Source organism: Helianthus annuus, chromosome 9 (assembly GCF_002127325.2).
Source record: "Helianthus annuus cultivar XRQ/B chromosome 9, HanXRQr2.0-SUNRISE, whole genome shotgun sequence".
Taxonomy (NCBI): domain Eukaryota; kingdom Viridiplantae; phylum Streptophyta; class Magnoliopsida; order Asterales; family Asteraceae; genus Helianthus; species Helianthus annuus.
In genome coordinates, this window is record NC_035441.2 from 138,235,118 (window position 1) to 138,307,206 (window position 72,089).

General features: G+C 37.7%; 5 protein-coding genes and 1 long non-coding RNA gene across 13 annotated transcripts in view; 2 read left to right on the plus strand and 4 right to left on the minus strand.

The window, feature by feature from the left end:
* Window positions 1–8,110: 8,110 nt before the first annotated feature.
* On the plus strand, window positions 8,111–11,673 carry LOC110878882. 7 transcript variants are annotated; one of them, XR_002558261.2, is made up of 7 exons: window positions 8,111–8,520; window positions 8,774–8,879; window positions 8,980–9,172; window positions 9,263–9,419; window positions 9,515–9,580; window positions 10,103–10,240; window positions 10,782–11,673. It is a non-coding gene; the product is annotated as an uncharacterized LOC110878882 (long non-coding RNA). The 7 variants fall into 7 exon arrangements; XR_002558260.2 differs by having other exon boundaries at window positions 11,298–11,673; XR_002558263.2 differs by having other exon boundaries at window positions 11,305–11,673.
* A 4,886-nt stretch (window positions 11,674–16,559) lies between these two features.
* On the plus strand, window positions 16,560–24,205 carry LOC110878880 (vacuolar sorting protein 39). 2 transcript variants are annotated; one of them, XM_022127268.2, is made up of 12 exons: window positions 16,560–17,107; window positions 17,612–17,826; window positions 17,918–18,049; window positions 18,155–18,298; window positions 18,863–18,975; window positions 19,060–19,411; window positions 20,094–20,423; window positions 21,349–21,570; window positions 21,641–21,883; window positions 22,446–22,886; window positions 23,656–23,754; window positions 23,919–24,205. In XM_022127268.2, the coding sequence occupies exons 1-12, from the start codon at window positions 16,672–16,674 to the stop codon at window positions 24,117–24,119; spliced, it is 2,928 nt and encodes a 975-aa protein (XP_021982960.1). In that variant the 5' UTR covers window positions 16,560–16,671; the 3' UTR covers window positions 24,120–24,205. The 2 variants fall into 2 exon arrangements, with proteins under 2 accessions (XP_021982960.1, XP_021982962.1); XM_022127270.2 differs by lacking the exon at window positions 18,155–18,298 and having other exon boundaries at window positions 16,571–17,107.
* Window positions 24,206–24,592: 387 nt separating this feature from the next.
* Window positions 24,593–25,671, minus strand: LOC110878881 (protein N-lysine methyltransferase METTL21A). The gene has a single exon (XM_022127271.2). It carries the CDS (start codon window positions 25,549–25,551, stop codon window positions 24,751–24,753), a length of 801 nt encoding a protein of 266 aa, XP_021982963.1. The 5' UTR covers window positions 25,552–25,671; the 3' UTR covers window positions 24,593–24,750.
* Window positions 25,672–30,480: 4,809 nt separating this feature from the next.
* On the minus strand, window positions 30,481–37,619 carry LOC110878879 (succinate dehydrogenase [ubiquinone] flavoprotein subunit 1, mitochondrial). The gene is made up of 16 exons (XM_022127267.2): window positions 37,391–37,619; window positions 36,670–36,837; window positions 35,692–35,779; window positions 35,360–35,506; window positions 35,124–35,264; window positions 34,944–35,029; window positions 34,764–34,856; window positions 34,614–34,677; window positions 34,388–34,531; window positions 33,587–33,774; window positions 33,320–33,494; window positions 33,072–33,242; window positions 32,924–32,993; window positions 32,730–32,850; window positions 32,601–32,638; window positions 30,481–30,883 (listed from the first exon to the last, which is right to left on the minus strand). The coding sequence occupies exons 1-16, from the start codon at window positions 37,481–37,483 to the stop codon at window positions 30,781–30,783; spliced, it is 1,890 nt and encodes a 629-aa protein (XP_021982959.1). The 5' UTR covers window positions 37,484–37,619; the 3' UTR covers window positions 30,481–30,780.
* Window positions 37,620–58,732: 21,113 nt separating this feature from the next.
* LOC110926060 (alpha-glucosidase) lies at window positions 58,733–66,844 on the minus strand. The gene is made up of 5 exons (XM_022169823.2): window positions 66,397–66,844; window positions 62,664–63,346; window positions 62,357–62,587; window positions 61,100–61,746; window positions 58,733–59,856 (listed from the first exon to the last, which is right to left on the minus strand). Exons 1-5 carry the CDS (start codon window positions 66,612–66,614, stop codon window positions 58,981–58,983), a joined length of 2,655 nt encoding a protein of 884 aa, XP_022025515.1. The 5' UTR covers window positions 66,615–66,844; the 3' UTR covers window positions 58,733–58,980.
* Window positions 66,845–70,367: 3,523 nt separating this feature from the next.
* The window catches only part of LOC110926081 (alpha-glucosidase), a 7,357-nt gene continuing 5,635 nt past the window's right edge, over window positions 70,368–72,089 (minus strand). The window contains exons 4-5 of the mRNA XM_022169839.2: window positions 71,437–72,083; window positions 70,368–71,346 (exon numbers count right to left, since the gene is read on the minus strand). Of these exons, the coding sequence (XP_022025531.1) occupies window positions 70,471–71,346; window positions 71,437–72,083 (1,523 nt within the window). The 3' untranslated portion in view covers window positions 70,368–70,470. The remainder of the gene's footprint in view (window positions 71,347–71,436; window positions 72,084–72,089) is intronic.

Genomic DNA, 72,089 nt, shown 5'->3' on the forward strand with positions numbered 1-72,089 from the left:
TAAAGTCTTGTTTGAATTATGATGTTCCGACACGACATGTGCGGTTTGGAACAAAAGACAATGTTTATAAACCATGTTTAATGGTTAAAAGAGAGCTAATACGGTTATTTAATCATGAAATGGTCAAAAGATAACGAGTCATATAGTTAAGATGGTAAATAATATCATCTCATAAAGATTCACGGTCATTTAGACCAAAGGGGTCAAAAGGTGAAATTATCACCATTTGATAATATTGACTAATGGTTTGTCAAGTTGTATGATTTTAGGAATAAATAGCACCCGGATGTTCACATCGCTATTACTTAGAGGTCACTAAGGCAAGGTATTAAAACGGGTTAATGCATTGATCCGAGTCAGGTATGTAAAATGGTTCAACTCATCACTTAGAACTTGAGGTTCTCTAAGAGTTAAACAAGGTCAAAATTGGATATTCGGTTATCTTAGAGGTAAACCTAATGAATTAAGTTAAAATCGTGGTGTTTTAAAGAAATAATGGTTTCTAATCAGAATTATAGTTAAAAGATCGGATTTTGGGTCAAACAAGTGTCTATAAGTCATTCGTTGTAAAAGAAGGACTAAAATTGACCAAAACGCCCTCGTAGGCTAAATTGAACAAACAACCCTTAAAGGTTGTTTGGAAACGAGTTTTACGGTTAGATAAATACTTAGGACGAGTATAGAAGTTGAAAGATGTAATACGTTAGTCAAATGGCTCTATTTGAGTCTTTGCCGTAAAATAATGAGTTGAGGGGTAAAACTCGATTTATATGATTACCATAGTAAACCCGCCATAAATACAGTTGTGGTGGAAAATTATATGATAAGAAATGTGGTAATGTAATGCTAGAAACAATCGAAAGCGATTTTAAGTTAGAAGGTGCTTAAATACCCTTAACGGGTCAAAATAAGAACTTGAGCGTAAACGGGTTTCTATTATGTAAGAAACCCGTGATTTGAGATTAATATGATAGGAGATGTGGAATTTATGAATTTCATGAGTTTAAAGAGCAAATAAACATGTTTGTTTGATAAAAATCGAACGGGTCAAAATTTGGTAAAAAGGGCAATAAGCCGAAGACTTAAAAGTCTGAAATTTTGTTAAACCTGATGCTGGATTTTAACCTCATAAGGTGGAGAATCAAATTACAATCATGTGGGAAGAAACGGTAGGTCAAACGGACAAGCGGATTGAAAGATACGAAAGTTTTCGTGTCAAAAACGGCAAATTGGAAGGGTCTGATAAAGGGGCCACAGTAACTTACGGTGCCCACCGTAAGTTACGGTGGGGGCTGAAATCGTTACGCCAGTTCACTCCTGCCTTACGGTAGGGGTACTTTAAAACAGAGGTGTCACGACCCCCGACCCCATCTAGCCGGAATCGGTGCCGTGAGCAGTCCAGTGGTACCGGTGATTATTTTAAAAAAAACATTGTAGCGGAAATTTCATCAGGACCGTGAGTTAGGAAAAATATCAGAGTTTAGAAACACCGGATTTTATTTAAAAAGATGGAATAAATTCCATGTTTTACAAAGGTAGCTGCTAATAAAAACAATATTTCTTAATTTGAAAATAAGCCACTTCTTGAAGTCCTTCAGAGTCGGATCCAATCCTTACTCCAATCTATTGTAATTACCTGAAACGCGTTTTAAAAGATTTTGTCAGCGGGAAATACTGAGTGAATTATTCATTTTACTGAAAATGACACGTTTTATGATTATTCACAGTGTTTAAGATCTTTTACGCATGTTTCTGATATCAACCAACTACCCACAGTATTTGTCACTCGACCGGATCTGTGACTGTGGTCATATCACCATTGGCTGCCCCAATGAATGACGTATGTCACATTTAGGTTCGCCCACCTAATGTGAAGGAAACAATAATAATAATACTGTGCACAATACCCCAGATACTGGCTGTAATTTGGTGATTACATCAACTTAATCACTGGTATTATAATCTCGGAAAAATGAATTTGGAGTATTGTAAAATAGTTAACACTCACAAACGGTGAGAAAAAGTTTAGAAAAGAAGAATAACTCACTAATCATCATGCAGGATTGAGTTAACAAACTTCTTGATTCTACTTTTCCCGATAATTAAGCATGTACTTTATTATTCTGGATCTTCTGATGATTTAATAGTTTGTTTGATTGTAAGGGTGTAGTTGGGAGTGTTTTTGGTGGTTTAACAGAATAGAATACGTATTGGTGTAAAATCCAAATCAAACCTTAACGGTAGTCATGAGATTCGAACCTTAACGAATTTCACAAAAACCGGGTTAATGATCAATACAGCTTTTACGATAACTCACGAGATCAAATTCTCCCAATAAATGACAAAGTGCAATACTTCAACTCATTTATCGTATTAACGACAAACGACAAAGTATAATACTTCAACTCATTTATCGAATTATCGACAAACGACAAAGTATAATGCTTCAACTCATTTATCGAATTATCGACAAACGACAAAGCATAACCCAATGTGGGCGGCACTTAGACATTCTTTGGATATACTGATTGCTCGGAAAATGAATCGTAATAGCGATCGAGTTATTACCCTGTTATTGCGGCAGAATTTCGAGATTATGTGGGTTTTTGTAGTATTTCGACGATATCTGGGTGTACGAATTGAATTTTACCGTCGAACCAACGCAGGAAATCAAGTGCCAAACTCCTCTATTTATACTGGAAAAACGGCGCGCTCGCGTGTCACGACAGGGAAACCTGGTCCTGGCGCGTGGCGCGAGAGGTCACTTTTAATATGGTGTTGCCACGCGTCTCAGTAGCTTGGGTGAGTCGACGGTTTGTTAAAATTTAATTTCTATCGAAAACAGTTTGGATAATACTAACTAGGAAATACCCCCCCTGAGTTTTAGGGGCCCTGATCCTGATTTCGATTGTTCTGAAAATTTTAGGGGTCATGCAGTATCACTTGGGGGTCTCAATTAGGGTTTCCTATTGGACAAAATATAATAAGAAATAATAGTTTTGGTGAGAGTTGTTACATTCTCCCCACCTTAATAAAAATCTCGTCCTCGAGATTTGAACTATGATATTTTCTTGGGGTTATGTTTCTTCTTTTAATTAAGAGGAATAATGTAGCGTGGAATGGAATCAAATGATATTTTGAGGGGTATGAAAATTTAAAATTTAAAAATGATTTATAGAAACAATTGGATTCAATATTCGAAATGAACTTACTTTGATCAATTGAGGGAGATTCTGAATGGATAGATATTTATTTGTGAATGAAGTATGGAAAATGATTTGTTAATGATTATCCGAAAAATCAATATCGTTTACTTAAATGGTACTGGACAACAGGATTTAGTGTATTGTAATCTGAGTACATAATTGTACCAAGAATATGACAAATCAAACGAATGACTCATGAATAGGATTTAACACAGGTTACAGCTCTATTCGGATGCTACAAAGTGTTTGTAATGATTGAAAGAATTCAATAATGATGACCGAATAAATTCACCGTTTTTGAAATTGTGAGTTTCAAGGAAGCGAATCTAGATATTTCAAAAGATGAAATGTTCAAACGAATGAGATGAAATGGTATAGTTTTTCAAGGTGATTGGGTTCAAGCCAAAAGATATATGATCTATAGATTCTTAAAATGAATGTGAAGAACTTTTTGGAATTAGTAAAATTCTTTGTCAGAAGAAAACTTACCTTGATTGGTACCTAAGGAAGATTTAAGATTGACCGGTTCAAAATGAAATGAAAACATGAAAATGTTTTATCAGATATCGAATTATGATATGAGAAAATCAATGTGCTGCGATGGGTGATTTGTAAGAATACATGAAAAGACAATGAAGTTAGAGTATTTTTGTCCTAATACACAATTGTATTCAGATGATTTTAATCAAAATGTTTGATTTAAAGATTGATGATATTTTGATTTACTAAATACCTTTTCCTTATATGTTATCATAAAGTAGAATAAATAAATATAGATAGGTTTAAAATATCAAAACCCGTAATAATTTTGATAAAATAATGATATATGTTTTATAAATAGGTTTACCCAATATCGTAGAACTCATGATTATTATTTTAAAAATCAAGTATGTTTAACTATAAGATTAGGGTATTTTAAATTTATAAAAGTAGAATAATAAATGTTTATTTTAATATCGAGCATATTTAAATATTGGGTTGCGTAAATGACATTTGATATTTTAATATGTATATATTATAAAAGAATATTTCTATAAGTATTTAATAGTTGTGAAATATTAATTAAGATGATCATTTATTTATAATATATTTTGTTCATGAATGCTTAGACAATTATTTAGATAATTTTGTTCGTCCCTTTAATTATTTTTATGAAAATATATTTTCTCTTTACAGTACGAAGTATATATATATTTCTATAGGTAAAGGATCCTGTAAAAAAGGCCCAAAGTGTGAGAAAGGTAAGAAAGAATCTCAACCATTAGATCTTTTGATCTAATGGTTGAGATCAATAGGGACCAAAATGGTTAATATTTTTCTTAATTTGGACTGAATGGAAAATTATAGGGGTAATAAAGTCTTTATATCCATGCAAAATAGGAAACTGTAAATCAAAATTCCTATAATTCCGATCTCTCTCCAATTAATCGAACAATAACCTAAAAACCTGAAATCACAACCAATTCAAAAGTAACAAACCTCCAGAATCCAGATTTTACCGTCAATCGATCCACATTCTCATTTACAAAACCTAAACCTAATTATCGTTTCATAATTTGTTGTTTCACGAGTTTCTGAGGCGCGATTCTGTTCGATTTGGATCTGGATGTCCCTCAACTGATGTAATTTCCGTCCAAGATTGCGGCCCTCTGACGCTGGTGGTGCGGCGGTGGTGGGTGCCGGGTCGGCAGTGGTGGTGCCGGAAATGGAGAAGATGATGCAGAGGTGTTTTTATCTTTTTGTGAATGGTGTTTTTTTTTTTTTTCTGAATGGAGTTATTATCTTTTATGAGTGGTGTTATTTTTTACTGAATGGTGTTATTTTTTACTAAATGGTGTTATTCTTTTCTGAATGGTGTTATTTTGTTGCTGAATGGTGTTATATTTATTTACTGAATGGTGTTATATTGTTGTACTGAATGGTGTTATATTATTGACTGAATGGTGTTATATTGTTTATTGAATGATGTTATTTTTTGTTTACTAGATGGTTTTTTTTTTGTTTCTGAATGGTGTTATTTTTGTTTCTGAATGGTGTTATTTTGTTTCTGTATGGTGTTATTTTGTTTCTGAATGGTGTTATTTTTTGTTTACTGAATGGTGTTATATCTTGTACTGAATGGTGTTATTTTGTGTACTGAATGGTCATGGTGTTATATTTTTGTTTAGTGAATGGTGTTTTATTTTTTTTCGTAAAAACACCATGAATTGAACTATGAATTTTTTTAAAACACCATGTCATGAACATGGCTCTGATTCTGTGAATGATGCAAAAAAAATTAAAAGGAATGATGTGATGGACGGTTATATTCTTTAAATCAAGGATTTTCTCTCTCCAAATCCTTAAATCAAGGATTACCATATTTGAATTTGTTAATGCATTTACAATCTTACCCTTTTCAATTAATTTAGATCTAATGGTTGAGATTCTTTCTTACCTTTCTCACACTTTTGGTCTTTTTTACAATAACTCCACCCTATTTGTATATATAATATAAAAATATTTTTACATGTAATTGAAATTTACTAACTAAGTATGATGACTTAATTTATATATAGTAAATAGTTATTATCATGGTTGGATATTGGTTAGTGCTGCCTTGTTTAAGCATAGGTGATCAGTCCATGCTTAACTAAGGCTAGGCTATCCAATACCCGTCCTTGACAATAACCCTAGTATTTTAAAATAATACTAACACTATCACTATTAATATTATTACTAATAATAAAATTAATATGAATTACCAATAATAAATAACTAAATAAAACTAAAATGAGAGTATACCTCAAACATAATTTTATATGTAAAATATAAATTCTGCACCTCAATGGTTTTAACAAGAATTTTAAATATAGTAATACTATATTATAAATTAGGTAATTACTTACGTAAGTTTCCATATAAAATAAATAAAATTTATATTTTAAATTTATATAATGTTTTTCGATCAATGATGATAATAAGTATCACGAAAGGCTCGATTGATGCTGTAAGAACTATTTAAGAGATACACGGAAATAGGACATGAAATGGGGTATCCTTATCTTAGCACATAATTGTGTTAAGATTGTTTGTATAGAATAAATCAACAAAGCGGATTCAAAATAAGTAAATAACTAAATAACTAATCCGAGATTAGCGCAAGCTTCAGATTTTGTGAAAATGTCACCACAAGGTGATCGTGATTTAAAGAAAATGATTTAATGAAGTTGAAGACCAACAAGCATGTTACAGTTCAAGAAAATTGAAGTGCTTGTTGGGATTATTTTGAATATGATGGTTGCAATTCATCATATGGGACTTTGAATGGAATATGTATTGCGAGCAAGTTAACTGATTTTGAATAAACCGAGTTTGAATAAGAAAGTTCGACATGATCACAACAAAACCATGTATACCTTTCAAAAGAAACTCGAGTTTTTCGAGAAACTCATTGCTTCGATATTAGAGAGTCATTGCTTTGTAAAAACGCGGTTTACAATGCAAAGATCAAGTATAGTGAAATGATATTTGAGCTTTTGATAAAACAACAAATTGGAATGTTGCCCTCCTATGGTTTTCATAACTCAAATGAACCATATGCGCAACAAACAGTGCATGTGTAACGTGTGGATTTACCAAGAAATGAAATGGATCAATATTTGCTGCTCTGAAAGAAATCCTCATGGTATGATTACTATTAAAAGAAGTAGAAACATGAAAGTCAACTTATTTATAGGCAGAAGTCAGAATTGCAACGAAAGAAATATAAGAACTTTATCTGAAATCTCGTGTGATAACCTTTGTTAAGTGACATTACCAAGGAATGTCGAATGAAATGAAATAGGGAATTTGCAAAACTATATGACTTCTTTTGTAGTGCTAATAATTATGACTCAGATTAGACTATGCACTGATGTTTGTGAAATATTGTACCTCAGCGAGATTTTGATCGGTTGTAAGATCATGTGGCAAAATATCGCTTTTTGATTAGTAGTACTTTTACCGACGGAATTAATATTGGTGTCATCGTGCCTAATTTATATTTTTCAAAGGTCTTGCCTTGGAAGTTTGTGTGTGATAAACTTTGACGTCTGTGGACGTATAATTTAAGTTTTATGTGTTTTCTTGTGCATTAGCACAACTTTACATGTTTCTTACTTGCGTTCATAATTTATGGCGTTAATAATTTATGATAACGCATTGGTAATTCTTATATTTTTGATGGTGTCCCAACTTAATGGGTTTCCATTTATTATTGTTGCTCGAGTTACGAGGTAGATGATCAAACAAAATAATGTTTGATATCGATATAGGTAAGAGATTTTTGATAAAGGAATCTAGATTTATTATTGACACATATACTTGTGCTTTATCCTTAATTATCAATTGTTATGGCTTTTGAAATTTCTTATAGATATACATATCTATATAATCATATATTTCACATGCGGTAATATACATACCTTTCATAAGGTTAATGTATTTAACAGATTCTTATTTCCAAAAATCAAGTCAGATATCAGGTCATGATATTATTTAGGGAAATATTGTCACTGATTTGACATATCATTTACCCTGTCTTATCCGGTTCGCGCCGGAGAGGTAACCTTAGTATATCCGGACAAGCTGGAGAGTCTGCTACTCTATACCCAGGTTTGCCGGAGAGAATTTCCTATTTCCCATAAATAGTATCTTTTCAAGATTTTAAAAGTGCCTCTTTTATTAGGGCTTTTATCCAGAATCAAGGAAATTTGTATCCCCATAACATATCTTATTTTAGACCAAATAATATCAATAAGCAAGAATAAATAATAATTAAGTGCTATTGCCTGCTAACCGTCATTCTTATGACATACCAGTATCCATTACATTATCTATATAACTATATAATACATTTCCTATGTACAAAATAGTAAATTAACACTCATTTTTTAAGATGGCAGACCAAGAGTCATGGCTTTTTCCCTAATTTTTGATCCCTGCCTCCCAATTTTGCCCTCGATTCAATGGTGTTTCTCATTGTGGTTCCTGAACGTAGAAATTGATAAGGCAAGGATGATCTTCACATTTAATTGGAAGAAACCCAATCGCCCTTCCGTTTCTCCCTGGAGTTTCTATTCCTCTGTTTCTTTGTATTAGGGTATATAAGACCCATAAAACCCTTCAATGGAACATCATTCTCAACAACACGATTCCTACAAAACAATTCGATACTGTCACGCTTTTCTCAGCCATTGATCGGAGCTTTTCCTCTACCTCTTCCGATCTGATTCGCGCCACTCTCTTTCCCTCAGACGGCATCGGTCCAGAGATCGCTGAATCCGTCAAACAGGTTCGATTTGTTTTTTGCGGTTATTCGATTCAACTGTATCATGATGATTTGATGTTTTACTGTTTGTGGTTTGAGATTTCGTTGTTGTGTGTTGTTTTGTTGTGATTTTAACACTGTTTGGTTGATGTAATTTACTAATTTGAGTTGATGCTGGATTACAACCGTAGGTAATAAATTTTCTGATTAAATCTATAAAATGCATTATTAAGTTCATAAAATGTTTTGGTGCATTTGATTTATAAGAATGAAATAGGTTAATTGGAGGTGGTATCATTATGTTTGGGGCTCCTATGATATGAAGGTTGCAAGCTCTTGGTTTAGGTTGTTTTGGTGGAGGAGGAAATGAACCGTAGTTGATGGTAAGTGGTTTAGTTTAATGTTTTACTAAGATTTGTTAATCTATCTATTCTGTGTTTATGTGTACCCATTTTTCTATTTTTGTTCTTTTTTTTTCTGTAGGAAAAGAGTGTTTTCAGGGAGTTCACCGGTTTGGTGGATTCACGGCGGCAATGGTGTTTCAGCAGCGACATGAGATTTCATGGACCAGCTTAAGGTTCAACTTGAACAAGCCTACGTTGAGGAATTTAGGTCACACTCCGGTGAGAACTCCGGCAAACTAAGTTGGGAAAATCATTCTGGTTCGATGAATCAGGTAAAACCCTATACCCCATTCAATTTTATCAGTAAATCAATAGATACTGAGACAGATCCGTAACTTATGTAATTTTTTTTGCCAATCTAGGGTTTAGGTCACACTCCGGGGGGGTACTCCGGAGAACTAAGTTCATTGCATCAGAAGACATGAGTGTAGGTTCCGGCAATCTACGATTTGGTAGATGCAAATTGAAGATATGGATCTTAGCTTTTAGATACAACAGTAAAGCGAAAGGCAAAAAATGGTATGTAAATGTGTAATATTGGGTTTTAAACGCTTCATTTTATTGAGTTTGGTAAATGAGTTTATGTGAATGTTCGTTTACATTATGAAGAACAGAAAAATTGACGTGAAGGTTGATGTTGCTAGCGTTGGTGAGGCCAAAGAGGACATGAGGAAATTGTAGTAAGTAATCTCAGTCTATGTTTCAGGTTCTTGTTGCAACTGGATGTAATCTAAAATATTAATATACTCTTTTGTCTTAGTTTTGATTAATGATGTTTGCACATTCCCCATCTAATGTTATTTTTTGATCAGTCGAAAGTTGAAAAGGCGGGAACGGGTCAAGTAGAGTTGTGAAAGTAGTTACTAATAACCAAGCGTTTTTCTTTAATATTAGTCTCAAGTAGATTAAATAATCAAAGCATGCAATATATAATACATGAAATTAAGCTTGGCAAAACTTTGCAGGCCTTTTTACATATTTTTGTTAACAAATTTGCAGGTCTTTTAACAGTTTTTTTAAACCAACTTGACTCAACCTGACCCAACCCGAAGCCCGTTCGGATCCAGACCTGTTTTGACCCGAACACAACCGACCCGAACCCAACATATTGAATATGTTGTTATTACATATTTAAACTTAAAGTTATACTCTTTCATTTATATGTCAACATTTTAATATTTTTTTATTGTGTTTACATGTAGATACATACCCAAGTTCGGGTCAAGGATAAGCTGATGGCTCTTCCACCATCGAGTTGCTTGATGTGAGAATATGGAGAAGGTAGCATTGGATTAGTGGGACTGGTCTCACAAGCTGTTCATGAGGATGGTCGCCAAGGAGTATGTTTTCTTGTTTTATTTCCTCCTTTAGTTCCCAATACATTTTTCCACTAAAATTAGATGTGGTAATTTTGACCCGTTTACTTTATGAATATGTCGATACGGGTTATGCAATTTTCAAGTTAGAGGTAATGGGTGGGTCAAAAAGAATCCGGGTCAAAACAGTGATTTTTTAGCATGAATCAAAACAGGTCAACCTTTTTGGGAGTTTTACAAAGCACTCAAATTTCTAAATTATTATTATGAAACTTATATAATTACAATGATTTAGCTTTAGATGATTCAAAGACCTGAATGACATGTACTTAGTTTTAATGAAAAAATAATTCGTTTGGTAAGTGTGAAAAAAGATGTCGTTTTAAAATTATGGTATACTTTAATGCAACTTATGGTTCACTGATGAAGACATACATGGGTGCTTATTAATGCATTAATACAACTATATTTGATCCAGCTTGTTTTACGAAACATGTTGGATTCGCCATCTTAATAAGTATGACAAACCTATATAGTTGACGAATTGGTCATCATGTAATTGTAGTTAACCACATTCCATGGTCTCAAAATCATTGACCATGGAACGCTATGCCCCTACAACAAAGGATCTTGCATCAAGAGATGTTGTTTCAAGTATGTATGACCATGGAAATCCGTGAAGGTCGTGGTGTGTTTAATAACTAACTTCATCTCAACTGCCAAAAGTAGTTATTCATTTGCTCGTTTTAGTTTTAATTAATATAGAACAAATGAGAGCCCAAACTTTTTATTTCATTTACTATCCAGTCAGTACCCTTGATCACTAAATCTTTAGTTCTATATCATTTACCACGCTTCATGGAACCTTTAAGAAAGTGGTCATGTATACCATAAAGGTTGGTAAATATGCATTTGTCTCTCTTGTTATTAATTCTTTCTTACAATATTAGTATATTGCAATTTAAAAAAAAACGATATGCCACAGGAGTAACAACGATGAGTAGTTAAGTTGCATCTTGCTGCAATTCTTTTTTTATTTGTTGTTTTAGTTTGGTTATGATGTTGTCGTATGCACGTCAAGGTGGCAGGGCCAGGAGGTATGTTAAACGGGTCGACTTGGCGGGTCAAACTGACACAAATATGGGAAAAATCAGAGCTTTGAAAAGAAACATAGCTAAACTTGCAACGTTGGGTATATATTGCTATTGTTAAATGGACTCTTATGGCAACCTAAGAATGAGAATCCTTATGCGCCTGCAGCTCTGGAAAGAGAGAAGCCTGAGACTTCAGCATAAGGCCCAATGTCTTCTTTATTTTGTGTTGATTGTGTTTTTTTTTTACGGAGGACATAGTTACACGTTTCATTTAACTACTCTAAAAACCTTGACTAAAGTTAGTTTCAACATGTCATTCATGCATGTGTACTATTCTACTTTATGAACTGTATCATCGTTTTACATCATATGTCCCCAAATCAATAAACTTTTTTTCCAAACATTTTGTTGTGTTAGAATGTCTAGCATGCTATTATTTAGCTGTCCCATGTGGCCGTTAAAAACTTATCATTTAAGGTTTGAATTTGGTTCACGGCCGTGTATTGCCGACCCCGCCGCAACGCGCGGGTTTCCCACTAGTACTTATATAAGTAATTTACCTTGAAGTTTATTTTAAGGCAAAATTCTTAAGTTCAAGTCTAAATATCATTCAGAATGTTATCAGATAATATTAAGTTTCTAACTTTCCGTTTAAGCTTAGGTATTATTATTATAACACCTACTTGCTCTTAAACAAGTGGCTTAGTTTATACTAAGGCATCTTTTCTTATGTTCAAGTCTAAATTCTATCAGATGTGCTACCAGTTAGTAGCAATCTCCTAACTCTTTTATTTAAGTATTGTTATCACAACACTTATAGGCTTAAAGCAGTGGCTTAGCTCTGATACCACCTTCTGTCACGACCCCCGACCCCATCTAGCCGGAATCGGTGCCGTGAGCAGTCCAGTGGTACCGGTGATTATTTTAAAAAAACATTGCAGCGGAAATTTCATCAGGACCGTGAGTTAGGAAAAATATCAGAGTTTAGAAACACCGGATTTTATTTAAAAAGATGGAATAAATTCCATGTTTTACAAAGGTAGCTGCTAATAAAAACAATATTTCTTAATTTGAAAATAAGCCACTTCTTGAAGTCCTTCAGTGTCGGATCCAATCCTTACTCCAATCTATTGTAATTACCTGAAACGCGTTTTAAAAGATTTTGTCAGCGGGAAATACTGAGTGAATTATTCATTTTACTGAAAATGACACGTTTTATGATTATTCACAGTGTTTAAGATCTTTTACGCATGTTTCTGATATCAACCAACTACCCACAGTATTTGTCACTCGACCGGATCTGTGAATGTGGTCATATCACCATTGGCTGCCCCAATGAATGACGTATGTCACATTTAGGTTCGCCCACCTAATGTGAAGGAAACAATAATAATAATACTGTGCACAATACCCCACATACTGGCTGTAATTTGGTGATTACATCAACTTAATCACTGGTATTATAATCTCGGAAAAATGAATTTGGAGTATTGTAAAATAGTTAACACTCACAAACGGTGAGAAAAAGTTTAGAAAAGAAGAATAACTCACTAATCATCATGCAGGATTGAGTTAACAAACTTCTTGATTCTACTTTTCCTGATAATTAAGCATGTACTTTATTATTCTGGATCTTCTGATGATTTAATAGTTTGTTTGATTGTAAGGGTGTAGTTGGGAGTGTTTTTGGTGGTTTAACAGAATAGAATACGTATTGGTGTAAAATCCAAATCAAACCTTAACGGTAGTCATGAGATTCGAACCTTAACGAATTTCACAAAAACCGGGTTAATGATCAATACAGCTTTTACGATAACTCACGAGATCAAATTCTCCCAATAAATGACAAAGTGCAATACTTCAACTCATTTATCGTATTAACGACAAACGACAAAGTATAATACTTCAACTCATTTATCGAATTATCGACAAACGACAAAGTATAATGCTTCAACTCATTTATCGAATTATCGACAAACGACAAAGCATAACCCAATGTGGGCGGCACTTAGACATTCTTTGGATATATTGATTGCTCGGAAAATGAATCGTAATAGCGATCGAGTTATTACCCTGTTATTGCGGCAGAATTTCGAGATTATGTGGGTTTTTGTAGTATTTCGACGATATCTGGGTGTACGAATTGAATTTTACCGTCGAACCAACGCAGGAAATCAAGTGCCAAACTCCTCTATTTATACTGGAAAAACGGCGCGCTCGCGTGTCACGACAGGGAAACCTGGTCCTGGCGCGTGGCGCGAGAGGTCACTTTTAATATGGTGTTGCCACGCGTCTCAGTAGCTTGGGTGAGTCGACGGTTTGTTAAAATTCAATTTCTATCGAAAACAGTTTGGATAATACTAACTAGGAAATACCCCCCTTGAGTTTTAGGGGCCCTGATCCTGATTTCGATTGTTCTGAAAATTTTAGGGGTCATGCAGTATCACTTGGGGGTCTCAATTAGGGTTTCCTATTGGACAAAATATAATAAGAAATAATAGTTTTGGTGAGAGTTGTTACAAGAGGCCACCATAACTTACGGTACCCACCGTAAGTTATGGTGGAGGCCAGTTTCAACTCCTTGTTTCTGGAATCAAGAGATTAATGTTGGGATTTCTTTCCATTATCATTATCTTGCCTAGTACCGTAAATTAAACTATCAATACTAACATTTTAGCTGGTATTGATCATAGGTGAATGTCGAGAGTCCCGGATGAAGATCAAGCGTCGAGCAAGAACCGAACACACATTAAACGGAGCTTCCGCAACGTTGTTTCGTCGTTATTCTAAAACGGCGAATTAAATCACACTATGTTGTTTTGCTTTCAAGTTTAGAAAAGTTTTAATAAACCCGTATTTGAGTATGAATGTTTAAATATAATTACTCAGTAATTTGTGATTATTTACGGAAATCGCTAAATAAATTTATGGTTGTTACAAATAATAGGAGGATATGTGGCAAAGTTGAAAAAAACATAAGGATGGACATTTTAGTCAAAACCCACCATCTTAAAAAAAAACCCAGCGTCTGCAAGACTGCAGTTCATTTCTCTTTCCCGTATACCCAATCCACCATTTTCAAAACGACAAACTACCACATCACAACCAACACCACCACCTCCACCTACGATCCGCCACCATGTTGCCGGAAACCAGATTTGAAACCACTACCACCTTCAACCACCTGTTGCGTTTTTCAGATCCGAAACCACTATTCCACCATCAAGCGCTACCGCTCCACCGCCATCGCAACCAGTTTCTGCACGGTGTGTCGGAGTTCTTCCTATGTCCACCATCGTTAATCAAAGTTCTTTTCTAACTTATGTTTTTTATTTTCATTGTGTTTTAGGTTATGAAACCTCAATTGTGTTTTCACCTCATTATGTTTTGGTTAGAGTTCTTCTTTTCATTTTTGTTCTTCTGGATGTTAAAACAGAGGCATGACCATGTTAAAAACAGAAACATGACCATGTGAAACCCGTTGCATTTTAGACATAGAGTGCAAAGAACATGATCATGCTAAGACAGAAGCATGATTATGTTGGAAAAAAGGCATGACCGTGTTAAAACTCCATTGTGTTTTAGAACATGTAGTGCAAATTCTTGATTTTGGTTTCATTGCGGTTTAAAACATGGATTGCAAGGAACATGATCATGCTATAATAGAAGCATGATCATGTTAGAACAAAGGCATGACCACGTTAACACCCATTGCGTTTTAGAACCTGCAGTGCGAAGAACATGATCATGCTAAGACAGAAGTATGATCATGTTGGAACTATGGCATGCATATGTTAAAACTCCATTGCTTTTTAGAACCCTGCAGTGCAAAATATTTGATTTTGGGTTTCATTATGTTTTACAACCTGGAGTGCAAAGAACATGATCATGCTAAAATAGAAGCATGGTCATGTTCGAACAAAAGCATGACCATGTTAAAACATAAACATGGTCATGTTAAAACATAAACATGGTCATGTTAAAACTCAATTTCCTTTTAGAATCTGCAGTGCAAAATCTTAATTTTGTGTTTCATTGCGTTTTAGAACCGGAGTGTAAAAGAACATCAAATACCATGATCATGTTAAAATAGAAGCATGATCATGTTGGAACAAAGACATGACCATGTTATAACATAAACATGACCATGTTAAAACTCCATCGCGTTTTAGAACCTGGAGTGAAATAACATATCATGCTAAAACAGAAGCATGATCATGTTGGAACAGAGGCATGCCCATGTTAAAACAAAGGGATGGCCATGTTAAAACAGAAACATGACACTATGTGAAACTCATTGCGTTTTAGACCTAGAGTGTACCTTTTAGAACTTGAGTGCAAAGAACATATCATACTAAAACAGAAACATGATCATGTTAGAACAAAGACATGACCATGCTAAAACATAACACGACCATGCCCATTGCGTTTTAGAACCTAGGTTATAATGTGTTCTATCCATGGCGTTTTACACATCTGAGTTTTCGATTTTTTTTCAAAAGTATAGCAAGAGTATACTTGTTTTAAAGATTAAAAAACGCTTGTTTTCATGGTGCAATTTTTATATAAAATAATGTGGTATGAAAAAGTTATTAATGTTTTAAAAACGAGGGGAAATTGGAATAGAGAGAAACTATTGACTTGGAAGGACCAGAATACCCTTAATGAAAACTCATGCGCCTCCCATTTTGATCAACTCTACTCATTTAATCCAAACCCTTGGATGATCAAGATTATTTCCTAACCTTCTACCAAAATAAACTTCCTATTATATCTTAACCATTGGTTTAAATTTATACTTGTTTTGTATTTGATTGAACTTGACTTTGGTTTCAAATATAGTAAGTTGAACTTATTTTAGATATGTCCTTTTGAACCATTGAACAATATCATACGCTATTGAATTTTGAAAGGTATGTATTAATATTTATTTTTAAATTCAAGCTAAGATTTTCAGCTCGGTTTCAAATGCGAGCTGAGCCGGCTTAGTTTTTAATCTAGCCAAGCCCAAGTTTGTCCTGGGCTCAGCTCAGATCAGATCAGATCGGCTCGTGAACACTCTACACCAGTCTCATACATGTCGAGTACAGATATACCCGTCCTGGATGCTTCCGGTTTCAGGTACACCCGTTAGAGAGTTTTTTTTTTTTTTTTTTTTCTACACGTGAGGGAGAGTTGTTTTTTTTTTTTCTACACGTGAGGGTACGCGTGACGCATATAAATAAACCTGTACGGACTAACCGCCATTTATAATCGGACGAGTCAGTTATGGAGGCAAAATAATAACCACATTTCGTAAACAACCCTCATGATGCTACACAGAAGCTCAGAATTTGCAGGAACAACAACAACAACGCAACAATGGTGCACACTGCATACGATTCAATCCCAATCCTCAACGATTGCCCTAAGAAGATCAACGTCATTGTATACCACGCCTCAAACATCCTCGTCGCTTGCTCCGACGGATCGCTACGGATCTACGGTCCAGAATCCGCCATCCGATCTCCGTCAACCGATCTGTTTTCTCAAACCCTAGACCTTAAGAAGGAGCAGTACGTGCTTGTACGGACCGTCAATGGATTCTCCAAGAAGCAGGTGTTGGCATTGGAGGTGTTGGCGTCGTTAGGGCTTTTGCTTTCGCTGTCTGAGTCGATTGTGTTTCATAGGTTGCCGAATTTGGAGACGTTGGCGGTGATTTCCAAGGCCAAAGGAGCTAATTTGTTCGCGTGGGATGATAGGAGAGGGTTCTTGTGTTTTGCTAGACAGAAGAGAGTCTGTATTTACAAACATAATGGTAAATTATTAGAGTTAATTGCTCGGATGGTCCCTGTGGTTTCACGGTTTTTCACGTTTAGTCCCCATCTTTTGAAAATAGCAGGTATGCTCCCTATGGTTTATCATTTTGTTACTCGGATAGTCCCTGAGTAGATGTCAGTTAGTTTGGAAATAGCAGGTATGCTCCCTATGGTTTGTCATTTTGTTACTCGGATAGTCCCCAGAGTAAATGTTTGGGGACCATCCGAGTAACAAAATGACAAACCATAGGGAGCATACATGTTATTTTCAAAAGGTGGGGACTAAACGTGAAAAAACGTGAAACCACAGGGACCATCCGGGCAATTAACTCTAAATTATTATTATAAAATTTATGTTTTGTTAGGGATCAAGTAGGAATGTGAACTTTTGATTATTGCAACCTAGAAGATTAGAATTAAAATTAGCTTGCTTTAGTTGGAATATGTAAAAATTAGTGTTTATGGTAAATATAGTTTCACCTTTAGTTTGTGTTTGTCTGTAGGAGGGAGGGGATTTGTGGAGGTTAAAGAATTTGGTGTTCCGGATACAGTGAAGTCGATGTGTTGGTGTGGTGAGAACATATGTATGGGAGTTAGAAGAGGATACATAATATGGAATGCCACAAACGGTGTAGTGTCGGAGGTCCTTCAATCTGGGAGGATTGCTCCACCTTTAGTGGTGTCTCTTTCTACATCTGGAGAAATGATTTTAGGGAAGGTATTACACACTCTCAATCATGTTGAATACTTCTTTGGATGATCGGTATTGGTGTACCTAACTTCCATTCACATGCGCCATTTTTTGTCAGGATAATATAGGTGTGGTTGTGGACCAAAATGGCAAGCTCTTTCCTGAAGGCAGAATTTGTTGGTCTGAGGCCCCTACAGCAGTTGTCATCCAGAAGCCATATGCTATCGCCCTTTTACCAAAACACATTGAGGTATCTTTACAGTCTACTCCGCCAACATGAATACCTGTTTCTTATTTACATTAATTACTTGTGATTATTAGGATTTATACATTGTACTCCACTCGAGTCTTGCAGATCCGGTCTCTGCGGGTCCCTTTCCCACTGATGCAAACTATAGTTATACGCAACGTACGTGGTATTCAAAAAGGAAATAACGGAATAATTGTTTCCTTGGATCAATCTATTTATGGATTGTTTCCTATACCTCTTGGTGCACAGGTTTGTCTCAGACTATGCAATATAGCTGTGCATGTAATCATCATCATCATCATCATCATCATCATCATCATACTCAGTGAATCCCACCAATAGCAAAGCTAAGGTGGGTCTAAGGAGGGTAGATGTAGACAGCCTTACCTCTTCCCCGTAGGAATAGAGAGGCTGCTTCCAGTGAGACCCCCGGCTTGATTGTAGTTTTATATCAAGCATTCAAGCCTTGAACCTAAGGCACATAACAAACAATCGGGACAGAGACTGATTGGTGCATGTACCCCCGTGTCTTTCAGCTATCAACGCCATCACATGATGCATGATTAACCATCGGCCGCTTTAACATTATTTTCACGAAATTAGTAAAATAACGTTAAAGTTAGTACCATTTCACTTTTGCCCCCCGAGCGCCCACACATATATACATTATATGTGCACACCGCAAGCGGAGCAATAGCTGTGCATGTGATTATGTGCTTTTTTCATGAGAAACTAAATGAAGTTATGAATCCTAAATTGTTAAACTGTTATCGGTACGAAATGTAAAATCCAAATATTGTATGTTTAATGCAGATTGTACAACTGACAGCATCTGGGAACTTTGAGGAAGCATTGGTATTGTGTAAGTTGCTTCCACCAGAAGATTCAAGTCTAAGAGCCTCAAAGGAACAGTCAATTCATATTAGGTAAGTATAATCTGGATACTTTTGAAGTTAACGGTTTTCCACAAATTTGTATTTAAAAATTCTGTTTGTTTTCCAATTGTACAGGTATGCACACAATCTGTTTGAAAATGGAAGATATGAGGAGGCGATGGATCACTTTGTGGCATCTCAAGTAGAAATAACGCATGTGCTCTCTTTATATCCATCTATTGTTCTTCCCAAGTTGCCGTTGTCAGCTGACATGGACTCTTGTCTACCGGAATCTGATGACAGTCCTAGACTTGAACCCAAGAAAATGAGCCACAATACTTTAATGGGCCTTATCAAATTCTTGCTGAAAAAGAGACCCAATATTGTTGGAAAGGCGGCTGCTGAGAGCACAGAGGAGGTTGTTATGGATGCTGTTGGACAAACCTTTATCGGTAATGAAAGCACTCGATTGAAGAAATCAACCAAGGTAACAAGTAACTTCCCTGTATATGTTTACTTACATGCACGTTTGAGCCTGAAAGTTGCATACAGTCTTAACAGTTGTCTAGAAGAACTTAAAGTGTTCTTTTGTAGTAATATAGATGCGGTTTTCTTATTTTGTATGCTATTCAATCTTTTTTATGTGTTGAATTATTTTCACATGTAGTGTAAATGTAGATTTATACATCTTTATGCCTTCCAAAACTAGTTTGAGGTGTTTGAATTTTCTTTCTTCAGAATTCACATTTATAAACAATTTTTTTTTCTTCTAAATGTAACATATCTTGCTTTAATTTAGAACAAATTTGTAATAGTTTAAGCAAGCACTTTTTAATAATTAATATTTAAACAAAAAAAAACTAAAAAGTAGGATTTGCTGTGACAGCATGGCCCTGGATTGTTCTAGTTTATAATCGTAACTGAATATTATGAGTAGTGGGTTTATACCTTATTCATTGTTTGGGAAATTCAGTATTTATAATAATCAAAATTCAGTTGTAAATAATGTAACAATGTGGCGAGCTGGAAACATATTTACAATAAAAGTACATTCATCTACATAATCCTTTCATATAAAGCGAAAAAGTGTGGTCTTTTCTGCAAATGCTCTTGAAGATATCTTGTAGATGATTTGTATGTTGTAACTGTAGTTTCTTTTGGTTCTGTAGGGACGAGGTAATGTCCCTACTGATTCAGGTGCTAGAGAGATGGCTGCAATACTGGACACTGCACTTTTGCAGGCGTTTCTTCTGACTGGACAGGCTGCTGCTGTATTAGATTTACTGAAAGGTTTTAATTATTGTGATTTGAGCATATGTGAGGAGATCATGCAGAAAGGACATCATGATAGTTGTTTGTTAGAGCTTTACAAATATAACTCAATGCATCGTGAAGCTCTCAAGCTTCTTCATCAGTTGGTGGAGGATGCCACCTCAGATAAACCTAAAGTCGCGCACCCCCAAAAGTTCACGCCTGAGATGATAATAGAATATCTCAAAGTAAGTTCCTTTAGACATCACATTATTTTCCCTCCTTTTATTTTAATTGGAAGTGGTAAAATGAGCGGTTTGGGTAACAGGGCAAAAAGTAGGGGTGTTCAGAATTCGATTCGGATTCGAAAAATCAAGAATTCGATTCAATTCGAATTCGAGTCCAGTAAACCGAATACGAATTTATAATTTTAATTTCGATTCGAAATTCGAATTCAAATTATACATATTTATTTATTATATTTGTATATAATGCATGCATATAATTTTAATTTGGGCTATAGTACAAATTAATCTATAAATTTAATCTAACTCCTAAAATAGCCCATTACCAAGCCCAAATAGCCCATATAACGAATTTACATATTTTAAATGAATTTGAATCAAAACGAATTTATTCGAATCCGATTCGAATTTTAATTTGTAATCGAATTTGAATTGGTGTTTTAATTCGAATCGAATTGGTGAATTCGAATTCAAGCAAAAAAAAAATATTCCAAAAATTCTATTCGAGTAATTCGATATTTGATTCGATGATCACCCCTAGCAAAAAGAGATCCAGTTCGTTTTTAATGTCAACCACAAGTCTTTTGTAAATTATGACTAATTAATGCATTTACAAAAACAAACTATGTTATCAAAATAAAAAGGTAAAAACCTTTTTTTAATAAAAAAATTGGGATATTAGAAGCATTTGACTACACTTTAGGTGACTTTTGAGTTTTGACTCTTTCCTTTAATTTCTTTGATGATCCATGAAATGGCATTTGACTAGAAGTTCAATGCTCTTGGTTATGTTGTAATTTCTGTAATTGTTTAGTGTTTATCATGAAAGAGTATGTTACGTGACCATTATTATTTGTTAAATAATAACCATTAAATTTCGATGGAGCTTATTAGAATGTAACTGAGATATTTAAGCTCTCATGTGCAGCCTCTCTGTGGGATTGACCCAATGCTTGTGCTGGAATTCTCGATGCTTGTTCTTAAAAAGTGTCCAACTCAAACTATCGATCTCTTTTTATCAGGAAATATTCCTGCAGATCTGGTCAATTCTTACTTAAAACAGCATGCCCCGAGCATGCAGGCCACATATTTGGAGCACATAATCTCAATAAATGAGAACGGAATCTCTGGGAATCTGCAGAATGAAATGGTAACATTTCCATGCTTTTATACAACTCGGTTTATATTGTGTTGAATAAACTTATGATACTGTTTGGCAGGTGCAAATCTATCTTTCAGAAGTTCTTGATATGTATGCTGATCTAACGGCTCAGAATAAATGGGATGAGAAAACTTATACCCCATCTAGGAAGAAACTCATATCTGCATTGCAGAATATTTCTGAATATAATCCTGAGGTTTCATTGAAGCAAATACCGGCAGATGCTTTATACGAAGAACGGGCAATTTTGTTGGGGAGAATGAACCAACATGAACTCGCATTGTCCATATACATTCATAAGGTATTCTTTAAAACTTAAAAGTAAGGCATAGTCCATATTGAGCATTTGAACATGCAGCAACCTTAGGTATTGTTTAAGAGTAAGGTATAGATTTTTTAGAGTAAAATGTCATTTTCGTCCCTGAGGTTTGGCCAGTTTTGTGACTTTTGTCCAAAGGTTTGTTTTTCCGCATATGGATCCAAAAGGTTTGAAATCTTGTCATTTTCATCCGGCTCGTTAACTCCATCAATTTTTCTGCGTCAAGCCAAGTGTATTTCCGTCTTTTTCGTTAACTTAAAGGGCAATTCGGTCTTTTTTACTTATGTAAAAAGACCGAATACCCCTGAAAAAGAGCGAATTGCCCTTTAAGTTAACAAAAAGGACGGAAATACCCCTGACTTGACTTAACGGATAAAAATAGGAGTTAACGAGCCGGCTGAAAATGACAAGATTTCAAACCTTTTGGATCCATATGCGGAAAAACAAACATTTGGACAGAAGTCGCAATCGCAAAACTGGCCAAACCTCAGGGACGAAAATGCCATTTTACTCATTATTTTAATAGTATTCTTTAATATTTCAGCTTCATCTTCCTGAACTGGCACTATCCTATTGTGATCGCTTGTATGAATCAGAAGTTAATCGAAAAGCTGAGGGCAACATATACCTAATTTTACTGCAAGTTTATTTAAATCCTCAAAGAACAAGCACAAAAATTGAGAAAAGAGTTAAAAAATTAGTTTCTTCACCGAGGAGTAGGGATTCGAAGGTTGGTTGGTCATCAATTAAAGGTAAAGGAAGAGGGTTAGGTAAGAAAATTGCGGAAATTGAGGGGGCAGAAGATAAGAGAATGAAGGCAAGTAGCAGTGACGGTGGTAAAAGTGATTTTGATGATAATGATGATATTATTGAGGAAAATTCAATGGTCATTCCTGATGAGGTCCTTGATGTACTGAGGAAGAGGTGGGACCGGATTCACGGGCCGAAGGCCTTGAGACTCATGCCTAAAGAGACTAACCTACAAGTAACACTTATACTTTCTCATCTATTCATGATTTTGTAATTTTTTAAACAAATATATGTTAAATTGTTAAGTCTAGAAGTGATGAGACGGGCGGGTTGGGTAACGGGTCAAAAAGGGTTTTTGGTTGAATGTTGAATCAGACTATTACCCAACAGTTAACACAAATCAAAACGAGCCAGGTGGAGTTGGGTTGACCTGCAAACATGTTTGTCTGTTTTTGAATAAAATTTATGTACAGTTACAGTGTTACTGTGTTAGTTATGATTATAAAAACAATTTTAGTGCAATAACAACCTTAAATATTTGAATAATAGGTATTATTCTATGCATTGAAAATAGGCTTTTGGTTAACCAATATAACACTGCTCAACAGATAGTAGGCTGGTGACTCATGACATACCACCTCATCTAATGAAAATTGCAACGCAACGTTTTCCTTTTAGATGTTCCAATTAAAACTACTACCTCATCTAAGTATTGCAACCTTTTCGTTTTAGATGTTCCAGTTAAAATTTATTTTTACCCCCTTTTCATCGTTAGAAGTAAACAAATAACAACATTGTGGCCGCACTCTTTATTTATCTTTATTAAAGTGTCTTTGTCATTCAACTTATGTTAAAAGTTGCAATTTTAATGGGGTAATGAAAGTAATCAAGTAGATGAAAGATTATCATGTATATTTAACTGTTAGGAATGAATCTACACGACTCCCAGACTTAGTTTGATTGTCGGCTTCTGAGGCTTTTCTTTTTCCTGTTTCATTGTTCAGAAGTTGTACCCGTTTCTTGGACCTCTCATGAGAAAAACCAGTGAAACATATAGGAACTTTGCGGTGATCAAGAGTCTGAGACAATATGAGAGCCTTCAGGTATGTATATGTTTTACCTGCTCATAAATTATATTAAAGGAAAACTTATGTAGTTGGGTTTCGGTTATAGAATCTAGACAAACGACAGCTTAAGATGGGGCTTTATTTATTATGTAGTATGATTCTGTATAATCACGTCTAATTATGCATATAATAAACTACAGGTTAAAGACCAACTGTATATCAAAAGGAAAGAAGAACTGAAGATCACAACTGAGAGCGTATGTGCACTTTGCAACAAAAACATAGGAACCAGTGTTTTTGCAGTGTATCCCGACGGAAACACCATTGTTCACTTCATTTGCTTTCGGAACTCCCAAAATACCAAGGCTACCAGAAAAGGATCTTCTCTTAGGAGACGATAAAATCATGTTTGCCAACTTTTAGTTGTTCTTCCATCTTTATTCATGTTTCTTTATTTATTCATTTTTTTTTTCCATAAACTTGTAAATTTGTATTTGCAAATGTATTCCTGATATCAGTCATCAGCCTCAGCTTCCCAAGTACCTGTGTTGATTGAAGAAAAGATCAACCAAGGCGCAAAGCTACATTTATTGCACAAGGTATAGAGGTGAACATCAAGATTGAGATTAACCTTTCTCGTGAGACAAATTGGTTGTATAACTGCTAGGACTTGAAAAGGACGGTCCATTAGGACCAGGTGCAGGACATGACTTAACAGGGTCGGTCCGGACCGGCTTTTTCAGGCTTGGCTTTCCGTTGGATTAAACAGGTCTATGACCGGCTGACCTTTTCAGGCTAGGCTTACAGTTTGAACCCTACACCGTTCAATATTCTCTTCCGATCCACATATTCTAGCTACCATTGGAATCTCAAATGAGCAAAAGTTCTCTTGTATTGTAAAAAAACATGGAGCGAATCTCGGCTTGGCTCGATTGCAACCTTAGGCGACCCGACTATGTATCGCTTAGTTGTACAGTACAAGTAGTAAATGCATATAGAAAACAAAGGAAAAAACACCACATTTTGCAAATACTATCTAAAAACAGCATCTTTCCTAGCAAACCGATAAACAACAACACCAGTTCTAGAACCATCTGAGGGACCATCTTCATGGACCAAATCAACCCGAAACCACTTCTTCACCTTCTTGAAAAAACCCGATTCCTTCTTCCACCGCCTCAAATGGGCCATCAAAAACACCTTCTCACCATCTCCCAACAACAAAAACTTCAACGTCTCAATCAACGGCTCATACAAGTTATCATGATACACCACATCCGAACCAATAATCAAATCATACTCTCTCCCTACAGCTTCCATTTCCTCAACTTTCCCCCAACTAAGCGCCGCCACGTGTACTCCACCGCCACGTGGACCTACCACACTCGCGTTGACGTCAGCATTGAACTTTATATTCGGCAGCACGTGCGGTAGATCCGTCACCGTGACGTCAGCACCTAGTATTGCAGAAGCCGCGATTCCGACGACGCCGGTGCCGGATCCTAGTTCCAGAATACGGAGGCGTTTTCGGCAGTTGACGGTAGTAACGGCGTTAGTGACGGCGGCGGAGAATGAATCCGTGTTGGAAGGATTGTAAGAGTCGAGGAGTTTGACGAAAGTAGTGGCGGCAGGCCAGAGTTGGAAGGAGAGGCCTTGCGACGGAAGTTGACGGATTACGACGGTGGAGTTGACGGAGTTCAGGTGGTAGGTTTGGTGTTGAACAAGTGTAGGAACTGCTTCAGGTTTTTGTTCAGAAAGGTCGTCATTTTGATTTAGTAATAGCATTGTGACCGGATTGATCTCGTCGTCGCTGCTGTCTGCGACGGTGGTCATGAGGTGAGACGCCGTCGCTGTTTTAGGGTTGGTATGTATTGGGATTCTATTTTAAGAAAGTTGCGGAAGTAGGGTAAAATGAGTGGATAGTTTTGGTCAATTTTGCCCCTTTGTCTCCATCAAGTGGACAACGTTGACCTGTTGATTTGGACTTGAATATTATTGGGGAGTAAGGGGTGCTCAATTAGCCAATTGTGTTTTAACTAGTTGGTGCCCCGCCCGCATTGTGCGTCGATAACCGAATAATGAACGAGTGTTAGTCAGTTCATTGACACGGAAAACAATTAAATCGAGTCAACCAATTAAAACAAAACACTTTTATAGTTTTGATAAAAAAAAAAAACTAAAACAATGGCAATATTGTAATTTTTAACTGAGAGAAAGTTGTATTTTTTGACTGGGATAAAATCGTATTTGACAAAAGCTAAAGTAATAGCAGTACTGTAAATTTGAACCTGTGGCAAAATTGTAAATTTTCACAGGGGCAAATTCGTAATTTTTAACTTGGGGTAACAACGTAATATAAATTTGAACTAAGGCACAATCATAATTTTAAGGTTGAGGCAAAAACACAATTTTATTTTGAACCGAGGGAAAAATCGTAATTTTGAGCTGGGGGCAAAAACATAATTTTATTTTGAACTGGGGAAAAAACGTAATTTTGAATTGAGGGCGAAATCACAATTTTTAAACGGGGAAAATCACATTTTTGAACAGAGCGCAAAATCGTAATTTTTAAGTGGGGGCAAAAACAAAATTTTATTTTGAACTGGGGGCGAAAAGGTAATTCCGAGCTGAGGGCAAAACCACAATTTTATTTTGAATTGAGGGAAAAATCGTAATTTTGAGCTGAGGACAAAAGCGTAATTTTATTTTGAGCTGGGGGAAAACCGTAATTTTAGAGAGGGACAAAACCGTGATTTTAGAATGAATATAAAATAATAAACTGGTTGGTCCAATGGGGGAGTGCCAGGCAGCTGCCTGACACTATTCCCCCATTTAGGTTTTGTATATGTAGGAAATGGAGACAGAGAGGGGTAAAATTATGGAGTTCATGTTTTAGTACAGTGGTATTACTAAATCACGTAATTTAGGATAGTGGATGGTCTAAGTGATGTGACTCAACAGGATTGACGAGAGTTAGAGTAGGAGTATGAGCACCCCTTCCTCCTTTACTTACCCGTGAGGATTTTGAACACGAAAACTACTAGTCCTCACTTTTGGCTTTCCAGACAACTCTATGGTGTCGGATTATTGAGAAAATCTTCCCCTTATAACTTTTTCAATTTTCAAATGTACAATTATAGAGGTGGTAAAATAAAGCTATTTAGACCCTAAATAGGGGTAGTGACCGATGGTTCCACAATATTGGTCTTTTAAAATAGGAAAATTGGTTTTTAATAAACCAATCTTTGCCCCATTGGTAAATAATAATCCAACCTACAGAATTGGTATATAATAATCTTATCTATCAACATGTTGGTACTCAATGAACTTCCGTTAGTTTTTTTTAACTGAAGTTAGTTTTTAAGTTTTATTTATTACACAAACAGTCCCTGTAGTTGTAATTTACTAGTTTTAACTATGAGTTAATAGCCAAAATGGTCCCTGAGGTTTGCTCTCTCTCCAAACACCCTTTTTTCTCTTCTCTCTCTCATCTCTGTCGAACATCACCACCACCACCACCGCACCGCCACCACCACAGCCACAGCGCCGCCACCACCGCTACCACCACCACCACCGCCACAGCACCGCCACCACCACCACACCGCCATTAAACAAAAAAAGGGATAAAATGGGCGCTGCCCAGAATCGAACTTGAGTACCCACATCCACCGAACAACAACTTAACCGCTCCACAACAGCCTTCATATCGATTGCTTAGTTTATTCTTTTTAACATCCCTGATTTCTCGATTGCTTGTGATTCTCCTTTTTCATTTCCTTTCTTAAAAACCATCGCTGATTTCTCGAGATTATTTCCAGAAATAAACCTTCCAAATGAAGGGAATTGCAACGCGTTTTTCATTTCCTTTCTTACTGAAACCATCGCCGGAAACCTGCATGCCCGTCAGAGATGGCGATGGTGGTGGTGGCGGTGCGGTGGTGGTGGTGGCGGTGGTGGTGGCGGTGCGGTGGTGGTGGTGGTGGTGGCGGTGCTGTGGCGGTGGTGGTGGTGGCGGTGGTGGTGGTGGCGGTGCGGTGGTGGTGGTTTTCGACAGAGATGAGAGAGCAAACCTTAGGGACCATTTTGGCTATTAACTCATAGTTAAAACTAGTAAATTACAACTACAGGGACTGTTTGTGTAATAAATAAAACTTAAAAACTAACTTCAGTTAAAAAAAACTAACGGAAGTTCATTGAGTACCAACATGTTGATAGGTATGATTATTATATACCAATTCTGTAGGTTGGATTATTATTTACCAATGGGGCAAAGGTTGGTTTATTAAAAACCAATTTTCCTTTAAAATAAGCTCATAATTTACTTTATCAAATTTAAAATGTTGTTATACACTCCATTCACGATGTTATTAATGTAGCATCATATTTAGAAGGCAAATTGGATATAAATAATCCCAGCTTTCCTAATTTGGCCGATAATAATCTCAACTCAGTTATTGACCAATAATAATCCGAAGTAGTCCACTTTTGGCCGATAATAGTCTGCGTTAAATATAGCTTAACGGATTTAAGTTTTTTTCCGAATTACAAACTGATGTTTTAGGGTTTTTTATTAGAACGAAGATACGAATTGATTGATGTAAAATTTACCTCGAAATACTGCCCCAGACGACGAAAACGGTGCTTCAATTCGGGTGTTTAAACTTCTAATTAACAAAAATCAAGTCGTTTGAATCATTGTTTCGAGGTAAGTTTTACATAAATCGACTCGTATCCTCGTTCTAATCAAAATCCATAAAACATCAGTTTGTAATTTGGAAAAAAGCTCAACTCCGTTAAGCTATTTTTAACGGCGGACTGTTATCGACCAAAAGTGGACCAGTTCGGATTATTATCGGCCAATAACTGAGTTGAGATTATTATCAGCCAAATTGAGAAAGCTGAGATTATTTAAATCCAATTTGCCTATTTAGAATGTGGAAAACATAAATTGTGCTATTATCTAATTCTTAACAAATCATCTTTTTTTTTCCACATTATATCTGTTAACAACCTAATTTCATATGGCAAATTGGATATTAATAAACTAAACTATGACCTATTGGGCATTGGCTAGTAATAATTCAAACTAGCAATATGACCAATGACACTTTCATTTAGTTGCTAACGGCAATACCACTCTAAAGAAAATGTAAGTTCGTGTGTGCCCCTAATGAGCAATTGACGGATCTTTATCCATGTCAGAATGTTGTAAGTTGTTTTAAAACGAAATAAATGAAAGTTTGGGGTAGACGGGGTTACATTTCCATTAGAGCGGGATTGCCCTTAGTAACAAAACCGACAATTATGAATGCCATTAGTCACATTATCCGTATAAAATTATAATCAGTTTTTCGATCATAGCTTAGATTATTAAAATTTAAATAACTTTACAGATCGAGGTGTACCTATTTATCAACTTAATTAGTTAAAGTCATTAATAAAACCTTCAGCGAATTACAAAAAAGGAAAAAAAAACTACACATATTTTAAGACTACGGAATGGAGGGCTTGAAAAGGGGGCGTGAAACGTTATGTTACAGCCACATCAACAACTGTTAGAAAAGTAGCGTGGTACAAAAAAAAAGAGGAGTGGGACAAAGCATGAAAGAGTGGTGTTGTGACACGTGGCACATTTTTTATTATTATTTTATATTCAAAAAATTATAACAAATCTATTAAATTTAAAAAACATTAATAATAATAAAATAAAACACAATTAAACAAAAAATCTTATTATTTGCCACACCGAAACGTGTTTGAAGTCACAACCGTACTTATGCCGGTGGTGTCACCCCTATGAATACAAAATTGTTGGAAAATACGTCCCCAAAACGGACCCGAGGGATCACAAGACGTATAGTCGGTAAGCGCTACGAGCCAAGATTCACATAACGCAATGTCCTCTTCTTCGGTCCATGGAATCGTTGCCGTTTTATATAAATTTTTGAAGAGAAAACGAGACGAAAGTTGAGAAGCAGCCCGTCGCCCCCCCCCCCCCCCCCCCCTCTTCAAGGGCCAGTGTGCCCGGCGTGGAGAGGCTTCCACGCCGACTCCGTGTGGTCTAAACAGTTTTATCAGTATGTGAGAAAAACAAGTTCGGCGAACTTTATATAAAATGATTCGCTGATTTCATGGTATTAACAAAAAAAATGGTGAAAGTTCTGTAAGAACTAAAGTGGTTTTAACAAATTCATAAGGTATAACCGGATTAGGATCAAATACAAAGGATCCTAATTGTAAGAAGTGTAAGAAGGATTTATAGAATGACAAGTGTCCAATAACCTAAAAAAACCCACTACACAAAAAAAACTCCACTACAAAAAAAAAACCCTTAAACATCCACCACCACCAAAAACCTAAACCCCCACCCCCACATCACCCCCCCCCCCAAAAAAATTTTTTTTTTTTTTTTTTTTTTTTGCCGAGGGGGGGTGGGTGTTTAGTTTTTTTAGATTTATTTTTTTTGGGGGTGGGGGGGAGGGTTAGGTTTTTTGGGGTTTTTTTGGTGAGGTATAGTTTTTTTTTTTTTTTGTTTTTTTTTTTTGCGGGGGGGGGGGGGGGGGGGGGGGGGGTTAGGTGGGGTGGGATGGGTGTTTAGGTTTTTGATGGTGATGTAGTGGGTTTAGTTTTAGGTTATTGGACACTTGTCACTCTATAAATCCTTCTTACACTTCTTACAATTAGAAGCGTTTGTAGAATAACTTGACCCAGGTATAAGTGTATAACCAACCCCAAAACCACTTTTGCTGTACACAGAAAAACAATCAACAAGCCTATGAGATGGTTCTTACCTTTTAAAACCAAAATGTTATTGTTTATTGGAATATGTCGGGTCGAACCGACGTCATAAGCTTTTTAATTATTCAAGATACAATGCATCATCTCTAAGTCTAAAAACAAAGTAACAAACAAAAGCTACAATGGCAAAGACAACTTATGTGCAGGTTTTAGGGATGTGCATCAAATGATGAATGCAACCACTTATTAGCAAAATTTTGCAGTTCGATATAACTGGTAATTTGTTTGAGAAAGAGATTCGAATATTGCGATTGAGTGGTGACGTTAGTACACACGAGCTTTTGGCGGGAAAGTCTCCACCTCGTCATCAAGAGTATTCATGTGAACTGGCCTGTAGTCCAGTCGGACCTTCTCGTTCTCCCAGTATCTGCAGTTTTTAAGATAAGTGCACGATAATATTCCAATAAAAATAGACGACTCAATTAATTGCCAATATGGTGAAGGAATTCAAATTTTAACATCTCAAACTGTATGCGATAAGAAACTAACACAAGTTTGAACATGTTTGTATAGTTGAGGAAGAGGAAGCAAAATGTGGGGCTTAAGGGTTAGGTAACAGTTAAACAGCTCAGGTCAGGTTTGCCCAATTTCAAGACTTATTAGGAATTTGAGGTACTGATTTATATTATTAAAATAAAATTTTAGTTTTCTTGAATGAAATGATTTAGTCGTTTTTAAACATTTTAAAACACTTTGGGTGACTTTCTACACACTTATAGCTAAATGGATCCAAATTGCCACCTCTAGACTGAATAATAAGGGTTTGAAAATTATCAGCAATCGAGATTTTACCCAAGAAACTGTGTATTCGTTGGTAACCAAACGCTCTTTCGTATACTATATTGGTTAGATGAGGTTTGTTCATTTATTTGTTTTGTTAAATATGTTCTTAGCAATTGAACAAAATTATGCACATTGTTACACCAGTGTTTATATCACCTACATTGTTGGAATAATCTTGTCAGTTAAATAGTCAAAGGGTGAATCAAAAAAGAGTCTAGAGATGGGTTATATTGGTATGTTTATTATTAGTATGGTAAAAGATTATAGTTTAGTTAGTTTCCTAGTTTAAGGAGTCAGTTGTTGGTTTAGTATTGTTCAGGGTATGTGCTTTGTTAATAAAAAGTCGATCAATGTTTTGATGAAATCCAGTTTTCTTGCTTTCTGCTTCTGGGCCAATGAATATTGATATTGAAATCCATATGCGTGTACGCACACGAATATATTAGAGGTGACAAAATGGGCCAGTCGGGTGGGTTTGACTCATCAACATTTGGGTTCCACTTTCCTTGTATTATATAGATAATTAATGCACAAGGTATGATTGAATAATATATCATTAAGACAGTTTTTTAGTAAAGTGATTTAAGAGGTTAAAGTATTCAAATACACTTTAAAACCAACCAATCAAAACAATTTAAAGGGGATAGATGCAAATTTTTTTTTTTTTTTGAACGGCAAATTTGGATCACTGACGGACCACTGGAGTATCATCGTGCCACCAGCGGAACCACCCGATCATATCCATCTCCACTAGGCATAATGCCTATACACCAATTCAGAAGGAAACCCAATAAATATGGGAAAAACCCCCTTGTGGGAATCGAACCCAGGACCTATTGGTCCCAAAGTCTTATCCCACCCCCAAGATGCCACTAGGCTATAAAGCCATGGACGGGGATAGATGCAATTATTAAAATGAGAAAGGAGTTAAAAGTAGTTTTTAAGGTCAAAGTTAGTTACTAGAGAGCCACTAGTTTCCATTGAGATATTAATTTGTTTTTAATTAATTCCTTTTATTTGTCGTTTTTATGTTGACCAAGTTGGAGAATATCTATAAATAGGCTAGAGAGGGGTCGAGATAGAGGATAGGAGAATATACATGTCTTTCAACTTTGGAAGGTCCCTACATAAGATGGGTGTCTCTTGAAAACACTTTTGTAAAATATCAGTTAGGTATGTATCACTAAGTTCCAAAAATTGATCAATTTGAGATCATATATTCATATATATAGCATAAATCAACCCATTCTACTGTATATATGTGTGTGTGTGTGTATAGAGAGAGAGAGAGAGAGAGTTACCCTAGTGTGTGTTTCATCCAATTCTCATCATCTCTTTTCTGCAAAAGCATATAATTTCATAGTTCATGAGATAAAATAAATTTATGAAAAGATTAACCAACTTAAAAAGGATGACAAGTTTGATCTAACCGTAAAATCTTCACGGGCATGAGCTCCTCTACTCTCTTTCCTAGCTTCAGCTGAATGCATGGTGATACATGCATTAATCAAAAGGTTTTCCAACTCTATGGTCTCCAGCAAGTCCGAGTTCCTGAAAGATGTTTTCAGCCACATAAGTCACTGAACACAGACTACTTTAATGAAAAACTAATGTCAAGATTTACCATATCAAGGTTCGGTCTTTCAATTTAACATCGTGGTAGCTCTCCCATGCTTTATCAATCAAATTGCAACCTGCAATACTCAAACATTGAGCAAACATACATAAAAAGTAATTAGGTCATTTTGTTTTTTGCTGTATGCTGCATGTACCTTCTTCTAAAGTTTCCTGTGTGCGGAAAACAGCGGCATTGTTTTGCATAATTCGCTGCATATTCAACCTAATCTTCGAGGTAGGAAGTGAGCCATTTGAATTCCTAATCTTGTCTAACCATGCAATAGTCTTCTCTCCAGCATCCTTAGGCAATGGTTTTTGTGTTTCACCTGTACACAAGTAATGTTAGACCGTAAGGTGGACGTGCTATAAAACTATATGCTTGTAACTTGCAAGAAAAATTCACCTGGTCTATGGATCTCTGCAACCCTATTTGCACAGGCACGACCAAAAACAACAATGTCAAGAAGAGAATTAGCACCAAGACGATTGGCACCGTGAACAGAGGCACAAGCTGCCTCTCCAGCAGCCATAAGCCCAGGAACAACTGCATCGGGATCACTGCCTTTAATGGTAACAACCTGCAATAAGGAAACAAAGAGGTAAATATGAAATTCTACTTTATTTTATTAGTGTTATTTTATATTTGGGGGATCATGGTAACAGGATCTACCTCCCCATGGTAATTTGTTGGGATTCCACCCATATTGTAATGCACAGTGGGTAAAACTGGAATTGGTTGCTTTGTAACATCAACACCAGCAAAAATGGCAGCAGTTTCAGAGATACCCGGAAGCCTCTCCTTGAGAACCTCTGGTGGTAGGTGATTCAAGTGAAGATAAATGTGGTCCTTCATCGGTCCTGTTGTAAAAAATAAGGTTAAGATCATACAACTGATGCAAAAATTGATTATAAGCACCAAGTCATTATGCATTTACATTTGAAAAACGCCCCGCTTGCGGTATGTGCATATAATGTATATATGTGTGCGCCATCGGGGGGCAAAAGTGAAAGTGCACTAATTTTAACGTTATTTTACTAATTTCGTGAAAATAACGTTAAAAGCTGAGGATGGTTAATCATGCATCATGTGGCTGCGTTGATAGCTGAAAGACAAAAGGGTACATGCACTAATCGGTCTTTGTCCCGATTGTTGAGTGTTATGTGCCTTATGTCCAGGGTTGATGCAAAACTACTATCGAGCCGGGGGTCTCACTGGAAGCAGCCTCTCTATTTCTACGGGGTAGAGGTAAGGCTGTCTACATCTTACCCTCCTCAGACCATACTTTGCTTTACTATTGGTGGGATTTACTGAGTATGATGATGATATATATATGATGATTTGAAAATATGATGATTTGAAAATAACACAAGAAATGAGCTCTCATTTGTTCTATACTTCTATATTAAGACTAACACAGGCAATGGAATAACTACTTTTGGCATTTAAGATGAAGTTAGTTATTAAACATACCTACACCACGACCTTCACGGATTTCCATGGTCATAGATCTTGAAACAACATCTCTTGATGCAAGATCCTTTGCCGTAGGGGCATAGCGCTCCATAAATCTTTCACCTTCACTGTTCCTTAAAATACCACCTTCACCACGTGATCCTACATAAGCCATATGATAAACCAGGTTATAATACGGTTCAACTTATCTTCTACAAACACTAAGGACAAAAACTACACTAACCTTCAGTGATGAGGCACCCAGCACCATATATACCAGTTGGATGAAATTGTACAAACTCAAGATCCTGAAGCAATAAGACAAATTTAATAAGTATGTCCAAATATCAACAGCAATTTACGAGAATGAAAAAAAAAACTAACTTTAGTATACCTCAAGGGGAAGCCCTGCACGTGCAACCATAGCATTTCCGTCTCCAGTGCAAGTATGAGCAGAGGTTGCTGAGAAATAGGCTCTGCCGTAACCCTGAGAACAAAATAAAGTTGGATAAGATAGTAATAGTAAGATAGCCTTTACAGAAACCAAGTTAAACCCAATAAATAAAAATTTTACCCCAGTTGCCAATATTGTTGATGAAGCACGGAAGCGATGTAGTGTTCCATCTTCCATGTTCAGAGCAATAACACCTTGGCAGCTACCTGATATTATCACTCATGTGATCAAATTGCTTTCTGAAATATGTTAACACAGCGCTAGAAAACTTAAATGAAGGGGAAAAAAAGTTTAACATACCATCACTACCCATGATTAGATCCAATGCAAAATATTCCACAAAGAACTGTGTATTATGTTTCATGGCCTGACCATACAATGTATGCAATAATGCATGCCCAGTTCTATCAGCAGCACAAGCACACCGATAAGCTTGTCCACCTATAATATAAAATGAAGTAAGTTGCATTACATGTGACTAGTTTTCATTTAATAGTATATAACTCATATGGTTAGTAAAAAACCATCATATCAACCTTTCCCGAAGTCAAGACTCTGACCACCAAATGCACGTTGGTAAATCTTTCCCTCCTCAGTTCGAGAAAATGGTAAACCATAATTTTCAAGCTCAATAACTGCTTTTGGTGCTTCTCTACACATATACTGGATAGCATCCTGATCACCTATAGGAATGAAAAACCTTTGTCATCATACACAAAAATCAAATAAATAAATCTCTTGCAACAATATTTTCTATAAGATAAAACATAAGTTCAGAGAGAACATGCAAACAAAGGTGTTGTTTACATCTGAAATATTGTATCATTGTATGAATACTAATACAAGTGAATCACTTGTAAAAAAGTACCTAGCCAATCGCTTCCCTTAACGGTGTCATACATGTGCCACCTCCAGTCATCCTCGGTCATGTTTCCTAATGCTGCATTTATACCACCCTGCAGCATTTACAAAAAGCAACTCAATTGGCCTTTTATAGCAAAACAGAATAAAATAGACTCACCTGAGATGAGAAACACAGACAATTCAATGTAAATAAAATAAAAGATTACCCAGCAATTCAAACTTATTGTTATCTTACCACACCAAAATCAATTTGCAACCGACCATTACTTTTCACTCCAGAGGCAAAGAGGGTTAGTGCATATTTCATTATTTATTAATCATTTTTTTGTACTATATACTGTTAACAAGATGAAATAAAGCAGCATTGTCCCAATGTATACTTATATAATCTTGTTGTATATTATTACTCAAAACTGTATACGCATTCATTCCAAACATTGCAAGAAACACCCACCCTCGAACATTAGTGTGTCCATGATGTCTCGATGACAAAGTATTCTTTGATTTTGTTTTATCGCTAGATCACTCCGTACAAATAATACTTTTTACATGTTTTTATACTTACAGTACATCTGTGATCATATTAGTCTACTTTCATGTTCCAAAAGTAAATGGAATTGCAAAGAGAATTAGTCAGCGTCATGTTTGTGATTGAATATTGCAAGAAAAAACTTTTTGAGGTGAGCTATACAATTATGCTTAAACTACTTATTTGGTCCAAATGAGAAAGCAATAAAGTGTAGGAAACAAGAGTCATGTGATCACTTCTCCCCTTTTTTACATTATTTGCCCCATTTTTTTTTTTTTTTGCTTCTATTCCCAAAGGTTACAAAATCAATTGTTAAAGGAGGTTTGTAGGATCATATGAAGCCATTAATCTAGATCTCCATTCAGTAAAGTTGCAAACTCTCTAAGATCAATTCATCAAAATCTAAACAAACCAAGCATAAATACAACCAATTAATTAAAAAATACAGCAAACCTGAGCGGCAACAGTGTGAGAACGAGTTGGAAACAGCTTAGTGATACAAGCAGTATTAAAGCCATGCTCAGATAGACCAATTGCAGCTCGTAAACCCGCACCTCCTGCTCCAACCACAACCGCATCGTATGTATGATCAACTATCGTATACGCTGATCCTCCAGCTTTCTGTTCACACACATCCAGAAACACGATTAACACACACGCACTGACACATGCATTTCGAACAAATCAAATTTAAAAAATCTAGCGTAAGAATAAACTTATAAAAATCAACAGTCTGTCAGCAATCTATCAACAAAATCACATTAATGCACCAAAAACTGAATGATTCACAAACGATTAGCACTAAACAAACGCTACAGTAATCATTAATCAAATCAATAGAAATACATATTTGCATGATTAAAAAACACACACACTGACACATGCATTTCGAACAAACTAAATTCAAAAAATCTAGCGTAGTAGTAAAGTTAAAAAAATTAACAATCTGTCAGCAATCTATTAACAAAATCGCACACTAATTAAGCAAAAACTGAACGATTTACATACAATTAACACTAAATTAAACGCTATAGTAATCAAATCAATAGAAATACATAACTGCATGATTTAGATTTAACTTTATCTCGCAGATCCATGTGAGTTCCACAATAAACCCTAAATTTCAAGTAATTCAAAATATAACTGAAAAAAAACGGAGGTAGTAATAGATTACCGATTCAGATGAGAAGAATCTGTGTGAAAAAGAACCGCCGGAGGTGGATCTCCGGGATGGAATGCGAAGACCACGTGATACGCACCGCCACATATCTGTGTATGTGTGTATCAAATTGTGTATCTGTGTGTATATATATATGATGTTATATATAGGCTGCTATTGGTTTTAAGAACGGTGATAGGAAGAGAAAGGAGAAAAGGAGTGAGTGCTGCTTGCTATAATGAAGAAGATGGACTGGTACAATTGTTGGGTATTATGCCTAAATTGACATTGCTTTGTTATGTTAATAACCAAAATGCCACTAAAAAGTAAAAAGTTATATAAATATATCTTTTTCTTGGATATTTTTATTTGTACACTCACAATTCATTTTTCAGTACAATAGAAAGTTTATTTGGCTATGAAGACTAGGAAGTGATCTTAATCATTCATTTAGTTAATCAAGCGGTAAGATTAAATGAATTTGAAGCAAAAAAAAAAGAGGCGCGTGGGTTTGTTAGGGGCATTCTAGTCAATCCAGCACAATAGTTTCTCTCTCCTCCAATTTCCCCCCATTTTTTAAACGTTAATAACTTTTTCATACGACATTATTTTTTTATAAAAATTGCACCCAAAAACGAGCGTTTTTTATCTTTAAAACGAGTATACTATTGCTATATTTTCGAAAAAAAATTTTGAAAAACCAGTTGCGTAAAACGCAACGAAAAAAAAACGTAAAAAATGACTTTTTCTAAAACGCAACGCACAAAAAACACAAAGAAATGTCTTATTTCTAAAACGCAATGACCAGAAAACACAAATAAATGTCTTATTTCTAAAACGCAATAGCCTAAAAACACAAAAGAAAGTGTACTTTCTAAAACGCAATGGACTGAATGTGTTTTTACCTAAAACGCAATGCACCCAAAACACTTAAAAATGTCTTATTTCTAAAACGCAATGGCCAGAAAACACTTAAAAATGTCTTATTTCTAAAACGCAATGGCCAGAAAACACTTAAAAATGTCTTATTTCTAAAACGCAATGGCCATAAAACACTTAAAAATGTCTTATTTCTAAAACGCAATGCCTAGAAAACACATAAACATGTCTTATTTCTTAAACGCAATGGCCTAAAAACACAAAAGAAATTGTTCTCTCTAAAACGCAATGAACTGAATACACATAAAAATGTGTTTACCTAAAACGCAATGAGTAAAAACACTTCAAAAATGTTTTATTTCTAAAACGCAATGACCAGAAACTGTTGTTCACAGAACCAGAAACTGTCTAAAACGCAATGACCAGAAACTGTTGTTCACAGAACCAGAATCTAACTAAAATGCAATGACCAGAACCTGTTGTTTACAGAACCAGAAACACTGTCTACGAATGCAGTTTTGTATGTGAATTGTCTGAACCAGTAAGCAAGAGATAAAAAACTATATACGAATGCAGTTTTCCAGAGGCAATTTACAGAAAATTAATTTTTCTGATGCATTTTTATTACAGCGATTTAATCGGCAGCTCAACCCCAGCCAGGGGCTCTGCCCCTTGGACCCCGCCAGGGGCTGCCGCCCCTGGGACCCCGCTACCAGAGGTGCTGCCCCCGGACCCCCGCCAAGATCGTAAAACGCAATGAATAAATAAAAACCCAGATCGTAAAAATGAAATTAAAGAATTTCTTACATGGATCGAAGTGATTTCTTCAACAATTGACGAAGTTTGAATGATTGAAACACTTATCAACGCTCGAATCGAACGAATCGAGTGATTATCTCCAAAATCACCAGAAAAAACGAGATTTTTTTATGAAATTAAACTGGGATTTCTTCAAAAAAAAAACTGAAGAACACGTTGATTGGGTGTTTGAATCATTGATTGTTTATGAAAATCACACTATAATGTAGTGATTATTGAGATAGAAAGTGAAGAAATGGTTGAAGATGGTGGGTTTTGAAAATGGTGGGTTTTGAAGTTACTGGGTTTTGAAAAGGAAGAAGAAAGGGTTGGATTGACTAAAATACCATTTTTCTTTATTTTAAATGTTGCCACATGTCCTAATCCTATTGCTTCCTACACTTCCTAGCCAAAATAAACTTCCTATTTGATCTTTTCCCTTCATTTTGCTGGCCATGGCTTTATAGCCTAGTTGCATCTTGGGGGTGGGATTAAACTTTAGGACCAATAGGTCCTGAGTTCGATTCCCACAAGGGGGTTTTCCCATATTTATTGGGTTTCCTCCTGAATTGGTGTATAGGCATTATGCCTAGTGGAGATGGATATGATCGGGTGGTTCCGTTGGTGGCATGATGATACTCCAATGTTCCGTCAGTGATCCAAATTTGCCGTTCAAAAAAAAAACAATTCATTTTGCTGGTGCAAACAATTTTGAAAATTAACGATATAATCGAGTTTGGCTGAGTGGAAGGGTTCGTTTGGTTCATGGATTTTAAAGGAATTTGAATTGGAATTGAAAACGGAAAGCATTTTAATCAAGAATCATGTTTGGTTGGTTTTTAATAAAAATGAAATTGGAAAATATTCCACTAAATTCCATCAATCAAATGAATTTAACGATCCTTTCTATCTGAGAAATGAATTTTAAACTTTTCATTGGAATGTTTTTTAATTACCAAAATACCCCCATATTTCAATTCTTAACTACTTCAAATAAAAGAGGTGATGACAAACTAGTCTTTTTTTATTTTTAACCATCACAATTCCATTTACTAATTTATGAACCAAACACAACACAAAATTTTATTGAAATAAATTCCAATTCCCTAATTCCCTATATGAATTCCAATTCCTATAAAAAATTATGCGAAACAAACGGACCATAAGTTGTTTTTGTAAGGGTTGTAGGGGAACTCATTCAGTAATTCATTTGAATCTATTAAGTTAATCAATAGAAAGATGTTAATTTATTTGAATTCATTTAAATCTTAAAGGGGCAGACATCTTTCTAGTTAAATTCATTTTCTATCTCAACCCACCATCTAATAATATTGTGCCACATCACATCCCATACACCCATCTAGCATGGGTTCGTAAACCTGAAGTTGATACTGTTATCTCATCTCACAGGATTTGCGGCGGTGTTTTCGTAGAACCCGTCGAACCCATTGATGCCCTAACGAGTGCCATGGATACCCTAATTATAATATATTTTATTTTGTTATAGGATAAATGTTATGATAAAAATAAGTAATATTGTATAACTTTGATATGTAAAATTATCGATATATACAAAATTATGTTGAAAATCATCAAATCAAACTTATAATAAAAGCCTCCAAATAATGCCACATGGTATTCTCTCCATCAACCTCATAAATTTTATTTATATTTATTTAATAAATTAATAAATTTCTTTTAATATTAATATTAATTAATATTAATAACCAATATATAGATATCACTTATTTTTATCTTTATCTTTATCTAAAATTAATAAATAACTTCAATTTTGCAATTTAGACCCTTTGTTTTTTTTTTACTTTTAACCGAAAGTTTTTCATTTTTTACAATTTAATCCCAATTCTTTTTTTATTTTCAATTTTTGTCCACCATACTTTACATCTTTCCCAAGTTTTTCGTTTCGTTCTAAATTTTATGAGTTAAGCACCGCAACGTGCGTGTGGTGTTCAACATTTTTTCGTATATTTTTTTCCCGTTTGACTGGCCCGTCGCGTCACATCTATTTTTCTGCGTTTGACAAGTTCGCCCAACATGCGGGTCCTGGATGGGCTTAATTGTCTTTTCTATGTTTTACGTTTCGGTTTAATTTCTCAGCAACGAGCGTGCGTTATTCAAAGATTTTACGTCTGCTTTTCGCTCGACGTTATTTTTTTTCCCTTTTTTATTTATTTTGTTTTTACGAGTTTTTCCGGTGTTGGTGGTCGCTGACAATGATATTAGGGCTGGCAATAGATAACCTGTAGGTAACATGCTAAGACATGATAACAGAAAAGTACACCATGTGATTTTTTACGTTTTTAAAAATAATCAAAATTTGAAAGTTAGGTGTAACACCTCGATTTTTTGTGTCCAATGATGTGTTAACACGTGTCATTTGTTTACACGTGGCATCTATAATAAATAAAGGACTAATTTTGACAAACCTTGAAAGTATGTAAATTCGAGGGTTATAAATGTCAACAAGGGTAAATATACTGTATAGTATCCCTAAATAATGCTTAAACCTTCAATCGAATAAATTACAGATCGTACAAAAAATAAAACGCGGAAGAAAGTGAGAGATTACAAACTACAGGGGTTAACTGTGTCAACATGTTTAATAATACCTCTGAGTGACCCTTTAACGTTCCAAAGACTTTGTAACGGTATTATACCCTCACTAAAATAATATATATGAATTTCGCGAAGTTTCGATATGAAACGAGAAAGTTACGATCGAATTCGTAGAAGAAGGGTTAAAAGCGTCAACAGTGAAAGTTAAGGCTTTCCAATATAATTAATAAATAAACCGGGGACTTAATAATGCGGGTAATTAACACGAGGCCCCTATCGGTAAATAACCGAGGGCCAAACCGCAAAGTTACCCCTTCAGAACCGAAAGGTCAGGTGAATCATTACGAAAGATTTCGTTATTAATGGCCCGATTCTGTAATCATTATAAAAGATTTGAAAAATTCAGAAAATATAACCTCACGCGACCCGCGTAAGGTTTAGACATAAGTCGAGGCGGGCCGCGAGCCTCCTCACTAATTCGCCTGATTTCTTAACCTTTAGGCGACCCGCATTAAAAAGCATGGGAACTCCCATGCGGGCCGCGTAAAGTGCCCAGATGCAGAAACTTTGTAACTACTTGGCTTTTGGAACCTTTGGACGATCAAACACCACTTAATGGAGCATGGGCACCCTACATTTGACCCATAACACTTAGGGGACATCTACCCATCACCCCTGACCTGTTGTGGTAGTTGTAATGATCATAGGAGCTTGTTTTTGGCTATAAATAGCACCTTTGTGTGCATAACCATTCACACAATCAAAACACACAACTACTGATCATTCTAAGTGCTCCCAAGCCTTCTCTTCTGCTCTATAATCAAGAAGCAACTTCTGTAAGTCGTTGATAACCATTTTGGTTTCACTTTTCCATAGTTATAGCTCATAAACGCAACCGTCGTAACTGACGGTTGTCATTACAATATCTTGCAAATGGTTCAGTCTTATGACGAATCAAAAGTGGTTATGAGTTGGTATTTATGTGGGTATTAAACCTCTAAAATGGTTCCCCCTGATCACCACTCTAACTATGTCAAATGTCGAGTCAAACGTGCGGTTAAAAAGTCAACAGAAAGCTATTTTAGCGATTTATGCATAATCTGTAATATATATGTTATGGAACCTGTTTTGATAGTCATAAAACATGATAATAAGTATATAAACATGTTTGCGCTCGTTTGAATCGATCATTTACTATATTGAACCGGTTCGGAGCCGAAAGTCGCAAAGGTTTGACTTTTGCTTTGACTTCAGTTCTGACCCGTTTTAGTGAGGTATAAATATACCTTAGGACTCTCTTAGGACCAGGTCACATGTTGGTATACGCCTCTGTGGTCGGTTCATGAGTTATCCGAGTCTTTTACGTATTTCCGTCATTCGCCTAAAAGTTGACCGTAACGGCCTTTTAAAATTAAAACGAGTATTTCGGACACGTGAACGGACCAAAACCTTGCTTATTAAAATATAAGCATGTCCTTAAAGTTTCACGCCAATCCGAGGTCTAGAATGAGAGTTATGCTAAAAGGCGCACTTTTAAGAAAGTTTTGTAATTAACGGCGCAATTAGCATAACGCCCATCTAACCCAAGTTTTCGTCACCAAAACTTTTACCCACTGTGGTAAAATAATATTTTGGGAATTTTAAAGATTTTTAATAATTTTTACCTTGCGCATAACCTGCGGTTATGGCTACGGTTCGGTAAATACCGAATATGCCCTTTTTGGCCAAAACGGGAGTTCTACAAGGTCTTTTGACCCGATTCCAGTTGCCACTGATTTTAAATAATAAATAAAGTATTTTAAGCTTTATAAGCTGGTCGGGAAACTCAGATTTCCTGTAGAACTCGAAAAGCCCTTTTAAAGTCTTCAAAATGACCGAAAAGCCCCTACGGGGCATAATATTAACTAAAACTCGTTACGGGCATTACGGAAGGTATCCTACTGATACCAAAATACTTTTAAGGCATATTGACTTAGGAAATAAGCGTACGACTCTTACGGTTAACCGTTTCGCCTATTTGCGCACACGGTACGGCTCATGGAACTAGTTTCCGTGCAATAGCCGATATGGGTCAAATTATATTATTTGAACCCCAAAATCCAGAGTATGAACTATAAACCCATATAAAACAAGTCTCTGAACTTGTTGGGTCCAAATCATACTCCATTCTCGGTTTTTGCCTTTCCGTGCGAATTAACCATATCTATATATCGGAATCAACCGGTTTAAGCTACGGCTAATATAAGGACCGTTAGGATTCTAAGAGGTTAATTAAAACCTTCGTTCCAGATTAGGAGCCCCAGTAAAAGCTATCGGTGACTTGATCTAAATTAAGGATTAATACTTGCAAAGGTAAATACTTTAACTTATTTCCCCTATATGGGCTTGGGTTACGGTATATTAATACCGCTTGATTGAGCATTATATAATTCCATCGCTTAGGTGGTTAATTGATTAAATATGATCGGCTCATTTAAACAGTTTTGTTGCTTATAAGCCTTTGGGGGGTTTAATGACCGTTGTCCCGGATGTCCTTGGCATCATTTTACGAAATGGCCACGACCATCGACATCCCGGTGTAGGCGTACACCCGGTATAAAGTGTCGACATTAAATTTAAAAGACGTAGCCGTTGGTTTTTATACTACGGTTTTACGCAAACGTGGTGTGTCTATAAATCTTTAACCCGGCACGACCCGGGCTACTGAACGCATAAAAGAACATGTAAAACGTTCACAAGATCATTATGAATTTTCCCAAGTTATAAAAGAGTTTGTGCCCTGTGCATTCAAATCAATTTTACTAAACATTTTCAAATGTGTCAGTTGAATGTATTTACCAGTGTAAACTGACGTATTTTCCCCAAAAAGATTAAGTGCAGGTACCTAAACGTAAATTGGCTGGTATTAGCTCCCTAGCGTCGGGATAAGCCTCGCAAGCTTGATTGCAGTATCTAATGGAACAATACTTTATCTGTATTTACGATCCACTGTGGATATTCAACTTCTGTAATACATTTTGATATTACAATCAGAGGTTGAAATTATATATTTAAATTATGCTTCCGCTGTGCATTATATAATTGTGTGGTTTGACTATATTGTTGCCAACATCGTCACGGTAATCCCCCACCGGTGAGACACGTTGTGACAACCCGAAACCTAGAACCTTTCGTTGTAACTTGCTTGTACGTTATGTGACTAGTTAAAATGATAACGTGAATCTTTTTATGTGATAAGTGCTTTGTTATGCGTGTATTGTATATATATATATATGTGTGTACGTGTTATATGTGAACCGAGAACCCGACACGAAACAACAAGGACCCGACTCGAGACCATGTGGTCTCGAGTGAACCGTAACCATTAGGCCGGTTTGGGCCTTTGGCCGGTTGGGCCTTTGGGCCGAAAACACCCACTCGAAACCCATGAAGGGTGCACACTTGGAACTAGCCTATATATAAACCAACCTTAGTTAGTTTTTGCCATTTGTTGAACATTACACCCACACACTCTCCTACTTCTCTCTCTCACTAAAAACTCTAGAACACAAACACTTCATCATTCTCGGATTTGGACTTGGATCGGCTCACACATACACCCGGTTGGAAGCTTTTCACACACCCTCGAAACCCATAACCGGTTAGTGTTCTTGATGCTTTGTTGAATGTTAGTATGTTCATGTTATGTCTAGGGTTTGAAGGTTAGATTGTTTATACATGAGAAATGATTTGCTACTTGTTAACAAGTGATGATATTGTATGTACAATGATGATAATCGGTTAACACATCTTCATGTAGAGTTGTGATATTTTGTGTTTAAAAGAAGTTTGAACCATTTATGTTGATATTCATGAAATCGGACTAGTTTATGATAATGGCAAAACTTAGTTAAAAATGTGTTGCTAGCAAGATGAATATTGATATCTAGTGTGGTGTTATAACTATTGTCCGAAAATGCATAGTATGGTTGAATGAAAATGTTATGATCTTGATGAATATGTGTTTGAATATGTGAAGAACACCTTGAATGATAGTTAAGAATATGAAAACCCTTGTGATTTTGATCCATCTTTGACTAGTAACCTGATTAGGAAAACTGTTAGTGGAATTCTATTGGTCATTTCCGGATTTGGGCCTGATTATATTGTACTATTTGGCTGATTACACCTGCATCAACACGTGAACGTGAAAATGACAGCTTACCGACTCGCAATCACCCGTTGCGACTCGCAACCACAGCGTGATGACTCGAGACCACGCGGTTGCGACTCGCAACCATATCAGGACAAGCCGAAACCACAGGTTACGAGTCCGGTTGCGACTCGAGGCCTTAGCATGATGAACCGAGACTACGGTTGCGACACCGGTTGCGACTCGCAACCATCCATGATCAACACACAGCATGACTCGAGACCATGCTTGCGAGTCCGGTTGCGACTCGAGACCACACTTTGGGCCTTAGTTAGTGGGCCGGACTTATGAACTTCTGTGCTACTGTTGATGAGTTATTTGGGCCTGTTATCACGAGCCCAACTGTTTGGACTTTGAACTTGTGATTGACTGTTACCGGTGAACTGTGAACTGTTACTGATTATACGTGATTTCCATGCGTGTTGAACATTTGTACACTACTTGGTTCGAATCTGATTATACGTGATATCCGTGTTAGGACGTTATTGACTACTTGCGACTTGATTGACTTTCTGTGATTAACTGCCGAGCAAACCGAGGTGAGTTCACACCCTTTACAAAGCATGGGATTCCCTGGGTTGGGAATGGGATTCAGGAACATGGGTTCCTCGTCTACCATTGGGTAGGACGTCAGTGGTTCAGGAATGTGATTCCTCGTCCGGATGGACGGATAAACGTACTAGACTAAAACTCTATCACGAAGTCCCTCCTTTTTGTATCGACTAATCGCCGGGCCAATGGCGAGCGGGTCATTAGTTAGATAGCGCTATTTAGGTCTGACAAGCCTCACACCGTGCCGCAGAGGACGGGCGTGAACTAATGGATCTGGGGCACGTCAATGATGATAGACATTGATGTTTTCAGGGCACATAAACATGACTACAGTCAGCAATCGATACGGTAACGAGTCTAGTATACACATGGGGTAGCCCCCACGGCTGGAGAGCCAGATGATGTACATGGGGTAGCCCCCACGGCCGAAATGCCTGATAACTACATGGGGTAGCCCCCACGGCCGGAGTGCCGGAGTAACTGGGAATGAACTGGTCACGTCTTTTTAAACTATGGGGTAACCCCCACGGCAGGATGCCAGATAAAGTAAACTGTTTTCGAAACAACTAAAACGAACGCCCACCCGTGAACTCACTCAACTAGTTGTTGACTCGTTACTACATGCTTTGCAGGACCATAGGTGCTCAGCTGGAGCTTGCATGGAGGAGGATCGTTGTGGGACAGGGATTGCTACAAGACTATGTTAAACTTGAAACTTTTGGAACTTATGTTATAACTTTAAACTTATGCTTCCGCTTGCAACTTAAACTTATTTGTTTTGGAACACCAATCGTGATGGTTAAACTTTTATAACTACTTATATGCTTGTTCAGTATGATTGGTGGCTGGATCCTGGTCAGTCACGCCTCCATGCGGTAGTACTCCGCAGGTGGGATTTTGGGGGTGTGACAGATTGGTATCAGAGCCATTGGTTATAGTGAACTTGGTTTTAATAAAGGAGAAACGTTTTTGTTAAAACCAGACTATAACCGGTTTAGTGCTCAACGGTCCACAACGACACTTCGCTCCTCATGCAAGGCTCGACGTTCTAGGTAATATAATGTATGTATATTGCCTACTTATTAGTTACGTAGTACATTGCTCATGGTATGCTTGATTAGTATAACTACTGTTGTTTGAACACGTGCGTGCTTACTCTGTCTTACTATCGTGCTTTCGCGAACCTCTCTCACACGTATTGCTTTTATTATGAAGAACCATGTCTGGACGCGTTAACATGACACAAGCCCAGTTGACGGCTTTGATCAACGAGCGAATTGACGCAGCGCTCGCAGCTGCACGCGCAGGAGGTATATCCTGCAGTCCGAAATTGTTCTAGGATCGTTTGGATCCTACTCTCGTGAACCAACCTTTGTGTTAAACTCTGTCTTTTCTTTCACCTACCTTAGGTCAGTATGCTCAGGCACCGGTGTGCACTTTTAAGACCTTTATGGACTGTCGACCCACTACTTTTAGCGGAACTGAAGGAGCAGTAGGTCTCCTACACTGGTTTGAGAAACTGGAATCTGTGTTCGAAATGTGTGAATGCCCTGAAGCGCGCAGGGTGAAGTATGCTACTGGTACTCTCGAGGGTTTGGCTCTCACGTGGTGGAATGCCCAAGTGCAGATGTTAGGGCTGGTTGCTGCCAACGCCACCCCATGGGAAAACTTCAAGGAAATGATCAGGGAGGAATACTGCAGTCGTGACGACATTCACAAACTGGAGGATGAGTTTTACAATCTCAAGATGTCAGGATCAGAAATTGAGGCATACACTAAGAGATCGCATGAGCTAGCCTTGTTGTGTCCTACTATGGTGGATCCTCCCTACAAGCGAATTGAACTCTATCTCAAGGGCTTGGTGCCAGAGATCCAAAGTCATGTGACTTCAGCAAGGTTGACTACTATCCAGCAGGTTGTACAGTTGGCTCACCGTCTTACTGACCAAGCGGTGGAGCAGAACAAGTTACCGAAGCGTATAGGTGCTGCAACTACTTCTGGTGCTTCTAGTGGGGATAAACGGAAATGGGATGGAACTTCAAGCAGGGGTTCAACTTCAGTGCAAACTCAGTCTCAGCAGAGAAAGACAGATGATCACAAGAGCCCCAGTCAGCAGTCGTCTGGTGGTCAAAGTCATGGTGGATACAAAGGAAATCACCCCAAGTGCAATCGTTGTAGCCTACACCACAGTGGGCCATGCACCAGGGGCAACTGTCATCGATGCAACAAGCCTGGTCATGTTGCAAAGGATTGCAGAAGCGCATACCCCGTCAATCAGAATCGTCAGCAACCTCAGCAGAACCAGCGACAGCAGCAGGGTAACAACAAAGGATGCTTTCAGTGTGGAGCTGAGGGCCACTTCAAGAAAGATTGTCCCCAACTGAACCAGAACAACAACAACAATCAGGGGAATGGTAACAATGGGAACAACAACAACAATGGTGCTAGGGGACGAGTGTTCGTGATTGGTCAAGGTGAAGCAAGGAATGATCCCAACGTGGTGACGGGTAAGTTCCTTCTCGACGACTTTTATGTTACAATCTTATTTGATTCGGGTGCCGATACTAGCTATGTGTCACTAGAAGTTAGTAAGATGCTTAAGCGTACTCCTACACCCCTGAGCGACAAGCACACCGTAGAGCTAGCTAATGGTAAGAGTTTGGAAGCCTCACACGTAGTCAAGGGTTGCCAGCTTATTCTCGCTAACCAGACCTTCTCTATCGATCTTATTCCTATCGTCTTGGGTAGTTTCGACGTTGTCATTGGGATGGATTGGTTATCCCAACACCGAGCAGAGATTCTTTGCAACGAGAAGATCGTCCGTATTCCTGGTCTAGGTAGTGAACCTCTCATGATTCGTGGCGACAAGAGAAGTGCTGTTGAGAACATTATCTCTCTTCTTAAGGCTCAGAAATGCTTACGAAAGGGCCACACTGCGATTTTGGCTTTAGTTACTGATACCACAGAGAAGGAGAAGAAGCTAGAAGATTTTCCGGTTGTACGCGACTATCCTGAGGTATTCCCTGAGGAATTACCTGGTCTTCCGCCCCATCGCCAAGTCGAGTTTCAGATTGATTTAGCTCCTGGAGCCGCGCCTGTAGCCCGTGCACCTTATCGTTTAGCGCCATCAGAGTTGGAAGAACTCTCCACGCAACTACAAGAACTCTTGGATAAGGGTTTTATTCGTCCTAGCTCATCGCCTTGGGGAGCTCCAGTGCTTTTTGTAAAGAAGAAGGATGGTACCTTCAGAATGTGTATCGACTATCGAGAACTCAACAAGGTGACTGTGAAGAATCGTTATCCTCTACCGCGTATTGACGACTTGTTCGACCAGTTGCAGGGGTCGAGCTACTATTCAAAGATCGATCTGAGATCGGGATATCACCAGCTGAGAGTTCGGGAAGAGGATGTCTCTAAGACGGCCTTTAGGACTCGATATGGGCACTATGAGTTTTTGGTCATGCCGTTTGGGCTGACGAACGCACCGGCAGTTTTTATGGATTTGATGAATCGAGTGTGCAAACCGTATCTGGACAAGTTTGTTATAGTCTTCATCGACGACATCCTGATCTATTCTAAGAGCAAAGAAGAGCACGAACAACATCTACGACTTATTTTGGAACTCCTCCGGAAGGAACAGCTTTACGCAAAATTCTCGAAATGCGACTTCTGGCTTCGTGAAGTCCATTTCCTAGGGCATGTGGTGAACAAGGATGGGATTCACGTTGATCCATCCAAAGTGGAATCTATTAAGAACTGGCCTGCGCCTCGCACACCAAAGGAAATTCGCCAATTTTTGGGATTGGCAGGATATTACAGGAGATTCATTAAGGATTTTTCTAAGATCGCGCAGCCTCTCACCTTACTAACGCAGAAAGGCGTTGTTTATCATTGGGGAAATGCACAAGAGTTAGCTTTTCAGCATCTAAAGGATAGACTTTGCAGTGCACCTATTCTTTCACTGCCAGAGGGCACAGACGATTTTGTGGTTTACTGTGATGCATCAATTCAAGGTCTTGGTTGTGTATTGATGCAACGAGATAAAGTCATAGCTTACGCCTCACGACAACTTAAAGTTCACGAGAAGAACTACACGACACATGATTTAGAGCTGGGAGCGGTTGTTTTCGCACTTAAGTTATGGCGGCATTACCTGTACGGAACCAAGTGCGCCATCTACACCGACCACAGAAGTTTAGAACACATATTCAAACAGAAGGAACTGAATATGCGGCAGCGACGATGGGTCGAGCTGCTGAATGATTACGAGTGCTCTATCAGGTATCACCCGGGCAAGGCCAATGTTGTGGCAGACGCCCTCAGTCGAAAGGACACTACGCCTAAGCGTGTAAGAGCTTTACAACTCACGATACATTCTAGTCTACCTTCGCAAATACGAGCTGCTCAGATAGAAGCACTGAAACCAGAAAACGTTAGAGCAGAAGCTCTACGCGGGTCAAGGCAACGCTTAGAACGGAAGGAAGACGGTGCTTATTATGTAACAGGACGCATTTGGGTCCCACACTATGGCAAATTACGAGAACTTGTGATGGATGAAGCGCACAAATCTCGCTACTCGGTACACCCTGGTTCGGACAAAATGTACCACGATATTAAAACTACGTATTGGTGGCCTAGCATGAAGGCCCACATAGCAACTTACGTCAGCAAGTGTTTGACTTGTGCGCGAGTCAAGACGGAATATCAGAAACCTTCAGGCCTACTTCAGCAACCAGAGATACCACAATGGAAATGGGAGCAAATTTCCATGGATTTTGTTACTGGCCTACCTAGATCACAGCGCGGAAACGATACTATCTGGGTGATCGTGGATCGACTCACAAAATCCGCACACTTTTTGGCAATCAAGGAAACGGATAAGTTCTCCACTCTGGCGGAAATATACCTCAAGGAAGTTGTTTCGAGGCACGGGGTGCCCACTTCTATCATCTCTGATCGAGATGCACGTTTTACTTCGGAACTGTGGCAGGCAATGCACAAGTCTTTTGGCTCACGTCTTGATATGAGCACAGCGTATCACCCACAGACGGACGGGCAGTCCGAGCGAACTATTCAGACCTTAGAAGACATGCTCCGTGCATGTGTAATCGACTTTGGCAACAGCTGGGAAAGACATCTGCCACTTGTGGAATTTTCATACAATAACAGCTACCACACCAGCATTAAAGCTGCTCCGTTTGAGGCATTGTACGGACGTAAATGCCGGTCACCCCTCTGTTGGGCAGAGGTGGGGGATAGTCAGATCACTGGTCCAGAACATGTGGTAGACACTACTGAGCGGATTGCTCAAATACGACAACGCATGGCGGCCGCTCGTGACCGTCAGAAGGCATACGCCGATAAGGGCAGGAAACCACTTGAGCTCCAGGTTGGGGAGCGGGTATTACTCAAAGTTTCACCCTGGAAGGGTGTGGTTCGTTTTGGTAAACGCGGCAAACTCAACCCACGGTACGTTGGACCTTTTGAGATCCTTGAGAAAATAGGCAAGGTGGCCTACAGACTGAAATTACCAGCAGAACTTGGGGCAGTTCACAACGTTTTCCATGTGTCAAATCTGAAGAAGTGTCTGTCAGATGAGACGCACGTAGTTCCTCTGAAGGAACTCACGATCGACGAACAGTTGAAATTCGTCGAAGAACCTGTCGAGATCACGGACCGGGATGTTAAGGTCCTCAAGAGCACTAGAATACCTCTTGTTCGAGTTCGTTGGAACTCACGTCGCGGCCCAGAGTTTACCTGGGAGCGCGAAGATCGGATGAAACAAAAGTATCCCCAACTGTTTGAGAACAGTACTAACGCTACTGAGGCTGAAGCTACGGAATTTCGGGACGAAATTCCAGATCAACGGGGGGTGGATGTGACACCCCAGGAAAACCGGGAAAACCTTACAACTTGACTAGCTTCCTCAGTGAGTGCCGTCAAATTTCGGGACGAAATTTCTTTCAACTTGGGGATGATGTGACAACCCGAAACCTAGAACCTTTCGTTGTAACTTGCTTGTACGTTATGTGACTAGTTAAAATGATAACGTGAATCTTTTTATGTGATAAGTGCTTTGTTACGCGTGTATTGTATATATATATATATGTGTGTACGTGTTATATGTGAACCGAGAACCCGACACGAAACAACAAGGACCCGACTCGAGACCATGTGGTCTCGAGTGAACCGTAACCATTAGGCCGGTTTGGGCCTTTGGCCGGTTGGGCCTTTGGGCCGAAAACACCCACTCGAAACCCATGAAGGGTGCACACTTGGAACTAGCCTATATATAAACCAACCTTAGTTAGTTTTTGCCATTTGTTGAACATTACACCCACACACTCTCCTACTTCTCTCTCTCACTAAAAACTCTAGAACACAAACACTTCATCATTCTCGGATTTGGACTTGGATCGGCTCACACATACACCCGGTTGGAAGCTTTTCACACACCCTCGAAACCCATAACCGGTTAGTGTTCTTGATGCTTTGTTGAATGTTAGTATGTTCATGTTATGTCTAGGGTTTGAAGGTTAGATTGTTTATACATGAGAAATGATTTGCTACTTGTTAACAAGTGATGATATTGTATGTACAATGATGATAATCGGTTAACACATCTTCATGTAGAGTTGTGATATTTTGTGTTTAAAAGAAGTTTGAACCATTTATGTTGATATTCATGAAATCGGACTAGTTTATGATAATGGCAAAACTTAGTTAAAAATGTGTTGCTAGCAAGATGAATATTGATATCTAGTGTGGTGTTATAACTATTGTCCGAAAATGCATAGTATGGTTGAATGAAAATGTTATGATCTTGATGAATATGTGTTTGAATATGTGAAGAACACCTTGAATGATAGTTAAGAATATGAAAACCCTTGTGATTTTGATCCATCTTTGACTAGTAACCTGATTAGGAAAACTGTTAGTGGAATTCTATTGGTCATTTCCGGATTTGGGCCTGATTATATTGTACTATTTGGCTGATTACACCTGCATCAACACGTGAACGTGAAAATGACAGCTTACCGACTCGCAATCACCCGTTGCGACTCGCAACCACAGCGTGATGACTCGAGACCACGCGGTTGCGACTCGCAACCATATCAGGACAAGCCGAAACCACAGGTTACGAGTCCGGTTGCGACTCGAGGCCTTAGCATGATGAACCGAGACTACGGTTGCGACACCGGTTGCGACTCGCAACCATCCATGATCAACACACAGCATGACTCGAGACCATGCTTGCGAGTCCGGTTGCGACTCGAGACCACACTTTGGGCCTTAGTTAGTGGGCCGGACTTATGAACTTCTGTGCTACTGTTGATGAGTTATTTGGGCCTGTTATCACGAGCCCAACTGTTTGGACTTTGAACTTGTGATTGACTGTTACCGGTGAACTGTGAACTGTTACTGATTATACGTGATTTCCATGCGTGTTGAACATTTGTACACTACTTGGTTCGAATCTGATTATACGTGATATCCGTGTTAGGACGTTATTGACTACTTGCGACTTGATTGACTTTCTGTGATTAACTGCCGAGCAAACCGAGGTGAGTTCACACCCTTTACAAAGCATGGGATTCCCTGGGTTGGGAATGGGATTCAGGAACATGGGTTCCTCGTCTACCATTGGGTAGGACGTCAGTGGTTCAGGAATGTGATTCCTCGTCCGGATGGACGGATAAACGTACTAGACTAAAACTCTATCACGAAGTCCCTCCTTTTTGTATCGACTAATCGCCGGGCCAATGGCGAGCGGGTCATTAGTTAGATAGCGCTATTTAGGTCTGACAAGCCTCACACCGTGCCGCAGAGGACGGGCGTGAACTAATGGATCTGGGGCACGTCAATGATGATAGACATTGATGTTTTCAGGGCACATAAACATGACTACAGTCAGCAATCGATACGGTAACGAGTCTAGTATACACATGGGGTAGCCCCCACGGCTGGAGAGCCAGATGATGTACATGGGGTAGCCCCCACGGCCGAAATGCCTGATAACTACATGGGGTAGCCCCCACGGCCGGAGTGCCGGAGTAACTGGGAATGAACTGGTCACGTCTTTTTAAACTATGGGGTAACCCCCACGGCAGGATGCCAGATAAAGTAAACTGTTTTCGAAACAACTAAAACGAACGCCCACCCGTGAACTCACTCAACTAGTTGTTGACTCGTTACTACATGCTTTGCAGGACCATAGGTGCTCAGCTGGAGCTTGCATGGAGGAGGATCGTTGTGGGACAGGGATTGCTACAAGACTATGTTAAACTTGAAACTTTTGGAACTTATGTTATAACTTTAAACTTATGCTTCCGCTTGCAACTTAAACTTATTTGTTTTGGAACACCAATCGTGATGGTTAAACTTTTATAACTACTTATATGCTTGTTCAGTATGATTGGTGGCTGGATCCTGGTCAGTCACGCCTCCATGCGGTAGTACTCCGCAGGTGGGATTTTGGGGGTGTGACACACGTGGAAATCGGGGTGTGACATTAGGATTCATTATTTCTCCTTCTAGGTGCATAAAATATACACCTGTCTTATAGACAATGTGTGACAACTCGAGTTTCCAAGATTCCACTTTCGCATTTATTGCACGTTCATTGTTTGTTTAGTTGTTTACTTACACAAATTGTTGCTTTGTAGCTATACACGTTTTGATTTAGTACAGTGTATTGTGAGTGTGCATGGTTATGTGTTATTACGAATGATTTGACAAATACATGAACTTGGTGATGAAACTGTAAATTATATTGTGATGGGTGTGTTTTATGTAAAAGATGATACTTAGGGGTGAGTAGAGTAGTTAGTGAAATCTTAACAACTCTTAACCCTAATCTCCTTCACAAATCATCACACAAAAATCAACATACGTACTTTCACATCCTCCTCTCCTCTCCTACAATCATCTTCTTCATCATTAGCACAAGCTCTCAATCATCACTCTTGATCCCTCTCTTTATCTAGAATCAATCCAAGGTAATTGCTTAATGGTTATTTGTTGTTAATCATTGATTGTTTGATTCATGCAAAAACCCTAGTTCTACATATAATAGTTCTGTGTTTATTGATTGATTCTGAGTATTGTGAAATGGTTATGATTAGTTGTGTAATCATTTGCCTGACAATAGGATGCCTGATATGTTAGAATCGTTTGATCTTGATTTGATTACAGCATTGTCAAAGTATGAAGATTAGGGTTTTGATCGTAGTCTTCTGCAAACGTAACTGTTCCATTGATTCTGTGAAATGATTTTTGGAATTCACGCATGTTAAAAACTCTGAGTTTTATTTGATGCATATGGTCCGACTTTTGGATTGCTTCTATTGTCCGAATTTTGTGTGTAATATGTAGTCCGAACATTATTAAGTAATGAGTAGTCCGAGTTTTTGATTGACGATATGAGGTCCGAATTTTGTAACACATGAGATGGGTCCGAATTTTAGGGTAGTGTGGTGTCCGAACTTTTGATTAAGAATAGCATGGTCCAAATTTATGTAATGGATCTTGGTCCGAACTTTTATTAAGGGTGTGAGGGTCCGAAGTTTGAATGAATGATATGAGTTCCGAATTGTTGATGAATGATTTGGTCCGAGTTTGTTATGCTTGATAACTAGTCCGACCTTGTGATGTATGCCCTTGTCCGAACTTTATTAACATATGTGTATAGGGTCCGAGTTTTAAGAGTAGATCTCTTGTCCGACTTTTTGTGAAGCATATACACATGGTCCGAATTTTTAAGTGATGTGTGCCTTTGTCCGAATTTTAAGTGATGTGCCTTGTCCGAATTCTTATGTGATATGCCTAGTCCGAGTTTGTTTATAAGGAATACAAGGTCCGAACTTTATGGCTTGTTAAGCTCTGTTAATTGATTTACATGGTTAATTATTATTTCCTGTTAAGCAAGATAATCATATAAAGCTTGTTAACCTTGTTAAGTATGTGGATCTTGTTTAGCCTGATAACCCTAAAGTGTGTTATCGAGTAACTATGTTAGAATGGACCAAGAACTCTGTCATAGGATGCATGATTGGATGAACGTGAAATAACTGTTATGTGTTACATGGCGATGATTGCTTAAACACACTTCGTGACATATAATGCATGCGAATCCATGCGAGCTTAACTGATTGTGTATACATGCATAACTACAGGACTTGACTGATTTCCGGTGAGCACATAGTTTAGCATACCGAGCAAACCAAGGTGAGTTCACACTCTTACCAAGGCATGGGATTCCCGGGGTTGGGAATGGGATTGAAAGGATAGATTTGTACTTACACTGTTACTAGACTATCTACCATCGTCCTCGGATGCGCAAGATACATACGTAAAACCTACGTATACTTGTACACATCACTGTCCTCAGGTTGCGAAGGACACTTACGTATAACCTACGTAAACTTATACTTACTACTGCCTCGGGTTGTGTCAAGCACTTACGTAAAACCTACGTAAACCCCCGCGTACCACTGTCCTCGGTTTGTGAAGGACACTTACGTAAAACCTACGTAAACCTTGTACGTACTACTGTTCTCAGGTTAAGAAGAACACGTATGGTTACAAATAGTCTAGTGTATATGCAACTATGGAAAACCCCCACCAATAGATCATACTATCGGCCCAGCAGAGCCACACGTTACAAACGAACTTACTATCATGAACTTACTTTCTGTGAACTCGCTCAACTAGTTGTTGACTCTCTGTTACATGCCTTGCAAGTCGTTAGGTATACATGGAGCTTGCACTGGGAGGCGCGGTCGTTGTGGACAAGGATCGTGAATGCTTTAGTTAAACATTATGACCTTACATACTTTATTTATGATTGGGCTTTTACTCATTTGCTTCCGCTAAACGTTGAATTTATACTTATGTTTTGAACACTTTTCATATGGATTGGTTTGGTTTAATGACATTTACTTTTACTATATACGTTGTTCTATATGATTGGTGGCTTGATCCTGGTCAGTCACGCCTCCAAGCGGTGATACTCCGCGTGTGGATTTTGGGGGTGTGACAGATTGGATATAAAGTAGTTAAACGAGTCGTATTCATGTTTAAAATTTTTGTTGTTTGCGTTATTAGATACCTATTAAACCTGCTAAGACACGATTTGCCAGCCCTTAATATGATATAGTATTGCTACTACTTAACACAGTTTTATGATAACCGCTGCAACGCAGGGGCTTAATACTAGTAACTAATAATGTATAACTTTGATATGTAAAATTATAGATATATACAAAATTATGGTAAAATAACTAATAATTTTTAATAAATAACATATGAGTCGAGTACGTGCTTCAAAAAATTATTAACAAGCTAGTTCGTGCTCTTTATAAAAGGGTTTGAACGAGCCGGGTCAAATGCGAGCTCTTTTAAATTAAATAACTTGAACGTAATTGAGCTCGTTTACACCCATTTTTATTTCACATTTACATAGATCACGCTTTAAGGATTCTTGACGTTAGTACAAAAGTTACAAACATAAGAATAATACAAAAACGATGTAAATTAGAACATTGGAAACTCTCGGTGTGGAGGGAAGGGTTAGAGGTAGACATAAATTGATTTGGGATAAGTGAATTAAACATGAATTACTAAAGTTGCATCTCTCTAATGACATAGTTCATGATAAGAGTCTGTGGAGGCATATGATTAAGGTTAAGGGCTTTTAGGGGAGGAAACAATTGTATCTTAACGGAGCTTAGATTTTTCTACACTTTTAAGGGACTTTGCAAGAGTTTATCTTCCTGTATTTATGTATATATGTTAATGTATAATGTTATATTTTCTTTAATTTTGTTATGTTATCTTCTCGCCACTTCTTTTGTTATTGGTATCTCCTTATTTCTACATATTATTATTTTGTTTGTTTAGTTGTTGTTTGTTTTAAACGCACTAGTCTTCGTGGAAACAACATCTCATCATTCTCAGACCTTATCAATAGCTTTATTAGTTGTGAGATTTAGTTGTATCATTGTTTTGTTTCGTTACTTTTAGTTTTATATAGTATTAGTATATACAAAGTGTTAGACGATATAATTGCATTTTTTAACATCAAGTAAGGAATGATTGCATTTTTTTAACATCAAATAAGTAGTGACTCGTGGACATATACACTACATGTAATACCTGGTGGCTGGTGGAATATATACCATAACATGATGGTTAAATTTAGGGCTTAAATGTGCAATGCGTAGACAATTGTGCAACCACCCATTTCAAAAGGAATTGTCAAAACTCAAAATTGACTATAGGACTTTTCTCCTTGCTATATATCAAGATATAAGCTATACTTTTAGACTTTTAGTCAAATTAATATAACACATAACATAAGTCCATAATTACACATTCACACGTAATAACGTTCATTGGCTACCTCATTTTCAGTGGTCCCAATTTTATACTTTTGGACTTCTGAAATATACCATGAAAATAGAAATTCTAGGTACACCGACGCTTTGTACATTATTACAGTTCGGATTTTATTTTCAAACTACGTCAATAAAATGTTTTTTTCGTAACATATAAGCCGTTTTATTTTTTATTATTACATGTCACAAGTTATACAAATATTATTGAATTAGTGAAGATCCAACACTACCTCAAACTCTTTCCCAATCAACGCAGACAAACCCGAGATCTCTGCCATCCCGAACCCCCCACCACCACTAACCTTCACTCTTGCGTCGCGTATTTCTGCCCCCGCGCTTGTACATAGCGCGTAACCAGTTTTACTCGAACCATTTTCCAACCCAATAAATGTCACCTTTTCAATTACCCACTTCTGACTTGATGCAAAACCGCCATTCTGGACCCCTGATCTCAACGTGGCTTTGTTCCCCGCAACTTGGCTAGTAAATGTCACAAAAGTCCACTTACCGTCTACTTCACCAACCTCCGTTTCCTCCCCATCATCCAAATACACCTCACCAGTGCTATTCTCGTTGCGGCTAACCACAACGAGTATGTGGAACGGGGTCACTCGAGCTGCTTTCGTTGTCAAAGCTTCTTTTTGTAAAACCAATATGTTCCCTTCACGAATATGAACGTTTATATGGTCAGCTGGTGCATGGAGCCTAACATGGGTCCCTGAGCCCACACTAACCGCATTGGAATAGTTAAATAGATCGAACCAGTTTCCAGATGGGAAGTAAGCGTCAACCTCGACTGTTTTTGGCTTCAAGACAGGGGACACTAATACACTTTTGCCAATGAGGAATTGAGTGCTTATGTCATAGGTGTTGGTGTCTTGTGGGAATGAGAAGAACACTGGTCGTGCGATTGGAGTCCCCTTTGTATGTGCATTGTACATTAACGTGTACAAGTAGGGAAGCATTTGATACCGCAATCCAAGCACCTTTCGTGATGTTGCAGCTACTGAATCCCAAAGATAAAGTTCTTGTCGTGTGGTTGCTTTGTCTGAATGGTCCCTTGCGAAAGGATAAAAGGCACCTAACTGTGTTCAAACAAGTTAGTGAGATCAATAACAATTTATTTGTTTAGTTTTAACAAAACTAACTGTATGCATGTTATTGAGGAGGAAAAACACTACTGATGGATTCTTGTATGTGATGCCATAAACTCACATTGGGCTTAACGTATGGGCCTATTTTCTTTAAAATTTATAGGCCCAAGCCCATACATTAAGCCATGAAGTTACATCATCAATGTAAAACAATGAAAATGCACGAAGTGTGCAAATTTCATTGGCCATAAGTTTTGATATGCGACCAACCCATGAATGGTCTAAGAGAGGCTAAACACATGGGCAAATCGTCTTTAGCAATTAGGACCGACCGTTGGACCCAAATGTCACAGGATTCAACAAATTTTCCCAAATTCATGTTATTATTATTTTTTTTCCTTTTTCTATATGTAAAGTGTGATATTATGAATTCCTTCGGTCACACTCTATCTCACCTAAGGAAATCCAACAATTTATGTTTAAATTTTGATTTTTTGGCATTGTAAAGTAAAGAATCATCCTATATATTAGATAGTGCAAATGGCCGAGTTGAGTTTAGGTATCATTAAAGAATTCAAGGCAAGAGAGTAACTTTTTACTATCGTCAAAACGGGGCAGGTAATTCCAACCGACAAGTAAATTTTCCTTCACTTTCTAGGACTTTCGACCTCTTAACTCGTCCACCTTGCTTTCATTTTAGATACTTTAAAAAGGGAGAACTTCAATATCACCTCTAAATTTGCAATATATCAAATTTAAAGAAAAAAACAAGTTGTCAAATGCATAACGCAGCAGTGGCGGATCTAGAAAATCCAAATAGGGGTAACGTTTAAAAAAGGGTAACGAAATCGAAAAAACGTCAATTTTTTCCAAAATTTACACTACCGTCGGAGCGTCAAGGGGTAACAGGGGTTACCCCTTGTAACACTATAGGTCTGCCCCTTTAACGCAAATTTGGAAAACATATGATATATTACAAATTTAAAGGGATACATACCTTTTAAAAAGTTACCTATTTGACCTGCTAGAGCCTGAACCAAACTGAATTGAAAAGGTCAAATGTACTACATATACAACAACCATTTTGTAAGCCTCTAAGCATTCTTACTATAATAGTTTCCTCTAAATAATTTGTTTACTTTTGTTTGTTTCCGTTGTGTACCATATTTTATTTTCAACTGTTTAACGCGTTTTCAAATATTTATTCAAGTCAAAATGGATTCATGATCTATACCTGAATCCATCTCTGGCAAAGTTCTTCAGTAGTGTTTCCATTAAAACCACATATATCAGCACCAACCATTGGAATACCAAATAACCCGGAACTCAATATGCTCGGAATGGAATACGCCAAGTCATCCCATGTGGCAGCGTTGTCCCCGGTCCAATGTGCTGTAAACTTCCCAGACCCCACAAACGTCGATCTAGAAAGTATAAATGGTCTTTTACCGGTTATCTTTATCAATGCGTCCTTTGTGGCCCTGGCTTCAGTAAATCCATACAAGTTATGGGCATCATAAGCAGTAATATTGCCAAAATGCAATGAACTTGCAGGCACAGTTCTCTCATTGATGAGCCTTTGGTAACCGGCATTGTTTATCTTGTATGGAGGGTTATCAAGTTTCGATGATGGAAGTGGAGGGGACGATATGAAATTTGATTGTTCATTCATGTCAAGCCAAAGGCCATCAAATGGTAGAATATCGTGAAACCTTTCGATCTCATCACCCCAAAAGATTGCTCCTTTTGGATTTAAAAAATCCGGGAAGTTAACAGCACCAGGCCAAACCTCACCTAAATAAGGTTTACCTTCGCGCTTTATATAGATATCAGCTTGTAATCCTCTTATGTAAGTTTCATATGTTGTGTTCACACTAATACCTAAAGAACCACAAATTTTCAGTATTGCACAATTGTATATATAACATATATGCATAGGGCTGCAAACGAACCGAACGGACGCGAACAAGACCTTATTCGTGTTCGTTTGTTAAGGAAATATATGTGTTCACGAACTGTTCATGAACATTTACCGAACGAGATGTTTTGTTAATGTTCATTCGTTAAGGAAATGAACGTGTTCGTGTTCGTTTGTTAATTTTAGGCAACGGATGTTCATGAACACAAATGGAAACAAACGAACACACACGGTCGTCCATGAACCGAATATATAATACATTGATACTTCTTAAACATTTTATTTGTTGGAATTTTAAATTATTTAAAAAATATAAAACAAATGAACTGTTGAACACAAACAAACATAAACGAGCACGTTACCGAATGTTTACGAACACAAATGAACAAACACAACCTCTGTTCATGTTTGTTTACTTAACTAAACAAACGAAATTTCATGCTCATGTCCGTTCATTTATTAAACGAACAACACAAACGAACTTCTCGCCGAACGGTTCATGAACTGTTCGCTGAACGTTCAGTTCGTTTGCAGCCCTATATGTGCATTAGGAAATGAAAAAAAGATGAATACCTGGATCTAATATGAGCACATATTTTTGACCGTTTTGGTGAAGATTTTGAACAAATGGTGACATTTTCGACAATGGGTAGTTAATGGGGTCTAGTGTGAAATCTTTGTAAGCATCCATGTGGTCAATATCTGTCCACATAACCTCCAGAGGGACCTTGGCTTTGGCATAGCCAGCAACAACACTCTCAAGATCCTGAACATCTTTGTAACCGTATCGACACTGATGGAACCCTGTACACAAACAGAAACGAACATATCAAAATGTAATTTAAAAATAAATAAGGTGGAAAACTGGAGATGAACTCACCGAAGGACCAATAAGGCATGGGAGTCGGTCTGCCGATGAGCTGAGTGTATTGATCCATAACTAACTCCGGCGACGGTCCAGCAAAGAAATAAAAATCAAAAACACCCCCAATAACCTTGTAAGTAATACCATCACCACTATACACAACATCCATGCCATTGCTATTAAGCAACAACACTCCATGAGTGGTACCCGCCACCACTTTACCATTAGAATCTGGTGATCTAACATCCATATAATACGGATGTGATCCATATAGATTAACATCGAGATTCAGGCTCGCAATATCCGCATTCCAAAGGGTAAGGGTCTGATTATGTGTTAACTTAAACGTACGCTTGGTGTGCTCTCCTAAACCGTATATGGAGGAGCGGTGAGCTGGGAGTGACGATGTTAGTTCAAGGTACTGGTCTTTGAAGATGAGAACAGTGCCAGAGGTATCGAATAGTATATCGGCAGTAGAGCGACGAGCGACTGTGAATCCGAATTGGGTGGTGTTGTGGAGTGTTAGAATGAGATCAGAGTTAGGATCAGAGAGAAAGAGGTTGGCTGGAGTTGTGTTGTGAGATTGTTGGGGCAGGGTGTAAGGCTGTGATTGGCGTGGAAGCACGTTGGTTGGGATCTCCCATCGTTGGTGTTTCGCATCAGTGATTCGAATCCTTAACCGATCACCTGTTTCAAAGCTGTACAATAACACACTTTCAATTTCTTTTTCTTGACTAAATTACATAACCAATCCCTTTGGTAAGTATAAACTATAAAGTATAGACATCAGAGCATTCACAACGGATCCTCTTAGTGTAACCTCTATACTTGTGAGAGTGATTGTGAATGGTTGTGAGCGGGAGAGAGAAAAAAACAGAAAAAGTTACTGTTCATAGATCTGAAGTAGATACTGTTCACATTTATAATTTTTTAATATTTTTTGAAAGTGGTTGTAAGTGATGGAGAGATAAAATATAATGATAAAAATATAAAAAAAATATTATTTAATTGGAAAATGTAGTGTTTTTTTAGTGTAATTATAGAGATGGAGTAAGAGAATTGATTGTGAATGCTAGCTAATATTTTCATCTTCTAACATTCTTGTATAGTTTTTTTTAGAAGTTAAGACTATGAAATTTCAATTCACATTCTGTTTGTATAAGTTAAACTCTCCCTTAATTGTAAGGCTACACGGTATGGGGGTCGGCCCCGGCCCGTCGCGGGTCGGCGACGGTCCAAACACCGTGCCGCCCCCTACCGTCTCCGTCCTCTCCGTCCAAAGGTAGACGTTGGCGACGATGCATTTTTTGTGGGCCCCCCCTGAATATGACCGTTGTAATTAAAAAGAAAAAAAGAAAATTTCCAAATTTTGAATAAAGCCAAACGGCTATATTAATAAATTATATAAATTTTACTTCCATTTTCACTATCAAACACCAAATTAACCTCAACAATTCACCTCTTTCTCATATAATTTTTACACTCCTTCCACTATACTCTCAACCTTCTTCCACATAATTTTCATGGATCCGTTCAACAACCCGGAGAACCCGAACACTTCGAACAACCCGAATACTCCCAACAATCCGACCCAACCAAATGTTTTTCGGTTCCGGGATATTATCCAACGCTAGAACCGAACCAATTCTCCCAATATTCATCGAACGCGTTTGCTTCATTCCAACAATCGCCCAACCAATTCACTCAAATCTCCCAAAATCAAGCTCTTCAACAAATGATGATGCGGGGTGCTTGGAACTTCCCACCCGTTCAACCTCAACCGATCCCCACACCCCCCGTCCAACCCCAACCGATCCCCACACCCCCCGTTCAATCCGAACCCGAAGACGATGTGGAGATTGTGCCCGAAACCCAACCGCCTAAAGGGAAAGGAAAACGAAACAAAGGGAAACAAGTAGTGGGTGATCAAACGTCGAAACCGAAGGCGATTAAGTGGACCCCAATCGAAGAAGAAGCCTTAGCCAAGGCTTTCATTGGCACTTCCGACAACCCGGTAAAAGGTTCGTACTTTTTTAAAGTTTACATCTTTTTAAAGTTTACATTTTTTTAAGTTTAAATTTATAAAGTTTAAATTTTTAAATTTTTTTTTCTTCACAGTAGGTTTATATTTAAGTTTTATAGTTTATTTTTGGTTTAAATTTATTAGTTTTTAACTTTAGTTTTTAATTAGGTTTAACAGTTTTAAATTTTTTATTTTTTTTTCTTAACAGTAAGTTTTTTTTATTATTTTGTTTGTTTTAAGGTTTGTTTTGTTTTTTTAATTTTATTTGTTTGTTTTTTTATAGGTAATAACCAACCGGGTGACGGGTTTTGGTCCAAGGTATTGACCAAGTTTCTCGCCATGATGGACCAAGGCCCGTATAGAGATATCGACTCGGTTTCCTCGAAGTGGCGAAAATTGAACTCGACCGTTAATCGGTTTTGCGAGGAGTATAACAAATTATATACAAGTGACCGTCGTAGCGGGTGGAATGACGAAGATGTGTTCAAAATGGCATTGGAAAAGTATAAGCAAAATAATCATGGTTCCAACTTTCCTCACGTTCGCGCGTGGATGGTTCTAAAAAACGACCCAAAATGGGCGCCCATTCCTAACGAGGTGGCGATGGCGAAACGCCAAAAAACATCGGAAACGGGTAGTTTAAGCGCCAGTGGATCGGACGCGAGGTGTCACATTAACTTAAATGATGACGCCGACTATGACGAAGACGAGTATAACGTACGTGAACCCGAGCGTCCACCGGGCCGAGACAAAACAAAGAAGGAGCGGGCCAAGGGAAAAGGAAAGGAAAAGGTGGACCTGAACATGGTTGAGTTTATGGAACACCTAAAAGTGTACAACGACATCTCGGCCCAAAAGACGAAGGCGAAGGAGCGGGCCGTCGAAGAAAAAAGTCGTGCATCGGACGAAAAGTTAAAAGAGAAGGTCCGATTGTCGAATGAGAAAATCCGAATCTCCGATGAAAAAATTCGGCTTAAGGAATGGGAAATAATGACGATGAATGTCGAGGACGAACCCGAGCCGAAACGTTCGATGTTGAAAAAACTACAACACGACATCATGAAAAAGCATCAAATTATTTAACTTTATGTTTATTTTTATTAAGTTTTTTTTTTTAAGTTTATGTTTTTTTTTTAATATTTATGTAATGTGGGTTTAATATTAATGAAAATATTTTATTAGTATATTTGTCAAATGTTAAAAAAAATAAAATAATAAAAAAAATAAAAAAAACATAAAAAGTGGTGAAGGACTATGACTAGGATCATCCTACCATGCCTTCTAGTTTTGGAGGATGGACCATCTTAGAGAGGAATGTGACGTGTCGCCTACGTGGCGGATCATCCTCCAAGGATGGTCCATCACCATACCATGTAGTCTAACTAATCCATAATACTTAAACTCTCCCATAATTGTAACCAATCCATATCAAGATAGAGCTATAAACGAGCCGAGTTTAAGCCAAGGTGAGATAGGCTGTAAACGAGCCGACCTTGGCAAACCGAGCCGAGCTGGCTCAGTTAAAACAGAGGTTTTTCGAGAGCCGCAAGCCGTTAACCGTTTAGACAACGTGTGTAACGTGAACACAAAACTAAATTCCAAATCCAGATTAGAAAATAATAACTTTACCACTCTAAAAACCGGTGAAAATGCACCTAAAATCACCAAACCACTTTGTATACAAAAAACAAGTGAGAATTGAGGAAACTAGAAGTAATTAAGTACCTTGCGAAGAGCCGGAGTTGATCGATGTCGGGTCCAAAGACAGAAGACTTGTTGTTGAGTTGAAGATGAGCGACCAATAAGTTTGTGCCAAAGGCAATAGATCGAAGAGAGTAGCCGTAACCAATCGGTTCGGGTTGCTTATCTACTACATCCGCAACAGTTTTTTGATCAATCGAGGAGAGCAGTAGTAACAATAATATAACCGCTATTGACGCCATTATTATTATTTTGAATGCAGTATAGGAAGATTCATAGGGATTGAATTTCCATTTTGCACCACTCAGACTCACTGGTTTCTTCCTAACTTAATGCTTCGTTTTGTCTCATGTGTTTCACGAGCCGGCCGTTGGACTAATAGTAATCGACATGAGATTTTTTTTTTTTTTTTTGATGAATTTATGAATAAAAATAGTTCCTGATAGCTGCACACCCTATACGACTCGTATACAAATAACTTCAGGCATTATACGAGGTCGTATAGGGCCTATATGCCTTGCATATTGAAGAGGTAATATCATAGCACCGAACCAAGTATCCCGGTCATTTATTCCTTTTTCTACTTTTTTCTCCAAGTGCAGGATAACCCCAAGGGGTTGTGGGTTTTTTTCTACCAATTGGGGCCCTCCCTTCACCACCCCCATGTGGATGGTCTACAGGGTTCATAACTACTCCCCTTACTACACGGCGCTTACCTAGCCAACGCTTAGATCCGGCCCTACCCAAATTTTTCTGGTTCACCCCAACATTCCCCACTTGTCCGACTGTTGCTGAGCAGTTTTTGGATATCAAACGGACCTCCCCAGAAGGTAATTTTAGTGTGGCCGATTTCCCTTCTTTTGCAATCAGCTTCGCTAACATCTGGATTCTCCGGCCTCCGGTAGAAAGGCACATCGGCCAGAGAGCGACTGGTCGAGCCGGGACTACTTGACAATGTCATCTCAACCAAAGGGTATAAATAACCTTACCCATGTAGAGTTGAAGTACGTTTTTCTTACCCTTGAAACTTACTCTCTCTCTCTCTTCTTCAAATATTTATCCTTACACCAGAAGGTGGTTGCAGAGTGGTCCTCCCATCTCTGCGACAAGCCTAACGATTTTCTATTTTGCAGGTCCATTTCCCTGTTCACAAGATCATCTGATTGCCTATTACTGGTTTTCTGGATCTTCACATATCCTTTGTTTACATAAACTATACGCCTCATATATGTGTATACGAATTGTATATAAACACCTCACTCCACATATACGAATTCAAATTGTATGTTGTCATAAAATCTAATTGAGTGTACGTATAGTAGCACCTTAAATATAATTATCATAAAAAACCAATACAGTTTTATAAGTCAACGAATTATGTTATCTTTTAAACCGTGTGTTTAAGGGTAAAGTTATTCTACAAAGGCTCCTAAATATAAGAAGTGTACAAAGACACAATGGATCGCAAAACATAACACAAGGTCGAGCAAAATATAACACAATGCCGAAAAATATAACACAACGTCGAAGAAAAAAGATACAGTGAGTCAAAAAAGGACACAATGACTAAAATATAGAAAAGACACAATGATGTAAACAAAAAGTCTAAAATCTACAAACTAAAGATCTAAAAACAAAAACCTAAAATCTCACATCTTAGAGTTCGATGAGACGGTTTCAATGCCGCTTGAATGAGGTCAATCGGAGTCCATTTAATACTATTTCTTACAACTTACTATTTTTAGGAGACTTTGTATTTAATACCAACCCACATTCATTATTGAGGAACTTTGGTCCACCAGGACCACCACACATTCATTATGTCAGGACCACCATTATCTTCAGAAAGCCAATATAGATATGTTATCTTGAGTAGATTATATATTTCATTTACTGGTCTGCTAGATGAAGTAAAAAGGATATTTACCCATAGATAATCCCGAGTTACCAAGGGATAGCCTAAACCAGAAAAGAGATACTTTCATCGACAGATTATTGAGGGGCCACTGGTATTATTGCATTATAGTAGTTTGGTCAATGGTGTAATGAAGGCTCATATAAAATTATAACTAACGTAAGTGGCTTGCATAGAGATGTCTAAACCTCTGTGAAGGCCTAAAGTAGCCATCCTCCTTTTTCTGTGGTTTAGACCTTTGATAATAGATCTTTTTGAACGATTCATGAAAACTTGTCGTGGGTGACGCAAAGCGGAAGTAAATAATAAACAAGAATTATTCTTAGACATGGTTGTAAAACAAGGTTTTCAAGGCCGAATACTCTCCGAGTAGTCGCTACAAGGTAGGTTGCCGAGGCGACTTCCTCTAACTCCGCCTAATTACTCGGAATCGATCAAACGCGGTCAACCTCGGCCAAAATCGGATCTAGTTGGTCAATTCGGGCCAGTTTTGACTTTAAAAATAATAAAACATAATTTATATGACTATAATATTAAATAATGAATACCATTTTCATGTATTTTGTTATAAATATTAGTAAAATGTATGTTATTAGACATATATTTAATTTCCGACAACTCATTCTTTATTATTTAACATGTCCGAGTACTCCCCGAGTACTCTCCGCCTATGTCGAGTACTCTCAACTCCCTGGTCGACCAACTAAGGAGCGCCTAGCGACTTTTACAACCATGTTCTTAGAAGATTAATATATTTCTGAATGATCCAAACTATTACAGTATGCTCCCTTTTAGGGGGGACGGGGCGCCCCCATGATGCTCCTCCACCACGCGTGGAAAAAAAAATAACACCGCCGCCACCCTTTCTATAACGTGTTGATTTGAAAACGCGTCAACCATATCACGCGTTGTCTTTGTGTGATGAGTTGTTTTTAAATGGAGATGAGTGTGTGGTGAGCGATGGGCATTTCCACTAAAATCCATCACCAGTGATGGAATAAAGCTCGATGACGTGGCGGAACTTGATTGGATGTTGTGAGTGATGAGTGGGTGGTGAGTGATGCCGTGATGGGCGCTCCGCCCGCCCATATAGGGTTTTTCTCAGTTTGGCAAGTTTGCCAAGTTTTCGAAATAACAATTTGACAGAAATCAATAGAAATTAAAACCATAAATTTGAGCGTAAATCATGCTAATCAAAGATTTACGTGATCTTCGTAAAAAAGTACGGAAAATCGATAAAATTGGGAAAAAAAATCTTCGTTGGAGTCTTAAATCATGAAATTCAGGTATGATAGTTGGGCCAACCGTAGCCCAAATTACGTCCATTTAATTTTTGAACCCGCTCCTCATCATTATGGAAATTGACTTTTCAGATAGATAATCCCACACATTGTCTGTCTAATCCAAGCCAATTCAAAGCGATTTTCAATTAGAAAGCAAAATGACAAGGATGGGACATTGGGAGGTACTCACAAGTCACATCAAATGCTCTTGACATGAGACATGAAATTGAAATTGAGAGATGGCCTTAAACGTTACGTTTAGTCAAGATCAGATTAGTCTTATCTTGAATATGAATGACTCGATTTTGGTGGTTGTTTATATGTACCAAACGGGTCAAATGTATATAATTAGGAAATTTAGTCAAAATGGAAGTGGAGCACGTTGTAACCACCATTCCACCAAGTCTATTAGTGCATACAATCATCTAAATCTCTTTTATTCAAAGATTTACATTATCATTGTAATAATATTCGATGCCATCGTAACTATTTGCATAGTGTTTTTTTTTTTTTTTTGATAATGATTCATAAGACTACTAACATGTGATATATATGTAACTTACAAATGATCATATGTTCATAATCTATTCACTGGATGTCGTAAGTGAAAAATCTCATGGAAATGACAAAACGTTAGATCGATCCGAAAACATAAAAGAGTTCAATAGAAGACATCACACAAAAAGGGCATACTCATTGTGCATCATGCATATTATTATGATATCTAATTACAATATATTTCACATAAAGTAAACAATGACAGATGGCTTTCACTTATTCTACAAACATATTCCATCTTCACACTAGGCAAACAATTTTATTTTTCATAACATATAATTAAGTAGTTTGTGTTTGTTAACATACATAACAAGTTCTACAAATACTATAACATTGAAATCATTAATGGAGATCCAACTTTAACTCAAACTCGTCCCCTATCAATATCGACAAATCCGAGATCTCCGCCATCCCAAACCCCCCACCACCACCAACCTTCACTCTTCCGTCATGTATTTCCCCCCTCGCACTTGTCCATTGCGCAAAACCAGTTTTACTTGAAGTATCTTCCAACCCAATAAACGTCACCTTTTCAACTCTCCATTTTTGACTTATTGCAAAATCATCATTCTGGACCACCGATCGCAACGTTGCTTTATTACCCACAACATGGCTCGAAAATCTCACAAAAGTCCACTTACCCCCTACCTCACCAAACTCCATGTCCTCCCCATCATCCAAAAACACCTCACCCGTGCTATTCTCGCTGCAGCTAACCACAACCAGTAAGTGAAATGGGGTCACCCGAGCTGCTTTCGTAGTCAAAGCTTTGTTTTGTAAAACCAATATGTTCCCTTCGCGAATATGAACGTTTATATGGTCAGCCGGTGCATCAAGCCTAACATGGGCCCCTGAGCCCACACTAACCACATTGGAATAGTCAAATAGATCGAACCAGTTTCCAGAAGGGAAATACGCGTCAATTGTTACAGTTTTTGGTGTCAAAACCGGGGACACTAATACACCTTTGCCAAGGAGAAATTGAGTGCTAATGTCGTAGGTGTTGGTGTCTTGTGGAAATGAGAAGAACATTGGTCGTGCAATTGGAGTACCCTTTGAATGTGCATAGTACATTAATGTGTACAAGTAGGGAAGCATTTGGTATCGTAATCCAAGCACCTTTCGAGATGTTGCAGCTACTGAATCCCAAAGGTATAGTTCTTGTCGCGCGGTTGATTTTTCTGTATGGTCTCTTGCAAAAGGATAAAAGGCTCCTAACTGAGTTTCAAACAAGTTAGTGAGATCAATAATAGTTTGTTTTTTTTAGTTTCAACAATAGCGAAGTTAAAAGGGTTTCATGATCTATACCTGAATCCATCGCTGGCAAAGTTCTTCAGTAGCGTCTCTAGCGAAACCACAAATATCGGCACCAACCATTGGAATTCCAAATAACCCGAAATTCAATATGCTCGGAATGGAATACGCCAAGTCATCCCATGTGGCAGCATTGTCCCCGGTCCAATGTGCCGTATACATCCCAGACCCCACAAACGTCGATCTAGAAAGTATGAATGGCCTTTTGCCGGTTATTTTTATCAATGCATTCTTTGTTGCCTTGGCTTGCATAAATCCATACAAATTATGCGCATCATAAGCAGTGATATTACCATAATGGATTGAGCTTGCAGGCACTGTATTGTTATTTATGTGCATTTGAACACCAGCATTGTTAATCTTGTAAGGAGGGTTGTCAAGTTTAGATGATGAAATCGGAGGGGAGGATATGAAATTTGCTGCTTCATTCATGTCAAGCCAAATGCCATCAAATGGTAGAAGATCATGAAACCTTTCGATCTCGTCGCCCCAAAAGTCTGCTCCTTGTGGGTTTAAAAAATCCGGGAAATTAACTATACCAGGCCAAACCTCACCTAAATAAGGTTTACCGTCACGCTTTATATAGATATCAGCTTGTAGTCCTCTTATGTAAGTTTCATATGTTGTGTCCACATAGATACCTAAAG

Excerpts from the sequence above, each read along its gene's own strand:
- LOC110878880 (XM_022127268.2), top strand. The coding sequence starts at position 16,672 with ATGGTGCACACTGCATACGATTCAATCCCAATCCTCAACGATTGCCCT. Across the intron at positions 18,050-18,154 it reads TTTTACCAAAACACATTGAG|ATCCGGTCTCTGCGGGTCCC; the intron begins GTATCTTTACAG and ends CGAGTCTTGCAG. Across the intron at positions 21,571-21,640 it reads GGAATCTGCAGAATGAAATG|GTGCAAATCTATCTTTCAGA; the intron begins GTAACATTTCCA and ends ACTGTTTGGCAG.
- LOC110878881 (XM_022127271.2), bottom strand. The coding sequence starts at position 25,551 with ATGACCACCGTCGCAGACAGCAGCGACGACGAGATCAATCCGGTCACA.
- LOC110878879 (XM_022127267.2), bottom strand. The coding sequence starts at position 37,483 with ATGTGGCGGTGCGTATCACGTGGTCTTCGCATTCCATCCCGGAGATCC. Across the intron at positions 34,678-34,763 it reads GTGCAGGGCTTCCCCTTGAG|GATCTTGAGTTTGTACAATT; the intron begins GTATACTAAAGT and ends TTATTGCTTCAG. Across the intron at positions 32,851-32,923 it reads AAAGACCGAACCTTGATATG|GAACTCGGACTTGCTGGAGA; the intron begins GTAAATCTTGAC and ends AACATCTTTCAG.
- LOC110926060 (XM_022169823.2), bottom strand. The coding sequence starts at position 66,614 with ATGGCGTCAATAGCGGTTATATTATTGTTACTACTGCTCTCCTCGATT. Across the intron at positions 62,588-62,663 it reads CATGCCTTATTGGTCCTTCG|GGTTCCATCAGTGTCGATAC; the intron begins GTGAGTTCATCT and ends GTTTGTGTACAG. Across the intron at positions 61,747-62,356 it reads TGTGCTCATATTAGATCCAG|GTATTAGTGTGAACACAACA; the intron begins GTATTCATCTTT and ends GTGGTTCTTTAG.